The following is a 72,089-nucleotide window of genomic DNA, read 5'->3' as shown; positions in this document are numbered from 1 at the left end:
TCTACAGGGTTCACAAACCTTCTAGCACTATGTATGTCAGGACTTCAGGACATTATACTTATTAAAGAGCCATCATTGATACTTGCAGCAAATTCTTGGGAATGTATTGATATTTGCAGGGAATCCCTAGAGTATATCTATAGTTACAGGGAGTCCCCAATGGTGTGATAATATTTGCATGGAGCCTCCAGGAGTCTATTGATAATTGCAGGGAGTCTCCGGGTCCAAATTGATATTTGCAAGGAGTTCTCAGGAGTGTTTCATTATTTATTCCCAGGGAGTTGACTGATATTTGCTGAAAGTTCTAGGGAACATATCAATATATGCAGGAAACCCTAAGAGTTCATTAATATTTATGAAGGTATTACAGTGAGCATAGAGTTGTTGGAAATACTCAAAACTGGTGGCACATTTTGTCGTTTAATGCATTATATCCTTTAATTTATGGGCCCATAACTACTACTATTGTAGGAACTGAATGGTGTAGGCAGGTCTGGTTTGGCGCAGGATCTAGAGTGCAGTGGGCTGCACTGATTGTGAGGAGATCTTTATTTAATAATCACAGACAGAAATTATAACATTAAATATATAATGTCAACAACAAATATCAAACGTCAATCAAATAATCATAGGCTATTGTTCCACAAATCGGTAATCAATTGTCAAATAACATCTGTATGATATTGACTGCAGATCATATAATACAATTATGGATGTATTTTGCAACAGTTGTCCCAGGACCTTCATTACTTTATCATTGTCCTTGGGTCATGGGTCTCTGGCACTCTTACAAAACCAAAAAAAATTGTATGTTCTGGCCCCCCAGTTAGTTCCTAAATTTGCCTCTCACAGCAGTTATTTACCTTTCTTAGTGATTGTTGTTCCTCCATGACTTGTGGTGCATCAGACAGCAACCTTGCCATTTCTTTAGCACCTGCCTGTTTTTTTATGAGGTCGAGTTGCTAACTCAATGCTTAACCAAGCACGGATGGAAAGCGTGCAAGGAGCCAGCTGGATTCAAACCTAAGACCACTTGCCTCTAAGTCCAGCGTAGATGCCACTACACCACCAGCTGGCTTTCTTTTTGATGGATTGGTTATTATCCACGTATCGCACTGCATCATCGACCCCTACTACTCTGCTATTTTTCACAAAGGTCATTTCTTCCTGTCTCTAGGCTCTAACTTCTGACTGAAGCTTTTCAACATATGGTGTCCATCCATAACGGTTGGCTTTGATTTTTAGACTTTCTGTGATTGTATTATCACACTTTATATGAATTTTCTTAACACTAGGGCGGCACTTGGAGATGTGTTCAAGTGTCTCTTTTGTCTTATATCACCTGCAGATTTTCACAATATTGGGTCTACTGTGACTCCATGCGTAGGTCACATTATAGCCATTGGGCAATGATGATTTGATGCCCTGTCCATTGCTTATTAAAGATGATCCAAGAGCTTGATATTATATTGTCCTTGATTTTTTTGATGCCCCAACCCTGACAAGTAAGTTTGTCCATTTTCAAATTCCCCAGATCTCCATTCTGTGTATTAGATTTGTGGTTTAGGTCTCTCATCCTTCATGCTCAAATTCCATTTCTAATTCATCCACAAGTTGGCCGGCTGGTATAGTGAGTGGAATGACCATCTTCCAACTCTTTGGAAATTCTTGCTGACTTTATGAACTTTGTGACTCTTCAGTCTTTGAACTATGTCCTACTGGCCATCTTAAATGATACCTTAGTGATCATATCTGTAGAGAGTTTGAGTGATTACCTCTTTCTATCCATTGCAGTTAGAATTTGTTTCCAACTTTGGAACACTTCCTATTCCTTGCATATCCTTCTTATATATCATGGGAGTAATGAAAAATGTCTTTTGCAATTTCCCTGACTAGATTGTGCAGGTCTTTTAGACATTTCTGTGAGGCTTTTGTTAGAATTAGATTGAAGTAAATTTTTGTTATGATATGGGTCTTTAAAAGCACAAGCTTTTGTATGGGCTTAAGTTAACACTTGTTGAGTTCTGAAACCATTCATGCAACTTCCAGTCTTACACACTGCAAAGCTGCACTGGCTCCTAAATATTTTTCTTGTTTCTGCTGTTGTTGTTTGTTGCTTGCTGTGATTCCGGACTTAATGGTCCATTCCTTACTGCTATTATTTGTGAATGTCTTCATTTGCAGGTCATGTGGAAACACTTAGTTTTTATAATGTTCGTAGAACATAAAACAACACAGCACAGTAGAGGCCCTTCAGCCCATAACGTTGTTCTGAACGTTTAATTTACTCCAAGATCAATGTAACCATTTCCCCCTACAGAGACCTCCATTCCCACAAGGAAATTAATTTCAGTGTTGCATATGGTAACATATATGTACTTTGATAATAAATTTAGTTTGAACTTTGATTTTTCTATCATCCGTATGCCTATTTAAGAGTCCCTTAAAACATCTCCAATGTATCTGTCTCTACCACCACACCACATCAAAGTGCAGCTTGATAGATAAATGCAGGACAGAATAGGTGAATAGGAAATGGAGTTCAGTGTGTTTCAGTTAGTAAACAGTTAAGTGTTGCACAAATGTAGCTTCCTCAAATATCTGTCAATCTTCAATAATTTCTCAAATCATTGTCAGTTCACTTATTTTTATTGCTTCAAAGTGATTCTTTTGTGTTGCCAAATCTATCACCTTCCCTTGATAAAACTCATTTATTCTTCCAGCCCTTTTTTATCTGTATCATGATCAGCTTTCTTTTGACAAATCTTTAAGTCTGTTTTACAAATGTTCAGTGACCGCTTTTAAAAGCCTCGCCTACCTGAGGTGAATGCTTATACTGGGCAAATGCCTTGCAGTGTTAGTGAGCAGCAAAATGGCTTGGACAGACCAAAGTTCAAAGCTCAAAATAAATTTATTATGAATGCTTATATGTCACAAAAAACTACCCTGATATTCATTTTCTTTCAGGCATTCACAGTAGAACTGAAAAGCACAATAGAATCAATGAAAAACTACACTCTTTTCCATTTTTTATGCATTATTATGTATTGCATTGTATTGCTGCCACAAAGACAACAAATTTCATGACATACGTCGGTGAAATTAAATCTGATTCTGATAAACGGAGATGGACAAATTGTGCAAATGCAAAGAAACAAAAAATAATAATAAATAAATAATACTGATATCATGAGCTGTAAAGTCCTCAAAAGTGAATCCAAGGTTTGTGTTCTAGTGTCAGTTCTGTGCTGTGGTGACAGAAGGTGTCCACGCTGGTTCAGGATCCTGATCAGCAAAACGAAGGAATTGGTTGTTGACTTCAGGAGTAGCGGACCTCACAACCCCATCTACATCAGTGGTGCGCAGGTGGAACAGGTCAAATGCTTTAAGTTCCTCGGGGTGAATATCACAAATGACCTGACTTGGTCTAACCAAGCAGAGTCCACTGCCAAGAAGGCCCACCAGCACCTTTACTTCCTGAGAAAGCTGAAGAAATTTGGCCTGTCCCCTAAAACCCTCACTAATTTTTATAGATGCACCGTAGGAAGCATTCTTCTAGGGTGCATCACAACCTGGTATGGAAGTTGTCCTGTCCAGGACTGGAAGAAGCTGCAGAAGATCATGAACATAGCCCAGCACATCACACAAACCAATCTTCCATCCTTGGACTCACTTTACACCGCACACTGTCGGAGCAGTGCTGCCAGGAAATTCAAGGACATGACCCACCCAGCCAACACACTTTTTGTCCCTCTTCCCTCCGGGAGAAGGTTCAGGAGCATGAAGATTCGTACGGCCAGATTTGGGAACAGCTTCCTTCCAACTGTGATAAGACTGCTGAACAGATCCTGACCCGGATCTGGGCCGTACCTTCCAAATACCTGGACCTGACTCGCACTACCTTATTTTCCCTTTTCTATTTTCTAATTATGATTTATAATTTAAATTTTTATTATATTTACTTTGATTTGTAGTTCAGGGAGCGCGAAGCGCAGAATCAAATATCACTGTGATGATTGTATGCTCTAGTATCAATTGTTCGACAATAAAGTAAAGGTTAAAGGGTAATAACTGTTCTTGAATCAGGTGGTGTGGCTCCTGTACCCCCTTCCTAATGGTAGCAGCAAGAGAGCATGGCCTGGATGGTGTGGTCCTTGATGATTAATGCTGCTTTCTTGTGACAGCACACTTTATAGATGAGCTCAATAAGGGAAAGGCTTTTCTTGCGATGAACTGGGCTGTATCCACAACTTTTTGCAGGATTTTCTGTACCAGCCTGTGATGCAACCAGTCAGGATACTCTTCGCTGTAGAAGTTTGCCAGATATATTAGATGACATGCTGAACCTGGGCAAACTTCTGAAAAAAAAAGTAGAGGTACTGCCGTACCTTTGAAACGGCACTTACTGCAGCCTACAAACCAAAGCCTATACTTTCACTGGCTGCTGAGGGGTAATCTATTTCACTTTAAAATCGAGTAAAAAAATTCTCTTGATGATTAAGTGGGAGAACATTCTGTGTGACTTCTGATTAAGATTAGATTAGTTTATTCCATATTCATTAGGGCGCAATGAAATTCTTTGCTTGCGAGAAGCTCGCAGTGTAAACTGTATACATTGTAATAGTTGATTGATTGGTTGTCTGACAATGACAGTTAGATTTATGCAGTTCTTCTTTAGGTGCTGTAAACTGCACACAGAAACCTGTGCCGGAGGATTTTTTTGCGTGGGAAGCATTGGGGCATTTCCACCCTCTCCAGTGGCACAAGTAGCCATCACAACCAGCATCTTCCCTGATTGCAGTGGATCACCGTGACTTCTTCTGCGCCTTGTCCAATGTTCAAAGTTCAAAGTAAATTTATCATCAAAGTATGTATATGTTACCATACACTACCCTGAGATTCATTTTCTTGTGGGCATTCACAGTGGAACAAAGAAACAACATAGAATCAATGAAAAACTACAAAGACTGACAAACGACCAATGTTCAAATGAAGACAAACTGCAAATATAAATAATAATAATAATAATAATAATAATAATAATAAGTACAAAATAAATCATACTGAGATCAAGAGTTGTAGAGTCCTTTAAAGTGAGTTCATAGGTTGTGGCAACACACACAAAATGCTGGTGGAACGCAGCAGGCCGGACAGCATCTATAGGGAGAAGCGCTGTCGATGTTTAGGGCCGAGACCCTTCGTCAGGACTAACTGAAAAGGTAGTAAGAGATTTGAAATTAGGAGGGGGGAGGGGTAAATGCGAAATGATAGGAGAAGACCGGATTCCTCGTCCCATTCCCATTCTGATATGTCTATCCATGGCCTCCTCTACTGTCAAGATGAAGCCACACTCAGGTTGGAGGAACACCTCATATACTGGCTGGGTAGACTCCAACCTGATGGCATGAACATTGACTTCTCTAACTTCCGTTAATGCCCCTCCTCCCCTTCTTACCCCATCCCTGATATATTTAGCTTTTCTCCCCCTCCTCCTTTTTTTTCTTTCTCTCTGCCCATCACTCTGCCTGTTCTCCATCTCCCTCTGGTGCTCCTGTCCCCCTTTCTTTCTCCCTAGGCCTCCTGTCCTATGATCCTTTCCCTTCTCTAGCTCTGTATCCCTTTTGCCAATCACCTTTCCGGCTCTCAGCTTCATCCCACCCCCTCCGGTCTTCTATCATTTTGCATTTTCCCCTCCCCCTCCTACTTTCAAATCTCTTACTATCTTTCCTTTCAGTTAGTCCTGACGAAGGGTCTCGGCCCGAAACATCGACAGTTCTTCTCCCTATAGATGCTGCCTGACCTGCTGTGTTCCACCAGCATTTTGTGTGTGTTGCTTGAATTTCCAGCATCTGCAGATTTCCTCGTGTTTGTCATAGGTTGTGGGATCAGTTCAGTGCCGAAGTGAGTGAAGTTACCCACGCTGCCTCAGGAGGCTGATGGTTGAGGGTACTAACTCTCAGGCCCTTTGTTCTCTATGAAGTGCTGCAGAACTGTCTTCCTGGTCAAAGCATCTCACTATTGGGCTCATCTGCCCAGCTGACTTTGCACACTAGCACAGACATATCCCTAACCCAATGAGGCCTGCGGCTGCCTTCAACTGATTTAGCCCGCCTGTTGATGTGGTGTTCCAGGGTGTGGTCGATGTCAATGCACACAGTTACTTGGAGCCACAGGTAAGGGTTGAGTGTCTGGTAGGGACCAAAGGTGAGTGAGTTGTCCCAGAATGGACATGACAAGCCCCTTCACCAAATGTGAAGGGAAATTGAATACACTCCACATTATAATAATAAATGCAACAATAAATACAATAATCAGCAAAGAACAACAGAACAGTGCCAATATTGTGATCCAGTCTGAAACCGTGCAAAAAGAAATGCTGAAGTGACTATAATGGAATAACTGAGAGGTAAAGTTCAGAGCCAGAGAATGTGAGTGCACTGCTGGGAAGGGGATGGTGAAGGAGGTGATTGATTCAGATAGATGTCTGATAGCAGTGGGAAATAAACCGTTTTCAAGTCTGGATGTCCTGGCTTTCAAACTTCTGTATCTCCTCTTGGAAGGTAGAAGAAAGAAAAGAGATTGACCAAGGTGGCAGGCAAACCATTATAATACCGTTAGCCTTCCTGACGCACCATACCTTGAAGGTGGACCAGCTGGAAGGAAGTGACAAACCAGTGGAGTATTCAGAGCCCAGTCCAGATCTCGGCAGATCCCATCGGTCAAGAGCAGAGCAATTTCTACACTTACCACATTATATCTCAATATACACCTTCAGGGTCTCCTCTGGGTGATGGATGTTTGGCCTCACAATCTACCTCACGTGATCTTGCACTTTAACGTTCCCTTGCACTGCAGTTAGCTTTTACACTTCATTCTGCATTGTTATAGTTTTACCTCATTCTAGCTTAGTGCACTGTGTAATGATTTGTATAATTGGTATGGAAGACAGCCTTTTCACTATATCTTAGTACATGTGACAATAATAAACCAATAAAAATACAATTAGATTAATTTCAAAGTTCTTTTCCAACTTATCTGGATGTAAGAAAATTGTAGCGTCTATAGGTTGCCTTGATTTTGCTGGTGGAGCAAGTAAACAGAAAGGTATTATAAACAGGGCATCTTTTATTCGTAAAAGTTCAAGTTTATCGTCATTCAGCTATACACATGTATACAGTGAAACAAAACATTGTCCCTTTGTGGCTAATGCGAAAAGCACAGTACAGATAGTCCCACACAGAACAATATAGTTACAATCCAGCATATATATAACACTTACTATGTCTCTCTCTCTCTCTCTATATATATATATATATACATATATATAAAAATACTTACTGCAATTCACAATATTTTTATCATTATGTATTGCATTGTACTACTGGCACAAAATCAAATAATTACATGATATATGCTGACAATAATAAACATTCTGATTCAGGGACCTGTGCTAATATTATTTTGTAAGTATATGCTGGATACTGTATTTTTATTGGTTCATTATTGTTACATGTACTAAGATGTGTGTATATGCACACACTAACACACACTAACACACATACACGTATAGTACCTATAAAAAGCATTCATCCTCTTTAAGTCAGTATTTAGTAGATGCACCTTTGGCAGCAATTACAGCCTTGAGTCTGTGTGGATAGGTCTCTATCAGCTTTACACATCTGGGCGCTGCAATTTTTCCCCATTCTTCTTTACAAAACTGCTCAAACTCTGTCAGATTGCACGGGGATCAAGAGTGAACAGCCCTTTTCAAGACCAGCCACGAATTCTCTGTTGGATTGAGGTCTGGACTCTGACTTGGCCACTCCAGGACATTACCTTTGTTTTAAGCCATTCCTGGGTAGCTTTGGCTGTATGCTTGGGGTCATTTTCTTGCTGGAAAATAAATCTTCTCACAAGTTGCAGTTCTCTTGCTGACAGCATCAAGTTCTTTTCCAGGAGTTCCCTGTATTTTCCTGCATTCATTTTACCCTCTACCTTCACAAGCCTTCCAGGGCCTGCTGCAGTGAATCATCCCCACAGCGTGATGCAGCCACTACCATGCTTCACGGTTGAGATGGTGTGTGCAATGTTTGGCTTACCTCAAGCATAGTGTTTAGTCTAATGGCCTAAAAAACTGAATTTTGGTTTCATCAGACCATAGAACCTTCTTCCAGCTGACTTCAGAGTATATGACATGCCTTCTGGCAAGTCTAGCTGAGATTTCAAGTGTTTCAACAGTGGCTTTCTGTTCGCCACTCTCCCGTAAAGCTGCGACCAGTGAAGCACCCGGGCAACAGTTGTATGTGTAGTCTCAGCCACTGAAGCTTATAACTCCTCCAGAGTTGTCATAGGTCTCTTGGTGACCTCCCTCACTAGACCCCTTCTTGCATGGTCACCCAGTTTTTGAGGATGGCCTACTATAGGCAGCTTTACAACTGTGCTATATTCTATCCATTTCTATCCATGACGAAACAATACTCCAAGGGATAGTCAGTGACTTGGAAATGTTCTTGTATCCATCCCCTGACTTGTGCTTTTCAATAACCTTTTTATGGAGTTGCTTGGAGTATTATTCTGTCTTCATGGTTTAGTTTTTGCCTCAGTACTGACTCACCAGGAACTGGACCTTCCAGATACAGGTGGATTTTTAACAGTCAATTGAAACACCTTAACTGCACAGTGGTCTCTAAAAACAGATCTCCATATAACTAATTATGCGACTTCTAAAAGCAAACATGAGGAAATCTACAGATGCTGGAAATTCAAACAACACACACAAAATGCTGGTGGAACACAGCAGGACAGGCAGCAACTATAGGAAGAAGCACTGTCGACGTTTCGGGCCGAGACCCTTTGTCAGGACTAGGAGTTAGGTTGGAATTGGAACAGGGTGGGTGACGTCGAAACGGTTGATGTCCTGTCGGCAATTAGCAATAAAGAGATCCAGAGCAGGCAGAAGACCAGAGCAGGGTGTCCATGAAGAGGAGGAGGGTTGAAGACGGGAGAAAGGGTCATCGGTGGGGGTAGGAGAGTCCTTGTCAAAGAACTAAGCTCGAAGACGGAGCCGGCGGAGGAGGAGTTCAGCATCATGGCGTACGCGGAACTCGCTGAGGTGTGGGTGAAGGGGGACAAAGCTGAGGCCCTTACTGGGGAAGGGTCGCGGCCTGAAACGTCGACAGTGCTTCTCCCTATAGATGATGCCTGGCCTGCTGTGTTCCACCAGCATTTTGTGTGTGTTATGTGACTTCTAAAACTAACTGGCTGCACCAATGATGATTTGGTGTGTCATATTAAAGGAGGGTGAATAATTATGCAATCAAAGGTTTCATCGGGGCGTGCATTGAGGATGTTGTCCCCAGAAGTCAGTCAAGTTCTATACAAACCTGGATCAATAGTTCCATGCGAGCAACACTTACCACGCGACACAGAGCTCTAGTTGCCAGTGACCAAGTGGAAGTGAAGAAATGCAGCTACTATCTGCGTAAAGTCGTCAAGGCAGTGAAGCAACAATACATGGACAAGACTCAGACACAACTCTCCACCAACGACACACGCAGCTTATGGCGAGGTCTGCACACCGTCGCAGACTTCAGAGCTAATCGCAGTGGAATTTCCAACATCACTGACTTGCTATATCTTTTTTACGCTTGATTTGATATTGCCAACGCTGAGACACTGATGCGACCTGCACCTTGGTCATCTCTGAGGCTGAAATATGCAGGTGTTTCCAACAGGTGGACAGTCGCAAGGCTGCGGGATCAGGTGGCATCCCAGGGTGAGTACTTAGGATGTGCACAGCACAACTGGCAGGTGTGTTTACAGACATTTTTAATCTCCCCTTCTCCAGTGTAGAGTGCCCTCCTGCTTCAAAACATCCACCATTGTTCCTGTACCTAAAACGATCAAGGTAACATGTCTGAACAATTGGCATCCTGTCGCACTCACCTCAATAATAAGCAAATGCTTTGACAGGCTGGTCAAGGACTACATCTGCAGCTTGCTACCACCCACACTGGACCCCCTACAATTCACCTGCTGACACAACCGATCGACAGATGATGCAATAGCCTCAGCTCTTTACACCGTCCTTACACATCTGGAGAAGGATGCTTACGTGCGAATACCGTTCTTGGACGACAGTTCAGCATTTAATCCCATAATTCCATCCAGGCTCAACAAGAAGCTCAGAGACCTCGGCCTTCACCCTGCCTTGTGTCGCTGAATCCTGGACTTCCTGTCAGATCGCCGGCAGGTGGTAAGAGTGGGGGTTGGTTTGCCGGGTGGCAGAAGGGTGTTAAGGACACTCACACCATGACTCATATTGTTGTGCCTAGGCACAGCTGTTTATATATCTAGAGTTTCACCATGTTTTTCAAGGTAAATATGCATAAACTAGAGATTTCATATTTATATTTTGCCTTTTCTGGATGGGTGAAATGTTATAACTCTGTATAAGGAAACCAATTAGCCAGATAAACAAATCTTTGGGCCACACAGTAAAGAAACTGGAGAAAAGCAGCATGACTTATAAACCACAAGGGATTCTGTAGCAATGGGAAATGGCTTCTAACTGAATCCACAAGCCAAGTTAGATGCAAAAGGTTTTCTTTTCAGATTTCTAATTAAGTGCAGAATCTGATCCTGATGAATTAGCTTTTAAAGAACATCAGCAGAGACTGCAATTGACCTATTCGATGCAATTACACTCTTGTTTATGCTCCGGGATAATGTGAAGCTGGTAAAAACTCATCATGGGCAGTCGTGTTAAATGGCCCAGTAGCTATTGGGCAGCTGATTCACTCTCATCCATTTGATTTAAGATGGATTTCAACCTGTTTCACAATACGAGTGCCCTGCTTTCCTTACTGGGACTTCTTCCCGACAAGTTTGTACCTGCACCTTCTGTTTCTATTTCAGATTTTGAGCATCTGCTTTTATTTCTGACTTTCACACTCTCACACTTACTATGACCAATATCGTGCTAGAGTAGATGACCAAATGTGGCACTTGCATACTTTGCAAAGAAGATCCCAAAAGATTCCTTCAATCCAAATGTCAACTGTTTATTCCTCTCCATAGAAGTTGCCTGACCTGCTGAGTTCCTCCAGCATTTTGTGTGTGTTAATCCAAGTGATGAGTTTAACATGTGACAACTAATTGTACAAGGCACAGGAACTGTGGAACACTCACTCTGTTCTGAATGCTGTAATTTTACCTTGTACTACCTCAAAGCACTGTTATAATCAATTAATCTTTTGTGTTTATGCTATACAAGACAACATTTTCACTGCTACAGACACAAGAGGTACTGCAGATGCTGGAAATCTAGAGCAATACACACAATGAGCTGGAGAAGTTCGGCAGGTCAGGCAGCATCTATAGATGGGAATAACAGTCAACATTTCAGGCCAACACTTCTGATGAAAGTTCTTGGTCCCAAATGTCAACTGTTTACTCCCATCCTCCATAAATTTACCAATTTCAGTACAAATTAGGTGACTGCACTTGAGATGGAAGGTGTCAGGAGAATATTCAGATTCTACCCATAAGACTATAAGACACATGAGCAGAATTGGGCAATTTGGCCTATCAGGTCTGCTCTAGCATTCAGTCATGGCTGATTATTATCCCACTCAACCCTGTTCTCATGCCTTCACCCTGTGACACTTGATGCCTTACTAATCAAGAACCTACAACTTCCTCTTTAAATAACTTGGCCTCCACAGTTGTCTGTGCCAATTAATTCCACCGATTTTCACTACTCTCTGGCTACCTACAGATCATTTTGTGGATAGTGTGCTAGATGTTAGCAACAAGGACACCAAAGACCCTGGGCCCAATCTGCTAGTAATGGGTGCTGAACTTGCACCAGTACCCTACCCCCAATGCTTTAAACTGGTGACTCGACTCCAATGTCCATGGAATAACCTTACCTAGGTCATCATGCCAGTCTTTGGAGAAGGAGCCATAAAGGTGTCTGTGAAGTGAGCCTGATCCATCTGCTGGGAACTGTATGGGCTCAAAAGTGTGTCACTTCTGGAAGCCTTGGCCTACTGGGGAAGAATGGAGAAATAAATTAGGAATAACTCGAGCTCATTCACCCGTCAGGGACCAGAGATCGTTTCTTAAAGTCAGAGTTCTGCAGCTTGAAAAGAGGACCTTTGGCTTAGCTCATCCATGCTGATTAAGGTGCCTAACCAAGTTAGTTCCTTTCACCTGCTCTTGTCCCCTATCCCTCAAAACCTTTCCTGTCTAAATTGTCATTTAAACATTGTAATTTAAACTGCATCTACTTCTTCTGGCATTTCATTCTACCTATCCACCTCCCTCCATGTAGAAAGTTGTAACTCAGATTGCCTTTAAATCTTTCCCTTCTAATCTCAAATCAATGTCACCTGGCTCTAAACTCCATTCACCTTTCTTGATTCCCTCATGATTTTATATATGTCTATAGGATCATTATCAGCCTTTGACACTCCAGGGGGAAAGGTCACAAGCTGTCCAGTCAATCATTACAAATCAGACTTCTTATCCCTTGATAACTTCTGGGACTCTTTGTAGAGTTTATTCGTGAATCTCCATTTGTGATTATGCCTTTACAGGTTAGGGTTCCCGAAGATGCAGGCTGATGTGATCAACCTGATATTCAACAGCGATGTGATTTAGCCGGTTGGCAAATTAGGTTATGAGATGGGTTTGTTGTGGGTTGAACTCCGCTCCCTGCGAAGAATTCCACACCACAGTTCAAGATCAGAATGAGGTTTACTGTATTATCTCTGACTCATGCCGGGAAATTTGTTGCTTTGTGGTAGCAGTACAGTGTTATATATAAAAATTACTGTAAATTACAATAATAAATATAAATAAATAGTGCAGAAAGAGAGCAATATTACTGAGGCAGTGTTGATGGGTTCATGGAACATTCAGAAATCTGATGGTAAAGGTAAGAAGCTGTTCCTAGAATGTTAAGCTTATATCTTCATGCTGCTTTTGCCTGATGGTAGCAATGAGAGGAGGGCACATCCTGGATGTGAGGGTGCTTAATGATGGAGACACCTTCAAGCGGCACCACCTTTTTGAAGATGTCCTCGATGCCTGGGGAAGCTAGTGCCCACGATGGAGCTGGCTGAGTCTACAACCTCTGCAGCTTTTCCAATCCTGTGTAATGGAGGCTCCACGCCAGGCAGTGATGCAACTAGGCGGAATGCCCTACATCCGTAGAAATTTGCTAGTCTTTCCTGACAGACCAGTCTCCTCAAACTCCAAATTTTATATATATATATCATAGATGCTGGCATGCCTTCTTTGTGATTGCATCAATATGTTGGGCCCAGGATAGATCCTCTGAGATGTTGATGCCAAGTACGTGAAGTGGCTCACCCTTTCCACTGATGGCCCTTCAACGAGGGCTAGTATTTGTTCTCATGATTTCCCCATCCTGAAGTCCACAATCAATTTCTTGGTCTTACTGACACTGAGTGCAAGGTTGTTGCGACACCACTCAACCAGCCGATCTATCTACCCATGTTCCTGGAACTCCTGCTGACTGGATCGCTGGAGATAGGATGAAGTGTACTTAGGGAGCTTGACAGTGAGGCCATGGTACTGGGCATCAACAATAGAACCTTGGGCCACTTGCTTATCGAATCTCTGAATTATTCATTCCAAGCCTGGTCCAGGACTCAGTCTTTAAGTCTATGGTACTCGGGTTGGGAAAATTACACAGGAGAAATAGATTTGGTATCTCTGGAGGCAGTTAATTTTGCAACAAAATTTTTAAAAAAGACTTCCCAGTGAATTTGGACTGGATGAGGACACATCGATAACAAGTAAGGAGATACAGTTGCGTGGAGCACTTAATTCCGTACAGAAGATAAAAGATTATTTGTCACATAGGCATTGAAACATACAGTGAATTGTTATTTGCCTCAACTGCCAACACAGTCCGAGGATGTATTAAGAGCAGCCTACGTGTTTTTCCATGCTTCCATCCTCAACATAGCATGCCCACAACTTATTGATCCTAACCTGTACCCTTTTGAAATGCAGGAGAAAACTAGAGCACCCAGAGGAAGCCCATGCAGTCTGTATAAACTCCTTACAGCCAGTGGTGGAAATTGCACCCTGGTTGCTGGTGCTCTAAAGCATCCCACTGACCAGAACACTACCATTGCATTTGGTACTGACAAACTTCTGCTTAGGCCGAGGTTTCACCACCATTCTCAGGAACGAGGTAGATTAACTCCATACCAAGTAATAAGTTAGGTTAAATCCTTACACTGGAATAAGGTAGATTTCACTCCAGCAATAATAACATGGACACCATGGTAGCGTAGTTGTTAGCATAATGCTATTACAGCTTGGGGCGTCAGAGTTCAGAGTTCAATTGACATCATCTGTAGGAGTCTGAACATCCTCCCCATGGAATGTGTGGGTTTCCTTCAGGTGCTCCCGTTCCCCCACCCCCCACAGTCTAAAGATGTACTTGGTGAATTGTCCTGTGGTTAGGCAAGGGTTGAGTCGGGAATTGCTGGGCGTTGTGGTTCGAAGGCCTATTCCACACTGTAACTCAATAAATCAATAACAACCTTTAATTATCTGGCACCTTATCAAAATGGAAAAAAGAACGAAAAGTAATTCACAGGTTTGTCATCAGACAAATTGTTTAGGAAAGCAGAGGTAAATAGAGAGGCAACAACAAAGTGTTGTGCAGCTGAAAGTCATCATCCATTTCCATGGCAAGCGTTCTTTCCAGGCACCTGGAAGAGACTACAGGCACATTGTTCAAGGCACCATGTCTGTCTGTAGTCAAGGGGTGACAGATGCACTGCTCAGATACACTGGCAGGTTCATTCATATTTTTTTCCAAAAGTGTAGAGAAATTGCATGCCACATTGGCAACCTTTCACATTACTGATCTTTCCCAGAGCTCGGGTTGCATAGCCAGATCACTAATTTCCCTAGAGAAGGTAGCAGTGAGCTATCATCTCGAGCCACAGTGGGCCTTGTGGTAAAACCTGCTCCACAGTGGTGCTGGGAAGGGAGTTCTAGGACATAGGCCCAGTGAGAATCTTCCAGGACATATGCCCGGTGATGAAGAAGTCGGCCTTCTTACTTAAGCCTATTACCCCTACTGGGGCATAGGTCACCAATAACAGCTTGCCAGAATCCTCTGCCCTGGGCCAGTCCTTTGAGATGTCTCCAGGTGCAGCCCATCTTGGTGTTAGATCCTTCCTCACCCAGGGATGAGGTCTTTGTAGCTTCTGTTGGCATTTCTATAGCTCTGGGATTTTACAGGATGAGTTTACTATCTCTATGTTCAACCCTTCTCCTTTCAGAGTTGGACATGGTGGAGTTATTTCTGAGTCAGGATGATGGATAATTTGGAGGAGAACTTGCAGGTGATGATGCTCCCATATGCCTGCAGCCTTTGTCATAAGTTATATAGCACGTGAGCAGACTCAACTGATCAAAGTCAACCAAGGCACCCATTCAAACTAACCCCATTTGCCACCACATCCTTCTGAACCTACCCATCCAACTGCCTTTTTAAAAGTTTTTTTTTTTACCTATCTCAGCAACTTCCATTCTTTCCACATGTGTACCACAATTTCTATTAAAAAAGTGCCCTGCTCCTTCCCACTAACTCTCTTGCTTCTCATCTTAAACCTGTGTCCTTTAGTTCTTGATTTCCCAGCTCAGGGTAAGTAAAAAAAAAAAAGATTGAATGCAAAAACCCAGTGTGGTATGGTTATTATTCTGTTATTGGTTTATACAGTATGCCTGCAGGAAAATGAATCTCAGGGTTGTATATGGTGACAGATATGCACTTTGATAGTAAATTTACTTTGAGCTTTTAACCCTGAACTTTGCACTCAACTAGGAAAATGGAGGGCAAATGGATTGGTGTATTATTGTCACATGTACCAGTCTTGCCTTCCTTACTGCTGACCTGACCTTCAGCTTAACTTTAGGGAATTCTGCACTAGGACGCCTAAACATAAGAAATGAAGGAAATCCAGAGTAGCAAACGTAAAATAGTGAAGGAAGTCAGCAGGTCAGAGTGTATTTACGGAAATGAATAAACAGTTGACATTTAGTGTTGAGACCCTTTCTCAGTACTGATGAAGGTTGTCAGACAAAACATCATCAATTTCTTGTTCTGATGAAGGTTCTTTGCCCGAAGTGTTGACTATTTCTTTTTCTGAAAAGGGTTTTGGCTTTAAATGTCGACTGCTTATTCATCTTCGTAGATACCTGGTGTGATCCTAGGACTCATTTGTATCTCTGATTTCTGCAATCTCTAGTCTACACCTTTATTTCTTCTACCAAAGCGCATGACCATTTACTTCCCTACTCTATATTCCATCTGCCGCTTCTTTGCCCATGTTCTTAATCTGTCCAAGTCCTTCTGCAAACTCCCTGCTTCCTCAACACCACCTGCCCCAACACCTATCTGTGTATCGTCTGCTTCACCAAAGGGATTCGTTTAAGCTTATTCTTTCGGCAACTCTCAGATAATAAAGAAATGCGAGTATTATTTATTTAAGCACATTTACCCTTTGGCGTTGCTTGTAATGAGTTACTTCCAACTTTAACAGCGACTGTTTTCTGTCATCATGTCCGATCTGTTTAAACCATGACCTTACTGTGTTACAAAAAAAAGTAGAGATTTATAGCAAGCAAGAACATGATGTACAAATATGACATTCATTATTGTGAGTGCAGTCCTGTCAGCTTAACCAGCGCACCCAGGGCAGGAGCCTGCTTGCTTTACAGATCAAGTAGCTAAATCCAGAAAAAAGCTCAATTAGTTTTTGACACAAACCTGACATTAAGAGTTGTACATAATAAGAATAATTTTAACTATCACTGACAGCTTGTTACAAGTTACACTAATTTGATGATATACATTGACTTAGTTACGTTTATGAGGTAATAAATGATTCCTACTTGTTACATAAATTGAGTTTCCGGCCCTACTAGTTTTCCCAAGCAACATGACGGATACATTACATACACCTGGAGAACTTAAGAAAGAAAATTTTTGGGAGCTTTATGTTTTTTTCCCCTATTTCGGAACAGTGTAGATTTTAAACCTGAGTTGAACTAGAAGACTTTGGGGCTTGGTGTGAGACAAGACCTAGGTATCTGAGCCTTGGTTGACATGTTTACAAAGGATGTTGCTTATCCATCTTAGCAAACAATAACAGGAGACCTGAGTGAGAGAGTTTTTAAAGTGGAGAAGCACTCACTTGGCCTCAGAAGTCCAGGTCCAGTGTGTGACTAGTCATCATAACTGTGGTCTTCCTTGGTTGCAGTGGATAACCACGATTTCTTCTATGCCCTGTCATGCCCTTTGCTCTCCAGAGCGTTGCAGATCCCCTTTCTGACGGATATGTGTCCGCCCAGTCTTCTGGAGCTGACTTCACATGCTAGGACAGGCATGTCCCTATCGGACTGGGGTATGAGACCCGCCCGCTGCCCTCTCCTGGTCTAGCCTGCCTGTCAGAGCAGTGGCCACTGTCGCATGCAAACAGCGACTTGGAGCCACAGGTGAGAGCTGAGTGTCCTGTGGTGCCCAGAGGTGAATGAGCTGTCCCAGAATGGACATAGCAAGCCCCTTCACCAGTGGTGCTACCCCATACACAGAGAATGGGATCATTGTAAGGCACCATAGGTGGATTAGCATTGACAGCTCTGGACATAGATCAGAGTTTAAATAAAGTTCAAGTAAAATTTTACTAAGTCATTTGAAAGAAGGCAATTAGAGAGAGATGTGAATGCAAGACAGTCCATCACACAAAACAGCTTCCCCTCCACAGGCTCAGTTTATACTTCCTGGTACCTCAGGGGAGCAGTTAGTATAATCAAGGACCCTCTCACTTGGGCCATTCTCTCTTCACCCATCTGCTATAGGGCAGAAGATACAAAATCTTGAGACTACAAACTGCTTATCATAGAGCACTAAGCAGAGGAATAGACCCGTTAGCTCATATAGGCCGTGCTGGCTTGCCATTCTGCATTGTCCCATCTATCTTCACTCGGCCCAGCCAGAGCCCTCTATTTCTCCCTCATCTGTGTACGTAATTGATGTTCTCTTTGGAACGGAGATGAGGAGAATTTCTTTAGCCAGAGGTTGGTGAATTTGCGGAATTCATTATCACTGATGGCTGTGGAGGCCAAGTCACTGGGTATATTTAAAGAAGAGGCTGATCGTCAGGGTGCCAGAGGTTACAGGGAAATAGCAGAAGAATAGAGTTGAGAGGGATAATAAATCAGCTATGATAGAATGACAGAGCTGGCTTGAAGGGCCGAATGGCCTAATTTGCTCCTATGTTTTAAATATTATAACTGAACTTGCATCTACCACTTCTGTTGGCAGTTCGTTCCATCCCCAGACCACTCTCTGTGTGAAGAAGGTCCCTCCTCAGATTCCCCTTAAATATTTCACTTCTCACCCTAAGCTTTTGACCTCTAGGCCTAGTCTCAGCATTGACTGTTTATTCATTCCCATAGATGCTGCCTGACTTGCTAAGTTCCTCCAGCATTTTGCGTGCGTTATGCAAGTCAATTTTTTTTCTGCTTCTGCGGAGAAGCAAGCTCCTGATTCTTGTTCGAGATTTCCTCAGACCAATTAGAATATTGAAAATGCGATGTTGGTTTTAAAATAGGGTGAAAAAGAAAGATTTCACACTCTACTCCTTCCTTGGTCTTCAAAATAGTCAAAGGGTTCTTGTACAATTTAGTCCATTAAATAGGTTTTCCCGCTGAGCCAGCAATATTCACTTTTCTGGGTTATTTACGTTGTTCTATTAAAATAAAAGCACATTATTTCCATGAGAATTTTGCGTAATTATTTATTCACATTTTTTTCTTCCCTGTTAAAATGTATTTACGTTTTATTACTGTAATCTGTAAGGCAAAGAGTTTACGCTTCTAAGCATTCCCAAGCCGAGAGAGGCCCCTGGTTGGCTGGCTTTGAATTTATGAAATTGACTCGAAATTGACAAGTAGATAATTGGAAAAAGGATATTGCAATTGAAGAGAAGGGAAGATTTACAAACAGGAATTGGTGGTATATTGCAGAAATATGCAGCCTATAAAAAGATCTCTAATAAATGTACTTCTAATGCAGCAGTAAATGTTACAACACAAAGTACTTTTAAATGGATAAAGTATAACAAAATTATTCATAAAATGAAATGGGGAGCGATGTCATGCTGAGTGGCTACACGCAGTTATATGGAGCGCTAACAAGGTTATCATTGAAAGCTGAGAGCTGCTCTTCACTTATAACTCTTTTACTTACTACCTTTATGCACAGACTGAAAAATTGATGTTTAAGCTGTTAATTTTTCCCAAGAGCAATGTTCCATCTCTACACCCCTCCTCTCCATGTGTAAAGGGAACAGGTTCATCTTCCTATTACCTCGAAAGGCTTTCCTCAGGGAACATAGCCCTGCTTGTGGACAGCTTATTCCCGCTCCCATCAGGGAGGAGGCTATGTAGCATCCACACCAGTAACACCAGACTCAGAAACAGTTACTTTCCCCAGGCAATTAAGGCTGATCAATACCTCTACCCATGAACACACCGCCCACCACCACTACTTTATCATCTCCTGTCAGATTCACCATACGTACTGACACTCCTGTGCCTAGAATCTCTTTATGGGTATATGATCAATCTATGTATGTAAGCTATCTTATGAATTTATGTCACAAACAATAGAAAATCTGCAAATGCTGGAAATCCGAGCAACACACACAAAATGCTGGAGGAATGCAACAGGCCAGGCAGCATCTATGGAAAAGAGTAGAGTCAACATTTCAGGATGAAACTCTGCTGTCCTGCCAAAGGGTTTTGGCCCGAATTGTTGACTGTACTCTTTTCCTAGATGCTGCCTGGCCTGCTAAGTTCCTCCAGCATTTTGTGTGCTTTGTTATGTATTTATGTTTATTGCATATTCTTTATTATTACTGTGTCCTTTATCTTACTGCTTTTTTTGTCCTGTGTTGGAACTAGAGTACCAATTATTTTCTTCTCCTTTACAGTTGTATATTGGGAAATTACATTAAACAATCTTGAATCTTGAATTGCTCTTTCATGTGAGGTAATGCACCCAGTTCGTCAGTGCAAAGAAGTATCGTTCATAAACGATGGAAGTTTGAGAGATTGCTGTTCCCAATAAGCAGAACCAAAAATATGTAAGTCTATCAACTATCAGTCTTCTGAATTAAGAATTCATTGACTCAAGCCAGCTTTGCTCTTGCATCTGAGGATGATGGGCATGATGTGTCTCTAATTAATTCAAGAAACTTGGATTTTCTTTTCTTTCTGCATTTAAGAATTCACATGCCAGGTTGGAAATTAAATAAACCAACGTAGCAAAATAACCTGTCCAAATACAAACAGTGGCCATTTTATTAGATACACCTGTACATCAGTACACCTGCTCGTTAATGCAAATATCTAACTAGCCAATCATGTGGTAAAAACCCAACACATAAAAGCATGCAGACATGGTCAAGAGGTTCTATTATTGTTAAGACCATACATCAGAAAGGGGAAGAAATGTGATCTAAGTGGCTTTATAAGGCATTGTTCAGACCACACTTGGAGTATTGTGAGCAGCTTTTGACCCTTATCTAAGAAAAGATGTGTTGGCATTGGAGATGTGTTGTCCAGGGGAGGTTCACAAGAGTGATTCTAGGAATGAAACCATTAATGTATGAGCATTTGATGGCCTAACTCTGCTCATATACCTTACAGTCTAATTGGATATGGTAATATACTTTCAGTGGCCACTTTATTAGTACCTCCTGTACTTAAAGAAATGGCCACTGACTGTACATTCGTGGTCTTCTGCTGCTGTAGCCCATCCACTTCAAAGTTTGATGTGTAATTCAGAAATGCTCTTCTGCACGCCATTGTTGTAACCTGTTTTTTTGAGTTGCTGTCACCTTCCTATCAGCTTGAACCAGTCTGACCATTCTCCTCTGACCACTTTCATTATCAAGGCACCAAACTGCCACTCACAAGATTTCTGTTTTCTGATTTTTGCATAATTCTCTGTAAATTCTAGAGATTGCAAATCCCAGATGAGCAGTTTTTGAAATACTCCGGGACCAACAATTATTCCACAGTCAAAATCATTTACAAGATGCTGGAAATCTGAGCCGCACACACAAAATGCTGGAGGAACTCAGCAGACCAGGCAGCATCTTTGGGGAAAAGTACAGTTGACGTCAGTTGGACTACTATTCAGGGCCCTAAAGAGTCCTTCCAGGTGAGGCGACACTACACCTGTGAGTCTGTTGTGGTCATTTACTGTGCTCAGTGCTCCTGGTGTGGCTTCTTGTATATCGGTGAGTCCCAACATAGATTGGGAGATCGCTTTGCCGAGCATCTACACTCCGTCCACCAAAACAAATGAGATCTCCCAGTGGCCACCCATTTTAATTCTACTTCCCATTCCTATTCCGATATGTCCATCCATGGCCTCCTCCACTCTTGGGATAAGGCCGCACTTAGGTTGGAGGAACAGCACCTTATATTCCATTTGGGTAGCCTCCACCCTGATGACATGAACATCAATTTCTCAAACTTCCGGTAAATCCTCCACCCCCACCCCTTCACCATTTCCCATCCCCTTTTCCCTCTCTCACCTTATCTCCTTGTCCCCCCCAATCACCTCCCTCTGGTGCTCCTCCTCCCTTTGACTTTCTTCCATGGCTGCCTTGTGTTTCTCTCTCCCCTCCCCCCACCTTTTAAATCTACTTCTCAGCTTTTTTCTCCTCCAGTCCTGCCGAAGAGTTTCATCCCAAAACTTCGACTGTACTCTTTTCCAAGGTACTGCCTGGCCTGCTGATTTCCATCAGCATTTTGTGTGAGTTTTAAAAATCACTTACATCACATTTCTTTTCCATTCCGATGTTTGGTCTGAATAACAGCTGAACCTCTTGACCATATCTGCATGCTTTTATGCATTGAGGTGCTGCCAAATGATTGGCTGATTAGATATTTGTATTAACGAGCAGATGTACAAATGACCAAATAAAGTGGACACCGGGTGTATTTTATTTAGTGACACAGCATGGAGTAGGTGCTTCCAGCCCTTCGAACCAGAGCGCCCCAGCACCCTGACAAATCAGATTAACCCTAACCTAATCACAGGACAATTTACAATGACCAGTTAGCCCAACCAGCAAGTCTTTAGACTGTGGGAGGAAACCGGAAGGCCCAAAGAAAACCCATGCATCCACGGGATGGACGTACAGAGACTCCTTACAGAATGGCACCAGAATTGATCTCCAAACTCCTGAATGTCCCAAGCAGTAATTGTATATATTCCTACTCCACCCTATACAAATGGTGATGGTATGAATGAATATGTGAAGAAACCATCATACAGTTTAGTAACAGGCCCTTTGGCTCCAAGGGCCCATGCAGACTAAGATTCCCAACCAAGCTGTTCTCATTAACCCTTGTTTGGCCCATATCTTTCCTATCCAGGCACCAGTTCAAGTGCCTTTTAAGTGTTGTTATTGTACCGGCTTGAGCCACTTCCTCTGGCCGTTCATTCAATATATTGTCCACCCTCTGGGTGAAAGGCTTGTCTCTCAGGTTTCTGTTAAATCTCTTCCTTGTCACCCTGAATCTTTGCCTCTATTTCTTGATTCCTTAATGCTGGGGGCATGGGGAGATCTGTGCAAATCTATTGAATGTTGAAAAGCCGAGATAGAGTGGACAAGGAGAGGACTTTTCTCATAGTGGGGGAATCTAGAGCCAGAAGGCATAGCCTCAGAATAGGATGTTCCTTTAGAACAGAGTGAGGAATTTTTTTTTAGCTAGAGAGTAAAGAGTCTGTGAAGGCCAAGTCATTGAATATATGTTAAATGGAGGTTGATAGGTTCTTGATTAGTAAGTGCATTGAAGATTATGGGGGGGAGGGGGAGGGGGAAGACAGGAGAATGGGGCTGAGAGGGATAATAAGTCGGCCATGATGGAATGGCAGAGCAGACACAAAGGGCCAAATGGCCTAATTCTGCCCTTATGTCTGATCGTAGTATGTTCTTAAGATTATACGGCACCTGCATAAAATGAACCCTCCTTCTCCTATGCTCCATTGAATAATGTCCCACCCTGCTCAATTTCCCTCCAAAACTTAATCCCTCAAGTCCTAACATCCTCAAGATTCAACATTCTGATTTATTTATCATGTGTACACCGAAACATCACTTGAGATAAGAACTAACACCCTCGGGTGTGCTGGCAGGAGTCTGCAAGCGTCTCCATGCATTTGGGCACCAACATAACAAGCCCACAATGCTCAGCAGAACAACACACAACACAATAAGCAATAAAACAACAGCAACCAAACAAGCCCTGTTCATTCCTCCTACCCACACACATACACGGACCTCTAACTCCCAGCCAGCACATCTTCTTTGGCCTCCAGCAAACTCAGACTTGAATATCCTCAAACCTTCACTGCTCCCTCCATCTTAATAACACCCTTCCTATTAACAGGGTGATGAGAACCTCAATCAACATCTTGTACAATGGGGGCTTAACATCTAGTATCAATATAATATCATTTTCTCCTTGTACATTCAGACTTAACTCTTGGTTGTTTGGTCAAAGAGTGAGACGATCAGCTTGGGTTTGTTGAACTGTTGGGAGGTAACCCTGGGACAATTCAGCATCTGCTGGACAGGCTGGACTATTCACACCTCTACAAATCCCTAAATTAAACTGTGATCCTGCTGCTTCATCTGCAAATTAACTTCCACTTATCTGGTCTGGTGTCTTGCACAAGCAAAGTAGATTTCAAAGCACATTGCAATTGTTTTGAAGAAACGCAGCGGCCATTTTGTTCACAGCAAGCTAGGTCCTGGAAGCAGATGCAATGGCAGTGTTGAAGAGGCATTTAGACTGGTACACGATCACAGAGGGAAATAGAATACATGCAGACGGATGAGAGTATTTAATTTGACATCATGTTGAGCTTAAGGTGACATCCTGTTGCTGTACCTTTCCAGCATGCAAGGAGCATGGATTGGAACTCAAAACCATTCACCTTGAAGAACGGTGCTGATGCCACTACACCACCAACTGGTTTGATATCATGGCCAGCATAGAATCTAGGGGCCAAAAGCCTTTCATGTGCTGTTCTATGTTCTAAACTGCCACCAACAGTAGAGGTGAAAGGCACAGGAGGGAGGGTGGCATGATAGCATAGCAGTTAGTGCAACACTTCACAACATCAGCGATCACCCACCATGGTTCAATTCCTGCCCCTGTCTTTGAGGAGTTTGTACATTCTTTCCATGACCGTGTGGGGTTCCTCCAAATGATCCAGCTTCCTCTCGTTTTCCAAAGGTTAGGGTTAGTAAATTGTGGACATGCCACGTTGGCACCAGAAGCAAAGTAACACTTTTGGCTGCCCTCAGACCGTGTCGGACTTCGATGCAAATTTCACATTTCACCTATGTCCAGAATAATTTGACATCTAATATGTATGTTAGGGGAGCACGGTAGCGTAGTGGATAGCACAATGCCTTACAATGTAGACGATTGGATTCAATTCCTGCTGCTGTCTGTACAGAGTTTGTACGTTCTCCCCACGACCATGTAGGTTTCCTCCGGGTGCTCTGGTTCCCTCCCAAAGCCCAAAGACGTACCGGTTGGTAGGTTAATTGGTCATTGTAAATTGTCCTGTGATTAGGCTAAGGGTTAAATCAGTGGGTTGCTGGCAGGCGTGGCTCAAAGGTCTGGAAGGGCCTATTCCACTCTGTGTCTCAATAAATAATAAACAAAGTATAAAACCCCTGTGTGCTTATTCATGTGCAACCATCTGGCTTCCATTTTGTTGTCTCCTGGGGCCTTCATTGCATACCAATAAATTATCTATGTCACATTGTGCCTCTTTATTCTTTGTGATATTATTTACTATCCATAAAAGTGCAGACTGATTACTCACAGTGTGGATATTAAGAAAATCAACAATATGACATATGATAACAGAAGTGCTATCACAGCATCTCAGCTGACTGCACTTCAAATGTACTTCATTGACTGCAAAGCACCAACGGGGCCTTCTGAGGTTGTGAAAGGCCTAACCTCAGGACAATCACAGCTGAACTAATAGGGCCTTTCATTACCAAGTGTGTCTGCATAACAAGACCCTTCATCATGAGGGTAAAATTTATCATTAAGGGCTGTCATATTAGATCTTTCTGTGATCCAAGGGTTCAGAGGCATAAAACTTGTTGCTTATGGCTGCTTTTAAAAGTATTACAAGAGCAAAGGTGAACACAGAAAGAAGAGGACAAATAATCTGGTTGTCTGATACAAAAACTAACTCTGCCTAAAAAGCTAACAGCATTCCAGTCATTACAATAAGCTGTAAAACAGCCACATTCAGGTGCCATGACACCTGCTTACAGGAAATCTAAGAATCTTCTAGAAAAATACAGAAGCAGCTATACTGTGATTATTGGAAAATTCCCTGGACAATTACATGAATATAGATGATTATATAAAAATACAAAAAAAAACCAGTGGAAAGTTAAATTACAAGAAAAATAACGATTCTATCACCTAATCTAACGCTAAGTGGTTGGGTGGAAATACGTCTCCACCAAAGGAGGTGAAAGGTGCTCCTTCCCTCAATTAGCCTGCAGGTCCCCTTTGAACAAGGCCTAGGACCTGCTTATCCCCCTCTGCCGATCAGGATTATGAGAAGCCATGAGAAAAGGCTGGTGGATGGTCGTATGGGCAGCTGGTGCATATCACAAGTCCTGGTTATGGGACCACTGATCCCAGGCAGACAATTTCTGAAGAGTATTGATAATAGCTGTGAATCACTCAGAAGGCGGCAATGCCAAACCACTTCTGTAGAAAAAATTTCCAAGAACAATCATGGTCTTGGATAGAGAAAAGAATAAGAACAACAGATTGACAGATTAAAGACAGATGAAGGACCATGATTATCCATGATGATGAATTCAACTCTCACCACCTAGGACATGTCCTCCTCCCATTACGACCATCAGGGAGGGGGTACAGGAACCTGAGGATCCACATTCAACATTTTCCTTCACCATCAGATTTCTGAATGGTCCATGAACACAACCTCTTTTGCACTGTTTATTATTTTTTATTGTTGCTTATAGTATTTTTTGTCTTTCACTCCATTGTTGCCACAAAACAGCAAATTTCATGGCATATGTCAGTGATAATAAACCCGCTTCTAATTCTTGTTTTGATTCGAAGTACATGGGGTTCCTGCTCTTGCATTTTACAAAGCAGTTCTGCTGCCTGTGTCCAGTGAAGTTGGTGCCAATACTTGATTTGCTCAAACATTGCAATGAGCTAACTTGTGCAACTGAGCCTCCAAAAACATTGCGATTATATAGGCAGGGGAGAGAAGGGAATCAGAACATAGAGCTGAAAATGCCGGACTAGTGTCCAGAGTTTTGGGCTACGATCTGGAAGTGTGGACTTCGAATCCCACAGTGACAGCTGGGGAATTTAAATCCAAGTAATTAAATAAACCTGGAATAAGTGTAATGGAAAACATGAAAACCCATCTGGCTCATTAAAGTCCTTGGCCAGGCCTGCAGAGAAAATTTGCTATCCTTACGTGACCTGCGACCCCAGTCTCAGCCGTATGGTTCACTCCCAACCATCTCCTGATTAAGGCCTGTTAATGAGCAATAGAAGCTTGGCCAATGATGGCTGTATTCTGCAAATAAACATGCTTTTCAAAGATGTGAACTATTTGCTTGACTTTCTTTTAGAGAGTTCATTTATATAGACATTAAGCATTTCATAGAGCAGAGACCAGCCTGGACTGATTGACTGGCTGAACTCCAATCTGTAGTGAACTACCAAGAAACCAAAAGGTTAACTCTGCATTATTAGCATTAATTTGCAATCCAGTCTTGGAGTTAGTTGTGAAGTTGATTCTGAAGAGAAATAGATTGTCCTTCATAGACTTTCTCACAATTTGAATATGTCAGAAGTGACTCTGGCCTTCTGAAGCAACTACAGTACAGACTCTATGACCTAGAAATTTACTCATAAAGTGTTTGTTTCTTAAGTGCTTCCTGATTGATTTCAAATGTAAAATTGATAGCAAAATGTGAATGTGACCGTATAATGTGGACATTGCTTAATGCAACTTTTGTGTCCTCCTCTGTATTTGACATGCATGGAGTTTGAAATTCAAAGTTCAAAGTAAATTTTATATCAAAGTATATATGTATGCCACAATATACAATCTCAAGATTCATTTTCTTGCAGGCATTCACAGTAAATATAAGAAACACAAAATCAATGAAAGGCTTCACCTAACAAGAAGGACAAACAATCAATGTGCAAAAGACAACAAACTCGACAAATACAAAAAGAAAGGAAAAAAAAGAAAATAATAATAAACAATAAATATTGAGAACATGAGATGAAGAGTCTTGAAAGTGGCTGTTTCAATGTTTCAAAGTGGAAATTTCAATGACGGGGTGAGTGAAGCTGAAAGAAGTTATCTCCTCTGGTTCAAGGGCCTGATGATTGAGGAGTAATAATTGTTCTTGAATCTGGCGGTGTGAGTCCCAAGGCTGCTGTACCTTCTTCCCCTTGGCAGCAGTGAGAAGAGAGCATGACCTGGATGTTGGGGATCCTTGATGATGGATGCAGCTTTCCTATGACAGCACTCCATATATTTGTGCTCAGAAATGGGGAGGACTTTACCCATGATGGACTGAGCTGTATCCACTACTTTCTGGAGGCTTTTCCATTCCAGGGCATTGGTGCTTCCACACTGTAATGCAACCAGTCAGTATCATCTCACTACTCATCTACAGAACTTTGTCAAAGTTTTAGATGACATGCTGAATCTTCACCAGTGTCTAAGAAAGTAGGGGCACTGGCATGCTTTCTTTGAAATAGCACTTATGTACAGGTCCCAGGACTGACTGACTTACTTGTTGCCTATTACTCCACTGGTGATTAGGGCACCAATGAAGATCCTCCATCCCTGGCAGAATGCAAGGCTTCCTTCATTGTGTCAGTAGCTTCATCTTAGATTTCGCTGCTGTCATTCATGCAAGTCCCGGGTGGTGACTCAGGAATACCATCGCACACAGATGTAGCAGAATTCACCATTGATATTTCCATAATTCTTTTGACCAGTCAGGGTTGTTGGCTCTGAGCTGAAACCCCGAACCTGGAAGACGAGAGGACGCTTCTTAGTCTGGACTCTACCTTTTGACCTGGTTGGTATGGGTGACCCTATCAAGAGTCAAAGCATAAAGCTCTGATTCCAACCAACATGCACAACTGTCCATTGAGGCACACAAGCCTGCAAACCACAGCAAGGTTATGGTCCTCTTGGAGGTGAACCCAGGACAGAAGCTCTGAAATTATAACACTGAGACATTTAAAGTTGCTGATCCTCTCCACCCGTGATCACCCGATAAAGAGTGGTTCATGGACATTGTTTCCTTTTCCGAAGCCAATAATTAGATGTTTGGTCTTGTTGTGAGTGGTTGCTTTTGTGGCACCAGTCAGCCAGATTTTCAGTCTTCCTCTTATATGCTGCCTCATCACAACCTTTGATTTGACCAACAACATTGTCATCAGCAAAACTTCAGTATGGCATTGGAGTTTTGCTTAGCCTCAAAGTCATAAGTATAAAATGAGTAGAGCAGGGAGCTAAGCTCACAGCCCTGTGGTGCACCTGTGCTGATGGAGATGGGGGAGGAGATGCAGTAGTCAATCCAAATTGACTGAGGTCTGCAAGTGAGGAGATCAAGGATCCGATGCACAAGAAGGTGTTGAGTTTAAGATCTTGAAGCTTATTGATTAACTTTCAGGGAATGATGAAGATATTGAATGTCAAGGTGTAGCCAATAAAGAGCATCGTGATGTATGCACCTTTGCTGTCCAAGTTCCAGGGTTGAGCGCAGAGCCAATTAAATGGTGTCGACCGTTGACCTAAAGGAATGGTGGGCAAATTAGATTGGATCCAAGTCGCTTTTCAGGCAGGACTTGATATGTTTCACCACCAACCACTCAAAGCACTTCATCACAGTTGATGTAAGTACTACTAGCCAATAGTTATTAAGGCAGATTGGCACATTTTTCTTAGACACTGGTATACAACACTTTACAGTTCAGACGACCAGGGTTGCTGCCTGTAAGGAGTTTGCACATTCTCCCTGTAATTGCATGGGTTTCCTCTGGGTGCTCCAGTTTCCTCCCACAGTCCAAAAGGGTACCAGTCGATAGGCTAATTGGTTATCGTAAACTGTCCTCAGATTAGGCTCAGATTAAATTGGGCATTGCTGGGCAGCGTGGCTGGAAGGGCCTAGAGTGCTTATTCCATACTGTATCCTTTGGTACCTCAGGCTGATGAAGTGAGAGCTTAAAGATATCGGTGAACACTCCAGCCAGTTGATCAGCATAGGTCTTTAGTACTCAGCTTGCTACCCCGTTTGGATCCGTGGGTTCACCCTCCGAAGGATGCTCTCATGTCGGCCTCAGAGACTGAAATCACAGGGTCATCAGGGACTGTGGGATTCTGTGAAGGTACCTCCATTTTTTGACAGTCAAAGCAAACATAAAGGCATTGAGCTCATCAGGGAGCGAAATTGTGTTGTCACCTATGCCGCTTGGTTTCACTTTGTGGGATGTGAAAGCGTTCAAGCCTTGCAAAAGCTGTCGAGCATCCTTCAGTGATTAAAGTTTGGTCCGGAATTGCTACCTCGTATGTGAGATGCTTTCTGGGGTTTGTACCTGAACCTCTTATATTGTACTTGGTCATCAGTCCTGAATGTCACTGACCTGACCCTCAGCAGATTGTGGCTCTCATAGACAATCCAGGGCTTCTGGTTGGGCAAGACTCTGAATAATTTTGTGCGGATATACACTTATCTACTGCTCTTTTTATAAAGACAACGACAGCTGTGGTTATTTGTCCAAATCCTTTGGTGAGTCCTTGAACATGGCTGAGTGCATCGATTCAGAACAATCCTGTAGCACGCCAGTTCTTCCCATGGCCACCTCCTTGCCGTCCTTACCTCTGCTGCCTTGCTCTTTAGCCTCTGACTGCATGCAGGTAGGAGGAAGACAGCCATGCAGTCAGGTTTCCCAAAATGTGGTCTAGGGATCAAACAGTAGGCATTCCTTATGGTGATTGAGTGTGTTGGGACCCCTGGTGCTGCAGGTGATACATTGATGATAATTGGGCAGAGAGTTCTTCAAACAAACCTGACTGAAGTCCCGATAATGCATCAGGCTAGGCCGTTTCTTGCTTGCTGATGGTGTCACTCAGAGCCTGTATGCTTAGCACAGGCCGTTGGCGGTGTGCAAGCTGCAGCCAGGATCACGGAGGAGAACTCACTTGGTGAGCAGAGTGGTCGATGTCAATCTGTGTGTAAAACGCATCCGATGCTCCCTGCTGAAATTGAATGATGGATAATGATGCCTAATGTTGGTCACATGCGGGAAATCAAGCCTGAAGTCCAACACTGAAGGGTCAAGGCCAGGAATCCATCTCTAATAGGAGGAGTCTGAGTCTTGTGTCCAAGCGTGAGGAGTCGGAGGCAGAGGGTGTGTGGAGTCCAGGGCACAGAGAGTGTAAAGTCTGGGGCACTGAGCACGAGGGGTCTGGGGTGCCAAGCTAAAGAGTCCAGGTCAAAGGAGGTTAACTCCAGGTGAGACACAGAGATTGCTAATGCTGGAATCTAAAGCATCCAACAATCTGGTGGAGGAACTCATCAGGTCATCTGTGGGAGGAATATGATTTCAATATTTCACATTGAAATATTTGCAAATCTTTTCCCTCTACATATGATGCTTGATCTGCTGAGCTTCTCCAGCACATTGTTTGTAACTCTAGTGGAGGGAGTCTAACGTCAGCGGAGGTGGGCTGGATTCAGTGAAATGAGGCTGTCTGCAGCAGAGAAGTCTCACTCTGGCACAGAGTGTGGATACCCCCAGCAGAGGAAGTCTAACACCAGCAGAGAGGAGGGTAACTCTTCCACAGAACTCCAGCACAGGCTGTCTAACTCCAGCAGAGAGGGGGGTGTCTCCAGTAGAGGAAGTCTCCTGCCAGCACAGGGAAAAACGTCACCAGCAGAGAGGGTAAATCCAGTAGAATGAAGAGAAATGCAGGAAACAGGGTTAGATTCCAACAAGGTTTGTCCAGCTGCAGCAGAACACATCTAAATCAATCAAAGAGAAGCTAAGCTCACCAGAGGAGCTGGAAATGGCTTCAAGCTGCCCTCTGATTAAGGTGAAGTAATGTGCAGGTGATCTAACTTCATATATCAAGTCTGATTCCAGCCTAAAGAGTTAACTCCAAACAGGGCGTGATCCCAGCAAACAGGGTAACATCATTGTAGAGATTATAAAGCGCTAACATGAGGAAATCTGCAGATGCTGGAAATTCAAACAACACACACAAAACGCTGGTGGAACACAGCAGGACAGGCAGCATCTATAGGGAGAAGCACTGTCGACGCTTTGGGCCGAGACCCTTCAGGACTGAAGAAGGGTCTCGGCCTGAAACGTCGACAGTGCTTCTCCTTATAGATGCTGCCTTGCCTGCTGTGTACCACCAGCCATTTGTGTGTGTTGTAGAGATTATAATGTTTGTTCACAAACTCTAGTTACAACATGGATGAGTAACGATAATATGAATGATGGAACTCCAGTGGAGTGCAAATCTGAGAGGGAAAGTCAGCCATGCAGAGACACTGCTGCCAGCACAAGGACACTAGACCCAGGGTGTCCATTGCATGAAGGATATGGAGGCTGCAAACGTTCACCAGCTTGCTGCCTAGACTAGAGGGTGCATATGCACAGTTTATCTTCTTTCGCACAATGGTTAATTGTCTCTCTTCATTTATGAATAGTTTTTTTTAGATTTGTAATCTATTTCTTTTCCTGTAAGTGCCTGTAAGAAAATGCATCTCTATATAGTACATGGTAACATACATGTAATTTGATAATAATTTTGCATTTTGACGTTGGACAAATTTGGACTCATTTCTCTGAAAGAGCAGATTTTACAGAGGCTTATAAAATTATGAGGGGCATAAATACTTTATTTTGTCAGGGTGGAAATATTAAATGCTAGAAGACATCACTTTAAGGTAAGAGGAGAAAGTTGAAAGGAAATGTGCAAAAGGAGATTTTTTTACAGAGAGATGTAATTACCTGGAGCTCATCTCCGGGGTGGTGGTGCAAGCAGATAGTTGAAGAGACATTAAGGCAGATACACAAGGGAATTCGGCAGATGGTGGAAATCTTGAGCAACACACACAAAATTCTGGAAGAGCTATGCAGCACCTATGGAGGGAAATGAACAGTCGACATTTTGAGCTGAGATTGCCTCTAGAGATCTCTTATCTACCGCCTTTAATCTGGTAGTTCCTGTAACCCATACTGCCTGTTTCTGTCTCCTACCCAAAAACCACAAACCTAACTCTTCCGATAAGTCCATTGTTTCTCCCTGCTCCGGCTCCATTGATTTCGTGTCCACATACCTCGATTCCACTTTGTCCTCCGCCTTTATTTCCTGCGGAGCATCGAGAAAGCTCTCCTCTGTCCCAGGATACTGATGGACTTTTACCGCTGTACCATTGAGAGCATACTCACCAACTGCATCTCAGTGTGGTATGGTAATTGTCCCGTATCGGACCACAAAGCACTCCAGCGGGTGGTGAAAACTGCCCAGCAGATTATCAGCGCCCAATTGCCTGCCATTGAGAACATCTACCATAAACGCTGCCTGGGCAGGTTCGGAAGCATTATCAAGGATGCATCTCACCCTAACCATGGACTTTTTACTCTCCTCCCATCCGGTAGGCGCTACAGAAGCATCTACTCCTGTACCAGCAGGCACAGGAAGAGCTTCCTCCCTGAGGCTGTGACCCTGCTGAACCTCATATCACAGGGCTAAGCAGTATTACACCCATATTGTACTGTCCCAGTACTTTTATATTTGTGTGCTGTAGCACTTACTTTTTATTCGCAGTTATTTTATAAATAATACTATTCTTTTGCACTTCTGGTTAGATGCTAACTGCATTTCATTGGCTTTGTATCTGTACTCGGCACAATGACAATAAAGTTGAATCTAATCTAATCTAATCTAATCTAATCAGGTTGGTCCCACCCTACTTACATCTGTGACACTTCACATACTCTCCGTTACTTCAACAACTTTCAGTTCAAAGGTTCAATTTAATATCACAGAATGAATCAATGAATGTTCCTGGCATGTTGCTTTACTAATTTATTTAGCTTCAGCTATCAAAATTTTTACCATTTTCTATCTATTCCTTCCCAACCTCTCTACAACTAAAACCCAGTTTCCTTTCACAATTTCCCACCTTTCTCATTTCTTAGACACAGGCTGACCTGCTGAGTATTTCCAGCACTTTGTTTTTATGTGAAAATACCTGTTGAAGAAGTGTCTTGGCCTGAAACATTGACTGTTTATTCCACTCCATATATACTGTCTGGCCTCTGAGTTCCTCCAGCATTTTGTGCGTCTTACTCTGGATTTTCAGCAACTGCAGAATCTCTGGTGTTAATGCCAGCGGGGAAATCATGCACCAGCAGGTGTTGTCAAAAACCTGCAGGGTGGTGGTCTGTTTCCAGTAAGGGTTATGAAAGACCAGCAGAGTACGTAACTCCAGTCAGGGTAGGGAGGTGGAAGACCAGCAGAGAATGTGAATAGTTCCAGCAGGGGGAGTTGCACACCAGCAGATTGTATTGAATTCCAGCAGGGAAGGCATATCAACAGAAAGGGTAACTCTGGAAAACTGCAAGTCTATCACAAGGTTTCCAAGTACATGGAGGGACTGTAGACCTCAAATCCAATAGTATAACTCAGTGTTATATCAGAGTTAACTCAAGATATACTGTGACTTCTGAATATTTTAACGAGGATGTGGAATATGTGGACTCTATACTAAATCTGTTTGAACACAATGTCAGCAACTGCTGAATGAAGAATTTTCCGTTGGCCAGCAATTAGACATGGAGCTCTCTCCTGGGCAGATCTAGAGTTTGGCTGAATCACAATAGCAAATATACTTCAAGAATAATTCATTGTCTGTGAAGTGCTTTGGGACTTTCTTTTGTATGTGTAAAAGACACTCACGAGTACGTATAAGATGAGTTCATCCAGCAGGCCAACGCTCCCCAGCCAAGCAGCAGGTGGGGCATTCTCCTCACTCAAAAATAGTGACGTTGATTTATTAAACAAAATTGTTTTGGGAAAGGGTCAGTGCAGATGTTCCTGGCCCTTGGTGGGTCAGTCACCAGTCAACTGAAGTTTCAGTTTTGAAGCCTTTGGGTTCTTGCTGCCCTTCCACAACTTGTAGAGTGGTAAAACTTTGCTCACTCTCATCCAACTTTCAAAGCCTTCTGTGAATTTATTCTTTCCCACAAGACATAGGAGTAGATTTAGGCCTTTTGGCTCATCGAGTCTGTTCTGCCATTTCATCATCGCTGATTTATTACTCCATATTCAAAGTGCCAGTGGTTAATCTGTTCTGCATCATACAATATTTAATTTATGAACGTTAGTTTGTTCCATCTGTAGATTTCATCCTTACTTTCATAAATTATTTTGTGTTATGTGTGTTACTACAGCGCTTTACACCCTGGTCCAGAAAAACATTGTCTCATTTGATGATATACGTGTATATAGTTAAATGACAATAGACTTGACTCTCAATGCCATTCTCTTGCCTTCTCTCCGTAACCTTTGATGCCCTTACTAATCAAGAACCTATCAACCTCTAGTTTAAAGATACCCAATGACTTGGCCTTCACAACTGTCTGTAACCTAAATTCTGTCCACGCTGTCTTCACTGATCTTTGCTGGTGGTTCTGCTTCTCATCACCCATAATGTTGTTCTGAACCCCTCATCTCCTATCCTTCCCTTTTCCTGTAAGGTTTTCCGTAGAAGCCCCACCCTTTGTTCAGGCTAATGTTCACCTTCCTTATTTTCTTCTTTGTGATGAATTTTGATAAATGCTCCAATGAAGAATGTTAAGGCGATTCACGATACTCATCTCATGGTATGAATCATAGAGTTGTACAGCACAGAAACAGACCTGTTGGCCAGACCATCCATGCTGACCAAGTTGATCACCTCAGCTAGTCCCATTAATGAGGCGACACGATAGCACAGCAGTTAGCATAATGCCGTTACACCGCTAGCTGGAAGATTGTGGTTCAATTCCACTGCATCCTTAAGGAGTTTATGCATTTTCCACTTGATGACATAACTTCTTCTGAGAGGTCTGGTTTCCTCCTTCATTACAAATTTGTTCAGTTACGGTTAGAAAGTTGTGGACATGCTATGTTCTAGCGTCACTTTGGACAGCCCAGCATGTTCTGGCTGATTTGATTTGGCACAGGTGACACATTTTGCTGTATGTTTTGATGAATGTATGACAAATAAAGCTAATCTTAAAATCAAGATCTCTTTAATCTTACTTACTTTTGACCCATATCCTTCCGAACATTTCCAATCCTTGTACTGACAAAATTTGTTTTAAACTTTGTAATTATACTCATCTCTACCACATCCTCTGCACCTTGTTCCACACATTCAGAGCCCTCGATGTGATGTTGTCCCTCAACTCCATTTTCAAATTTGCCTCTTTCAACTTAAACCCACAGTGCCTATAAAAAGTATTTACCCCCAAGTTTTCAACATTGTATTTGCCTATAAAAAGTATTTACCCCCAAGTTTTCAACATTGTATTTGCCTATAAAAAGTATTTACCCCCAAGTTTTCAACATAAAACAGTGGATTTAATTTGGCTTTTTTCACACTGAACTACAGAAAATGACTCTTTCAAGTCAAAGTGAAAATAGATCCCTACAAACTGATCTAAATGAATTACAAATATAAAACATAAAATAATCAATTGCAAAAGTATTCCCCTCCCCCTTCAAATCAGTATTTGGTTGATGTACCTTTGGCAGCAGTTACTGTTTCAAGAGTCTGTGTGGATAGGTCTCTATCAGTTTTGCACATCTGGACACTGCAATTTTTCCCCATTCTTCTTTACAAAACTGCTCAAACTCTGTCAGACTGCATGGAGATCATGAGTGAACAGCTCTTTTCAAGTCCAGCAACAAATTCTCAATTGGATTGAGGTCTGGGCTCTGACCTGACCACTTTGTTGTTTTTAAGCCATTCCTGTGTAGCTTTGCCTTTATGCTCGTGGTCATTGTCTTGCTGGAAAACAAATCTTCTCCCAAGTTGTAGTTCTCTTGCAGATTGCATCAGGATTTCATCCAGGATTTCCCTCTGTTTTGCTGTATTAATTTTACCCTCTACCTTCACAAGCCTTCCAGGGCCGGCCGTAGGGATGGTGTGTTTTTGATAATCTACAGCATTTGCCTTATGCCTACATAGCATTTATTCTGATGGCCATAAAGCTCCGTTTTGGTTTCATCAGATCACAGAACCTTCTTCCAGCTAACTTCAGAGTCTCCCATGTGCCTCTGGGAATCTCTAACTGAGATTTCATGTGAAGCACCTGGGCAACAATTGTTGTATGTGCAGTCTCTACCAACTCAGCCACTGAAGCTTGTAACTCCAGATATGTAATAGGTCTCTTGGTGGCCTCTCTCACTAGTCCCCTTCTTTCAAGGTCACTCAGTTTTTGAAGACAGCCTGCTCGAAGCAGAATTACAATTGTGCCATATTCTTTCCATTTTCTTGATGTTTAACAATGGTACTCCAAGGGATATTCAATGACTTGGAAATTTTCTTGTATTCATCTCCTGACTTGTGCTTTTCAATAACCTTTTTACGGTGTGTTCTTCTGTCTTCATGGTGTAGTTTTTGCCAGGATACTTATTCACCCAGCAGTTGGACCTTCCAGATACAGGTGTATTTTTACTACAATCAATTGAAACACAGCAACTTCATACAGGTGATCTCCATTTAACTAATTATGTGGCTTCTAAAACCAATTGGATACACCAGTGATGATTTGCTGTATCTTATTAAAGGAAATGAATACTTAAGCATCAATTATTTTCTGTTTTATATTTGTAATTAATTTAAATCACTTTGTAGAGATCTGTTTTCACTTTGACATGAAAGAGTCTTTTTTCTATTGGTCAGTGTCAAAAAGGCAAAATTAAATTCAATGTGATTCAATGTTGTAAAACAATAAAATATGAAAACTTCAAGAGGTGTGAATACCTTTTATAGGCACTGTACATCCTCTGGTTTTAGACTTCATTATCATAGGAAAAAGGCTGTGACCATTCACCTTCTTAATGTCCCTCATGATTTTTATATAACCCTATAAGGTCACCCTTAGCCTAACATAATCCAGGGAAAAGGTCCCAGCCTATCAAGCTTTTTATAACACAAGCCTTCCCAATCCCAGTAACATCCTTAAGTCTTTTCTGCACCCTCAGACATTCTCATAGGTGGATGATTGGACCAACACATAATCAACCAGAACTGCTTACAATGTTGTACTACACTTGAGGATGGAGATGAATGGGTGGCAGGGTAGAGCCTCATTTCTACCAAAGGAAATGTGAGGCGCTCCTTTCCTCCACTAGCCTGCAGTCACCCTTTGCAAAAGGTGTAGCACCTGCTTAGCACCCTCAATCAGCATCACATAAAACCATGGGAGCATTTGGTGGATGGTCTTATGAGCAGCTGGTGGTTATCACAAGTCCTGGTTATGCGACTACTGACACCAGGGAGACAATCTCCGAAGAGTATTGATAATGGCTGGGGTCACCCTTCTTGTAAAGATACTGCCCAGAGGAAGAGAATGGAAAATACCTTCTGTAGAAAATTTGCCAAGAACTATCATGGTCATGTGAAGACCATGATCACCCATCTCATATGACATGGCACATAATGAACAAACGATGGAAATGAAATCTTCTTGGGTTGATCATATTGATGTGACCAGTCAAACTTTACTTTTTAGAAGAGTTAGAATTTCAGTGAAGGTTTTGCAAGTTTCAGTTCTTGTGGGGCAGAACTGATAACAAAGCAAATATAGTGGCTTCCAGTTAATTGGACCATTGGTTAATTAGGGCTGCTGCTTATCTGGGAAAACTCTTAAGGAACAAAAAACTAATAGAGAAAATAGCCGGGATTTCCTTTCTTTATTTGGGACACTATAATAGTATATTACATGTAATTTTACTAAAACTATTTGCATCGATTTATATATATATATGTACAATAATCTGAAAATAATTAGCTAAAAGAACTACCAACTCCTTTATTAATTACACTTTCCTGGTAAATGATCACAGCAAACAAGAGTCTGTAACTTCCCTTTTGGAATTAAACTTTTGAACCGACTGTGCAACCTGCCATATTTGCAGTTTGAGCTAAAGTCTCAAAGGTGCAGGACAGTTGTGGTGTGGTGTGTATGAGATGAATCGAGGCAGTAGATCCCAGGCACGAAAATGAGTCAATTTGATGCAGCAGATCCTAGGTGAGGTGAGCTGAGTTCATACAGAGTTGAGGCAGCGGGGCCTGGGTCTGAGAATGAAGCTGAACAAGCTGATGTCTGACTGATTTAAGCATTGGGCCAGGTTGGAAAGGTCATGTACGAGGCATATCGGGGCATCTGGGCCGAGGTCCAAGAACGTATCGATGCGGCAGGGCCTAGGTCCAAGAGTGAGGAACAAGCCGAAGTCTGACCGAGTTGAGCACCTGGCCAGATTGAAAAGGTTGTGGTGTTGGGGTCAGATACAGACACAAGTGATGGACCGAGTTCAGCTCACTGCTTGCCGCGGTTTACTCATCTCTGCACTGAACTGTGGCTGTGGCCTGCAACTAATGGACTTCTAGACTTCTAGACTTCTAGTGATGACTAACTTTGCAGTTGTGAACTCACTTTTGTGAGCTTCAGTTCTGAATGTTATTTGCATATTGTTATTGTTTGCACAATTTGCTTTTGCACATTGGGTGTTTGATGACCTTTTTTAATGGGTTGTATTGGGTTTCTTTGTTTCGTGACTGCTTGTAAGGAGACAATTCTCAAGGTTGTATATAGTATACATACTCTGATAATAAATGTACTTTGAACTTTGAATAATTTAGAAAAAGAGATTTTCAAAATGGTTAACTTTCTGGAGAATGTGGAAATTCTGTATGTACCTAGATTGCTTAACTTCAAGCAACAATGTCAGGAGCTGAGATTATTAACACAGAAAGTGGCTTGATACCCTATAATATCATAATTATAGGGGAAGGAGACTCTTTTATTGTCAGGTGGCCCTTTTTGAAATGAAGTGATTTAATATTTGTTGGAGAGATATTAAAGTTAATTGACATGTAAGCACTCCAGATTTTTTTGAGACATATAGGATGAGGAGATTACTCTTCCCTGAGGTAGGAAATCCAGAATCAGCTTTACTGCCAATGACACAAGCTGTGAAATTTGTTGTTTTGTAGCAGCAGTACAGTGCATGCACAACAAATTACTATCAGTTATGACAAAAATTATTGCAAAAGAAGAATAACAAAGTAATGTTCACAGGCTATTTAGAAATATGATGGCAGAGATGAAGATGTAAAGTGTTAAGTGTGGGTGTTCAGGCTCCTGCACGTCTTCCCTGAAGACAGTAATGAAGGAGGCATGTCCTGGGCGGTATGGGTCCTTAATGATGGATACCACCTTCCAGAGGCACCGCCTTTTGAAGGTATCCTCATTAGGGAGGATTGTGACCATGATGGAGCTGGGTGAGTTTACAAACTTCTGAGGCCTATTGATGCAGCTGTAAAGAAGGCAAGGCAGCAGCTATACTTCATTAGGAGTTTGAAGAGATTCGGTATGTCAACAAATACACTCAAAAACTTCTATAGATGTACGTGGAGAGCATTCTGACAGGCTGCATCACTGTCTGGTATGGAGGGGGGCTACTGCACAGGACCGAAAGAAGCTGCAGAGAGTCGTGAATTTAGTCAGCTCTATCTAGGGTACTGGCCTGCAAAGTACACAGGACATCTTCAAAGAGTGGTGTCTCAGAAAGGCAGCGTCCATTATTAACAACCTCCAGCACCCAGGGCATGCCCTTTTCTCACTGTTACCATCAGGTAGGAGGTACAGAAGCCTGAAGGCACACACTCAGTGATTCAGGAACTGCTTCTTCCCCTCTGCCATCGATTCCTAAATGGACATTGAACCCTAGGACACCACCTCACTTTTTTAATATATATTATTCCTGTTTTTGCACAATATTCAATCTACTCAATACATCTATACTGTGATTGATTTACTTACTTCTTTGTTTATTATTTGTTTCCTTCTTCTATATTTTACATTGAACTGCTGGTGCTAAATTAACAAATTCCACAACACATCCGGTGATAATAAACCTGATTCTGATTCTGATCGTGCTCATTGGTGCCTCCATATCAGATGGTGATGCTTACCAGTCAGCATGCTCTCTCTCCACGCTACGTCAGTAGAAATTTTTTTATAGGCTGCGGTGACAATCTAAACCTCCTCAAACTCCTAGCGACATATAGCTGCTAGCGTGCCTTCATCAAGATTGGGGTGGCATGGTAGTGCGGTGGTTAGCACGATGCTTTATAGTACCAGTGACTTGGGTTCAATTCCCGCTGCTGTCAGGAGTTTGTAAGTTCTCCCAGTGAACATGTGGGCTTCCTTCAGCTGCTATGGCTTCCTCGTACATACCGGTTGGTAGGTTAACTGGTTATTGTAAAATTGTCCTGTGATTAGTTTATGCTCAAGTTAGGGGTTTGCAGGGTGGACCAACATGGCTCGAAGGGCCTATTCCATGCTGTATGTCAATAAATTAAAAAATAAAAGATTTCATCAGTTTGGTGGACCTAGAATAGATCCTTCGAGATGTTGATGCCCAGGAACTTGAAGCTTGATACAATCAAACATAGACACTGAGAGAATTAGGCTCAGTGGTCAGAATGGCTCTGGATGTTCTTAATATCACTGGTTTGACAGAACTCATGTTGATGGAGTTTCCCAATTGCACGAGGTTGGATATCCTTTGGGTATAACAAGAGATCAGTTCAGTTCAGTTTCAGTTTATTGTCATTTAGAAACCACAAATGCAATGCAGTTAAAAAATGAGACAACGTTCTCCAGAATGATATCACAAAAGCACACGACAAAACAGACTACACCAGAAAATCCACATAACGTTTGGTAATCCCCAAGTCCAGAGTCCGGAGAGGTTGCTGCGTATTAATATCACACTACCATCTTAGCACGTTCCCAGAAAGGAGCTCCAAATCCACCAGACAAAACAAGACTACCCAGACACACCAAGTCAGGAGACCAACTCTACCACCCAACAAACCAAAAACTAAAGCTACAAGACCTACACAAAACCACATAGTTACATATGGTTATAGTTAACATATAGTTATAACAGTGCAGACAATAGCATAATTGATAAAAAAAAACAGACCATGGGCACAGTAAAAATAGTCCAACGATGTTAAAAGACTATAAGTTCGAAAGAAACCACCACAAAGTTTCCACAAGTCCTCAGGGTCCCGATAGACTCGTCATCCCATGCAGGCGGTATAAGGGAGTTCCCCCGCTATGGACTTGCACGGCTCCAGACTCGGATGGTGGTGAACTCAAGTGCAGAGTAAGATCTAGAATTGATTCAGACTCAACAAACAAACAAATGTAAAAATCACAAGCAGTAGTACTAGAAATGGAACTCCTATGATTGAGCACCGAGTGCTCAGCGTGAGGCCTTTAAATGCAGATTTTCCATGAAGGGATGTGGCAGGCAATACTTGGCAGTCTGAGTTTTAAAGGGACAGTGGCAGCTAGCCATACTCCAGGGAACTGGAGCACTGAAACTCGGATGCTTGATGCTGTTCAGTTGGGACCATGAAACAGCGCAAAGCCCTCTGCTCCACCATCTTCACCAAAAGCTTGGTGATGTTTCATTTGGAACACCAAATTGAGTTTTGGTCATCCTGCTGTAAGAAAGATGCCACTAAGGTGAAAAGACTGCAGGAGAGATTTCCGAGAATGTTGCCAGGACTTGAGGGATTGAGTTCCAGACAGAGGTAAAGCAAGCTGGGATTTTATTCAATTTTGCATTGGAGAATGTGGGGTGATCTTATAGAGGCTATAAAGTCACAAGAGGTTCAGATCGGTACACAGTATTTTTCCCTGGATACTGGAATCAAGAACTAAAGGGCAGAGGTTCCTTCCAGAAACAGTGGCTGTAATGTAAAACTACAGAGAAAATGTCCTGTGCCACCTGAACCTGACTCCAAGAAGTTAAAGGGCAGCAGACCCTTCAGAACATGACCTGCAGATTCCCACCTAAGGTGCACACCAACCTGACATGGAAGAATGTCACCTACTATCACTAGGGTCTACATCTTAGAATTCTCTTAGCACAGCCTTGGCAATGGAAATTAATAATGGGCAATAAGATCATAAGAACATAAGACATAGGAGCAGAATTAGGCCATTCTGTCCAACGACTCTGTTCCTCCATTCCATCAAGACTGATTTATTTTTCCTCTCAGATCCATTCTCCCTGTAACCTTTGACACCCTGACCTATCAATCTCCACTTTAAATATAAGTGTTGGCCTTGTTAATGATGACTAGATCTCAAAAATAAAGGCGAACCACCCCCCGCAACCCAGTTATTAAAGCTTGCTCTACTGTACAACAATATTATGGGTTATGTAGAGTCTCAGTCCAAATTGTCAACTGTTTATTTCCCTCCATAGATGCTGCCTGATCTACTGAGTATTGTTTTGTTTAGAGATACAGTACGGTACAGACCCTTCAGCCCAATGACCCCAGACTGCCCAATTAACCAACTAATCTGCATGTCTTTAGGAGGAAGCCAGAGCCACCGGAGCAAACCCACGCAGTGACGGGAAGGACATACAAATTCCTTACAGGGAATTGAACCAGGTAACTGGCACTGTGATAGCATTATGATAATAGAGATGCTACCGTGCCGCCCCATAAAGTGTACTGATCAGTCCCTCCGGCATTGTGTGTGTGAGTGTGTTGCTCAAGATTTCCAGCATCTGCAGATTCTCTCGTATCTATGGGTGATCTGATTCACCTCATCTGAACTGCTTGTTTCTGATCCCTCATTCTAAAATAGCACAAAAGAATTGTCTCAGTTCTTGATTATTTCATGACTTTGCACCTACAACTGTGGGGTAAAGAGTATCAAATGTTTACACCTTGGGGCACCATGGTAGTATGACAGTAGGCACGATGCTATTACAGCTAGTGGCTCAAACCAGTCCTTCTACCCTGCTCTTTTGCTAGTTGTCTTTGATCAGCTCTAATTGAATCTGCCTCCACTACTACCTCAGCAGAGCCTTCCAGGTACTAACCACGTACTGTCTTTACATATTAAAAAAAACTTGTTAGTCTTGATTTTTTTAGCCAAACACTTTCTCCAATGTCCTTGGGTTCTTGATCCATTCAACAATGGGAACAGTTTCTCTCCATCTACTCTGCCCAGAACCTATGTGACTTTAAATGCCACTTGCATGCTCCTCTGTCCAAGGATAACAGCTCAGCTTCACTAGTATTTATGTCCCTCATCCATGGAATAACTTTAGTAAATCTCTTCTGCATTCTATTTAAAGCCTTTATTTTTCCTAAAATGTGGTGCCAGGAACTGTATACAATACTCCAAATTGTAGTTGAACGGATGTTTTAGAAAAGCTTATGATTTTCTTATTTCTGCATGTGTGCTCCTATAAAGCCCAACATCTGATATGATTTTTATATCCACTTTCGCAATCCACCCAGGCATTTAGACACTTCATCATGGCCAAGAAAGCACACTAGAGCCTCTACTTCCTCAGGAGGCTAAAGATATTCGGCATGTTCCCTTTAACCCTTGTCAATTTTCAGAGATGCCCCATAGAAAGAGTCCTATCTGGAAACATCATAGCTGGGTATGGCAACTGCTGTGCCCAAGGCTGCAAGAAACGGCAGAGAGTTGTGGACACAACTTAGCCCGTCATGAAAGCTAACCTCTCCTCGATTGCCTCTGGATACACTTCTTGCTGCCTCAGTGAAGCTACCAGTACAATCAAAGGCACTTCCCACTAGACATTCTTTCTTCTTCCCCAACCCTTCCTCCTCTCCCCAATCAAGCATAAGATGTAAAAGCATGAAGGCATATGCCACCGCATGCAAGAACAGTCTCTATCTTGCTAGTCCTAACCAAAGATTAATGAATGGACCTCTTGTATGATAAAGGTACAAAGGTTCAAATGTTCATTTTATTATACAACTCTGAGATTCGCCTTCTCCAGATAGTTGTGAAATACAGGAGACCCGTGAGAGTCGTTGAAAGAGAAGACATCAACCTCCCCCAAACCCAGCATGAAAAGAAAAAGAAATAAAACTGGCATATCGCAAACCCCCAACCCGTCTCACACAGAGAAAACTAACAGATTGCCCAACCAGAAAATGGCAGCTAAAACATTAAACCCCCAACTGCACACCCCTCCCTGCAAGCTAAAAACTAACAGATCGCCCACACAGAGAAACACCAACAAGAAGATCAGACCCCAAATTCCCAACCCCTCACTCACCCAAAAAGTAACATCTTACCCAGCCACCAATCAGCATCAAGAAAGAAAACACAGAAAACTGAAGGAGACCAATATAAACTACAGTCCACCTAACGATCACATGTGTCCTGGAATCTGGGAAAAAAATGGACTTTTGATCTCACAGTCTATCTGGCTGTGGCCTTGAAACTTTTGCCTGCATTTTCTCTGTGATTGTCTATTCTGCAAATTTTTCTGCAGATGCGTTGCTTTTAATGTTAATGCTTTTCTCTTTTCTCAGCATACTGATGTGATGAAACAATCAATGTGAATGGCATGTGAAACAAAGCATCTCAGTGTTGCTCGATACATGTGACAGTAGTAAACCAAGTTAACAATTTGCAATTTACTTTCAACAGTTAATAAATGTTTCCTTCCCCACCCCCATCCTCCACCCCAATTCTCTCTATTCTTGTGCCCATGGATTTATTCCTGACTTTCAGCCTTGGTGGCAAGCCAATTGCACTCAGTTCCTCACCATATTTGGTACCATGAGTACCTAGCCAGGTGTCCACTGAGACTATGTTCATGCTCTTCTGCTGCTGTAGTCAATCCACTTCAAGGTTCGATGTGTTGAGTGTTTAGAGATGATCTTCAGTACCCCACTGTTCTAACGCGTGGTTATTTGAGTTACTGTCACCATGTTGGGCCGAGACCCTCAGGACAGGAAAGACCTTGGGCCAAAACGGTGACAGTAACTCAAATAACCTCCCCTCCATTTTTTTTTAATTCTGGTGTTTTCCCCCTTCCTGATAAAAGGGTGTTGACCTAAAACATCCACTGTTTATTAATTTCCACAGATGCTGTTTGACCTGCTGATTCTCCAGGTGTTTGTGTGTGTTGCTTCAGTTTTTTGTCATCATTTTTCTTCACCGTCTAGTCTAATTCCATTCAATATTTCCTCATAAGAAAAGGATTCAAGCTAGTGAACCTTCTATGCACTCACTAGAAGACATAATTTCTCTTTATCTAGTCCATGAGATTCTATTATCATTGTAAACACCTCAATTATCTCACCTCCCAACCATCTCAACACAAAATGTAATTTCGCACAACCTGTTCTGATGAAAAGTCAGATTTGTAAAGTACATTAACAACTTGGATGTGAGTGTAGGAGGTATGATTAGTAAGTTTGCAGATGACATGTAAATTGGTAGTGTTGTTGATGATAAGGAGGCTAGTCAGTTAATTAGGCAAAGCATAGGCAGATGGAATGTAATCCTGATAATGAGAGAGAAGCATTTTGCGGGAATCTAATAATAGTCGGGCATATACCATTAATACTAGGACCTTAAAGAGTCGTGAGAAATGAAAGGACTTTGGTATAAAATCTAAATATCTCTGAAGATGGCAGCACAGGTGAATAGGATAATGACAAAGGCAGAAAAATTGCTTGTCTTCTTTATCAGGGGCCTAGAATATATTCTATGTCTTTATTAAACATTAGTTGGGCTGCATTTGGAGCATTGCATGGATCTCTGGTTGCTGTCAATGTGGAGGTTTCATGGGCTTCCTCTGTGTACTCTGGTTCCTCTCGAAGATGTGGGTTGATATTTTAACCGGCTACTAAAATACGCCTGGTGGAGGTGGATGGTAGAAGAATCAGAGGGAGTCCATTGGGATGTAGAGAATAGGTCGTAGGAGGGCTGAGTGAGGTGGGTATGGCAGGTGGGTGTGCTCTGAGAATTGCATTGACTCAAATAGGAATGGTGTTGTAAAGAGACTTGGTGCAACCTCTTTGCCTGCAGCAGTACATAACTTTGGAACTCTCTTACCTTCAGGGGTTCTATCAAGTCAAGTTTACTGTCATTTAACTATAAACGTGTATACTGTCAAATGAGACATTGCTCCAGAGCAGGATGTAAAAGCACAGTAGTACATATTATACACATGTAACACACAATAACTTAGTAAAGATAAAATGTATGCATGAATTATGCACAAATAAACAAAGTAAAGTGCATAAATTAAATATTGTAAGGTGCAGAACAGATCAACTAGTGACACTTTGAAGGTGATGTGGCAGCCAGTTCAGAAGACTAAGGCTTGAGGGAAGAAATCATTTCCCACCCTGACCATTCTTGTTTTTAAGCATCAGAGTCTCCTGCCTGATGGCAGAAAGTCAAAGAGGATGCCGGATGGATGGGCGGGCGGGATCTTTGATAATGCTCGGGGACAAGCATATACAGTCCTCCTGATAAATGCCCTCGATGGATGGTAGGAAAACCCCTTTGATCCACTCAGTCGTTCTCACAGTCCTTTGTAGGGACTTCGGGTCAAATGTTGAGCTGGATATCTGGATATCAAGTTGTTATGGCCTGGTGAAACATTTCATTCTTTTATGCTAATTTGCATTAGATTCCTCATATTATGCTTTGTGTTATTTTATATGGTAAATTGGGATTGACCAAACACCTTTCATTAACACTATTTCTCTATATTCCAATACACCCAGGTTAGCCTTTCAAATCCTTGCTTGTCAAGTGTCTTTCTACCTCTGCATTGAAAACATTCCTTGCCTCTGTTTCCATAGGACAGTACAGCACTGGAACAGACCCTTCAGCTCACAATGTTATTCTGGACTAATTAAATTAATAATCAGATTTGCAGTCTGCAGCTTGACTTTGTGGTGAAGAAGGCAAATGTGATATTAGCATTCATTTCAAGAGGACTAGAATTTAAAAGCAAGGATGTAATTTTGAAACTTTATAAAACACTGGTGAGGCCTCACTTGTATTGTGAACAGTTTTGGGCCTCTTATCTTTGAAAGGATGTGCTGGAAAAGGTTCAAAGGAGGTTCACAAAAATGACTGCAGGATTGAATGGCCTGTCATGTGAAGAGCATTTGATGGCTCTCGGCCTGTAGTCACTGGAATTCAGAAGAATGAGGGGTGACCTCACTGAAACCTATCGAAAGGCCTTGATAGAGTGGATGTGGAGAGAATGTTGCCTATAGTGTGAGAGTCTAAGACCAGAGGACACAGCCTCAGAATAGAGGGGTGTCCTTTTAGAATGGGGACAAGGAGAAATTTCTTTAGGCAGAGAGTGGTGAATCTGTGGAATTCTTTGCCACAGGCAGCTATGGAGGCCAGGTGTTTATGTATACTTAAGGCAGAGGTGGATAGATTTTTGATTGGTCGGGGCATAAAGGGATACAGGGAGAAGGCAGGAGATTGGGGCTGAGAGGAAAATTGGATCAGCCATGATGAAAGGCGAAGCACACTCGATGGGTCAAATGGCCTAATTCTATTCCTACATCTTATGGTCTTATGGTCTCAAGTAGCCAACTAATCTCTTCTACCTGCAGAATGTCCATATCATTCCATTCTCCTCACATTCATGTGCCTTTCTAAACATCTCTTAAAAGTCTCTAATGTATCCACCTCTGTCACCATATCAGGCAGTGCATTCCAAGTACTCGCCACTCTGTGAGTAAAAAAGCTTGCTCCTCATACCTCCTTTGAAATTATCCCCTCTCATCTTAAATGCATGCCCTCTGGTTTTAGGCACGTTAACCCTGGGGAAAAAAGATATTGTCTGCCTACTCTATCCGTGCCTCTCATAATCTTACAAACCTCCATCGGATCTCCTGTCAGCCTCTGCTGCTCCAGCGAAAACAACCCAAGTAGGTCGGAGGGATTAGTGTTTGGGTGTTTTCATTTTCAATCTTTTTTTATTAATTTTTAAAAAAAAGAATAAATACAAATCAGAGGAGAAGTTATATCAAATACATATTACAATAAAAGTACAAAGAAAGGAATATATACTGTCAAAATTATGTACAGTATTGAGCTAATATATAAAAGGAACCACAACACCACTTAACAATTCATAAAACAAACTCAAAATTTCTGTTGTTGAGAAGAAAAATACCCCCCCACTAAACTAACCTAAAACAAACAAAAAGAAGACTGGGCACTCCATTTGAGGATATAAAAACACAAAAAAAAGGGAAAAAACCTTCTGGTCAAATCTGAAACATCACAGAGAGGAAGAAAAAAGATTACCTAAAAAAGTTTTTAAAAAAAAGAAAATTTAAAACATATGAAAATTTTGAATGAAAGGTCGCCAGGTTTGCTCAAATTTAAAAGATGTATCAAATGTCCAACTTCTAATTTTCTCCAAGCTTAAACATTACATATTGGAGGAGAGCCAGAAATGGATGTTTTAAATTTGCTTTTCAGCTGGTTCAGCACAACACTGTGGGCTGAATGGCCTGTTCCTGTGCTGTACTCTTCCATGTTCTATGTTCTACAGTCTGCGTTATTAGCCATTTCTGCCCTGGGAAAAAATCTCTGGCTATCCACTTGATGAGTTCTTCTTATCATCTTGTGCACTTCCATAAAGCCCCTTGTGAAATAAGGGAAGCAGTACTGTACACAGTACTCCAGATGTGGAGGCACCAATAACTTAACTGTTTTTGTATTCAATTGCCCTCACAATAAATGACATCAACACAATAATTAATGCAAAGTGCTGGAAGAAACTCCTAAGCCAAGCATACTACACCTTGTTTCCCTAAGACTTTGTTGTATCTTACTGTGCCGAGCCTGCGGTTCTCATCTGCTGATGGATAATGATGCTGTCGAGGGAGATCAACGTGGCTTTAACTGAGGCCACAGAGAGTTAAAGTTAATTAACTGTGAACAATATAGCTTAACAGGAGAATTGATTATCTATTTAAAATGATAAATACATTGAATAACTTTAAAGAATGTAGCTTAACTTGATTTAAATAGAAAGCGCAACTCTTAAGTAAGTCGTTAAATGACATTTCAGAACATTTTTCCTTTCTTAGGTTGTGTCACCTTCTGGAAGGTGCTGTTACTGTTACTGAAAGTGTCTAATGTAATCCCTCTACACCCCGCAAGCTACAATCCCAACTGAACTCCTCTCAAACTCTGCCCTTGACCACAATAAGCTCAGCACAGCATAGTACTAGCCCCCACCCACTCCTTCTCATACTTAGCACGTACAAACAAGCTGGATGAACTCAGCAGGTTGGGCAGCATCTGTGGAAACGAACAGTCAATATTTCAGGCTGAGACACTTTGTCAGGACTGAAGAAGGAGGGGGCAGGGGCCCTATAAAGAAGGTACCAGGTGAAAAACCGATCGGAGGAATGATCAAGGGGTGGGGAGGGGAATCAGGGAGGGGACAGGCAGGAAAGGTGAAGACTATTTATCCCTGCAAGCGTAAGTGCTACACCTGTCCCTACACTTCCTCTCTTACCACCATTCAGGGCCCCAAACAGTCCTTCCAGGTGAGGCAACACTTCACTTGTGAGTCTGTTGGGGTAATCTATTGCATCCGGTACTCCCGGTGTGGCCTCCTCTACATTGGCGAGACCCGACGCAGATTGGGGGACCGCTTCGTCGAGAACCTCCGCTCCATCTGCCACAACAGACAGAATCTCCCAGTTGCCACTCACTTCAACTCTGCTTCACATTCCCATTCGGATATGTCCATACATGGCCTCCTCTACTGCCATGATGAGGCCAAACTCAGGTTGGAGCAGCAACACCTTGTCTCCAGCCCCTTGGTATGAACATCGAATTCTCCAACTTCAGGTAATTCCCTCCCCCTCCCTTCCCCCATCCCACTTTCACTCTGCCTCCTCTTCCAGCTGCCTATCACCTCTCTCATGATTCTGTCTTCTTCTACTACCCATAGTGCTTTCCCCTTACATTCCTTCTTCACCTCTCCGGCCTATCCCCTCCCTGCTTCCCCTTCCCCACCCTTTGATCTTTCCTCTGAAAAGGGTTTTCCACCCTTCCCCCACCATCTTTATAGGGCCCCTGCCCCCTCCTTCTTTAGTCCTGACGAAGGGTCTCGGCCTGAAACGTTGACTGCTCGTTTCCACGGATGCTGCCCGACCTGCTGAGTCCCACTAGCTTGTTTGTACGTGTTGATTTGACCACAGCATCTGCAGTGTACTTTGTGTTTCCTTTTCATACTTGCTGTCTCAATAAAGCAGCCAACATAGCAAAAGACCATATGAATATGACATAGCAGCAGAATTAGGCCACTTGGCCCATTGAGTTTTCTACACCATTTCATCATGGCTGATCCATTTTCCCTCTCAGCCCTAATTTCCTGCCTTCTCCCTGTATCCCTTCATGCCCTGACTAATCAAACATCTATCGACCTCTGCCTTAAATATACCCAATTACTTGGCCTCCACAACTGTCTGTGACAAGGATTTCACGGATTCACCACTCTCTGGCTAAAGAAATTCCTCCTCATCTCCATTCTAAACAGTCGCCCTCTCTATTCTGAGGCTGGGTCCTATCGTCTTAGAGTCGAAGAGCTGTCTCAGCTCTGTCTGCGCCCCTGTACTTGGGGAGGAAGTTTCACTCTCTCAGCTGATTGCATCTGCAACAAAACTTGAAAAGGAATAGGCAGGCTAGAGGCTCTGCAAAGGCTCGAAATCCAGGGCAGTACACACAAAATGTTGAAGGAACTCAGCAGGTCAGGCAGCATTTATGGTGATGAATAAACAGTTGACATTTTGCACTTCCTGATGAACGAACTCAGCCCAAAATATCCACTCTTTTTTCCTCTCTGTAAATGCCGCCTGACCTGCTGAGTTCCTCCAGCACTTTGTGTGCATGGGAAAGGAATAGAATAGGTTTAAGATGAGAGGTAAAAGATTTTAAAGGAACTCTGGGAGTAAGATTTTACACAAAAATAGTCTGTATCTGAAACGAGGTGTTTAAGAGACACTTAGGCAGACAAAAATAGTTGAGGCATAGAAGAATATGATCCTAACATGGAGAAATAAGATAATTGCAGAGGGGTAAAAAGGCTTGCATTGTTGTGATGGTCCTTATAGTGTGTTTCTGAGCTGTACAAATCTGACTCAATTCCTTCAGAAAATATTTACATCTGTTTTGGGTTGTTTTTAATAAGGAGGTGAAATTACAAATGTGAAGGAGGAGCTGATTAGCAATGTAATCTGGAACTACAGGAAGGTTTCCGATTTTCATCTTGACATCGAGACAGCAGGCCACGTACGTTGCTGTCAAAAGAAGGCCCCTGTCCTCGAGAAATCTCTCTCTCTCTCCCTTTCTTGATGGTGAGTGAGAATCTGTCAGCCCTCGAGTCAGAGAACTCGGACAAACGACGCAGCAGATTGTAACATAACATGGAAACAGTAAGCTGTTTGGTCTCCCCTCTCACTGTTGCAGGAGTGATATATCTCTCTCCGTCATTAGTGAGAGAGGAAGAGGGAGAGCCTGTTTGAGATGTCGAAGTGTTGGGATGGATAGTAGTTCTTGATGGTCACTAGATCATGGGCTCTGGGTGTGTTGCTATAGAGGTGGGTGTGGGGGGGTTGATGCTTTTGCTGGAACAAGTGAGAGGAGGGTTGAATCTTCTGTTGCTGCCTGTGCATGGAAGGGGGAGCGGTCTATGGGGTTCTAAAGTTTTCCATTGTTCATTCTTTGCTTCTGTTTCAGTTTTGTGGATGTCTGTGAAGAGTAAGCAATTCACATTGTATACTGTATGTGTTCTCTGACATTAAAGTGAACCATTGAAAACTTTTAGTGTGGCTGTCAGGAAAAGACAAATCTCAGAATACATTGTCTTCTACTTTCTTAAGTTCCAGTACACATCACAATTATTTACTTGGGATAATGCCACCAGAGTTGTGATTTGGTATATGTACTCATTTATATACTCAATGTAAAAATGTGTTAAGTTTGCATTTAACTTGCTTTGCTTTTATTGACTGATGATGTATCTAGGGTAGCACATCAAGAGAACTCTCCGCTCCTATTGCAAGGAAGTAATTTATGTTCAGGCAGATTGGCCATTTTAGAAAGAGATTCACCCAAAGTGTTTGGACAAATACAGCTCTTCCTTAGTACTACAATCTGAAGACAGGGTCTCACTAACATTCTGGATCAGGCTTGAACTTAGGATATCTGCATGTGCTGAACTACCCAAGATAGACAGATGTTAAGGGAACTTAATATGTATTTGTATGGGGCAGCGTAGTAGTATAATACTATTACAGCCCGTAGAGATCTGAGTGAAATTCCACTGCTCCCTGTAAAGACTTTGTATGTTCGCCCCATGACCACATGTGTTTTCCTCCGAATGCTCTGGTTTCCCCCAAAATTCCAAAGACATTCAAGTTTGTTGGTTAATTGGTCAGATGGGTGTAATTGAGTGGCGGGAGCTCACTTACCTTGCTGTATCTCTAAATAAGTACATAATTTTGTAGGATTCAGTATTAAGTTTATAAATCCATTCAAAGCCTTCCTCTGAGCCAATGTAAATGTACAAAATTCCACTGGAGGAACTAAGCATGTCAGGTAACATCCTTCAGTAGAAAGGACACAAGGACTGTTCTTCCAGCATCTGCAGTCTCTCGTGCCTTGTAGATGTCTGTGATAAGCCAGAAATGAATCCTCGGGGCAGGACTTCAGTGTGCCCTGCCTGTAAGGAGTTTGTAAATTCTCTTCGTAGCTGCATGCTCTGGTTTCCTCTCACAGTCCAAAGATGTACAGTTAGAGTTAGTGAGTTGTGGGCATGCTATGTTGGTGCTGGAAGCATGGTGACACTTGCAGACTTTTCAGAGCAGATTCTCGAACTATGCTGGTCATTAACTCAAATGATTAACCCGCTGTATGTTTCGATGTTTAAGTGACAAATAAAGCTAATCTTTTAATATTTATCTTTCTTTAAAGGCCTTACTTTGGAATGGACGGTAATCAAGGAGCGTGATGAAGTTTATGCAATGAGTCATAGAAAAGTACAGCACAGAAACAGGCCCTTTGGCCCATCTAGGGTTTGCCTACACCCACTGACCTGCAGTGGGACCATAGCCCTCCATACCCCTACCATCCATGTACCCATCCAAAGGTATAGGAGCTCTATTGAAGTTTTCTATACTCTATTCCAAATGCATTAGAAGTTGGGTGTCCTGTTAAAACATAACATGTCTTTTGGGTCTTAACATTTAGATGTAGGGTTTCTGTTTTGCCTGGTTTTAGGGTGTTTTACTACAAGGTATAAAGTCTCAAAATAAGAGGTGGCATTTGAACTGAGTTAGGAGGGAATGTATTTATTTAACAGGTCCGTCTGGGCCGCCAAGCTTGCGCTGCCCAGTTACACCCATGTGACCAATTAAACTACTAACCTTTACGTTTTTGGAATGTGCAAGGAAGCAGAAGCACCCGGAGGAAACGCACGTGGTCACAGGGAGAACGTACAAACTCCGTACCGACAGCAGTGGCAACTGAACCCTGGTAGCTGGCACTGTAATAACATTATGGTAACTGCTATGCCTCCATGTCGCCCATTCAGAGAGCTGGGAGTCTTTGGAACCTTCTACCCAAGAAAGCCGAGGAAGCTCACCGAGGAATATTCAAGACAGCTTCATAGATTCTTGGGTCTGAAAGGGATGGAGGGTTAGCACAGGAATGGGTTTCTGATCATTGAATACCAGGGCAGGTATGATGGGCCAAATAACCTATTTCAGCTTCTGTTTGAAAAGGCAAAAATAAAGCTGCAGATGCCGGAGCTCTGCAATCAAACCAGAAAATGTTGGAGGAACTTAGCCAGTCAGGCAGCATTATTGGAAATTCAGAGACACCAAATTAATGCTTCAAGGAGATTACCTCTTATCTTGTGTCTACCAGATGGGTTTTCATGGAAGATGACCAAGTTCATATTCCCAACAGAGAGTTGCTTTGCAACCACCGTACATTTTGTCAGGGATAGGCCTTTGACATTGAGTTGGAATTTTCTCACTCATAGTCCCATTTTTTGAATGTATTAATACCAGTTACATTCATTTTCATGCAATTGTTTCTGCTTTGACCAGGAGTATGCTGGTCAGAGTCTATTTGTCTTCCTAACAGCATTAGTTCCCGAGGCTTTAAACCTAAAAGTTCCCTTTAACAGTGGAGTTGGTTTATTGGTGACAGATATACCAAATTCATGTCCTCCATACAGATAATTTCATTATAACAGTACATTGTGGTTCAGATTCAGATTATTTATCACATGTATAGTACATTTTATCATGCAGTAAAATGCATGATTTGTGTTAGCAAACAACTCACTTAAAGATGTGTTGTGGTGGGGGGGGGGGGGGGGGGTGCAGCCTGCAAGTGTAGCCACACAATCTGGCACCAATGTAGCATGTTCACAATGTTTAACATAACAACCCAAACAGCCATGATGACAATGACAGCACAAGACAAATATAGCGAAACCAGCCCTTTCCCACTCTACCACCCATCCACCCACTCACACTCACAACCCCAGTCTCCAGACCTCCACTCCTTGGCCCCAGGTTCTCATACATCATGCCTCTAACCATTGGGTCTCTATCTCTGGACTTGCCAAGATCTGAACGTCTAACATGGACCTCTAACCTCATTACCTCCCTCATGATTTGCACCTGGACAGAACTCCGACCCAGGATTCACCAACTTGGGAATTACTGGGCACCTGCCAATCCAACCTTCTGGATTGCTGACCTTTGACTGTGGAGCACCTGGAATACACCCTCGGGTTCTGAAGGAAGCAGCTAGAGAGACTGCGAAGGCATTAACAATGATCTTTCAAGAATCGATAGATACTGGCATTGTACCGGATGACTGGAAAATTGCAAATGTTGCTCCACTATTAAAGAAGGGTGGGAGGCAGCAAAAAGGAAGCTATAGACCTGTTAGCCTGACATCAGTGGTTGGGAAGTTGCTGGAATCGATTGTTAAAGATGAGATTATGGAGTATCTGGAGGCACATCACAAGATAGGCCAAACTTAGCATGGTTTCCTGAAAGGAAAATCCTGCCTGACAAACCTACTGCATTTTTTTTGAGAAACTTACAAGCAGGATAGATAAGGGAGATGTGGTGTACTTGGATTTTCAGAAGGCCTTTGACAAGGAGCCGCACATGAGGCTGCTTAGCAAGACAAGAGCCCATGGTATTACAGGGGAGTTATTAGCATGGGTGGAGCAATGGCTGATCGGCAGAAAACAGAGAATGGGAATAAAGGGATCCTATTCTGGCTGGCTACCGATTACCGGTGTTGGGACTGCTGCTTTTTATGATGTATGTCAATGATTTGGACTATGGTATTAATGGATTTGTGGCTAAATTTTCCGTTGATACAAAGATAGGTGGAGGAGTGGGTAGTGTTGAGGATGGTTAGAAGGTGAAGAGGACAGAGAGAAAATGTCTGTTAAATTAAGTGAATGGCCATGGACACGACTGATGGAAAATGATGTTGGAAAATGTGAGGTCATCCACTTTGGTACAAAAAATGGAGAAGTGCTTTTAAAACGAGTTAAATTTATATTATGATGATACAAAGATAGGTAGTTAGGTGGAGGAGTGAGTAGTGTTGAGGAAACGGAGAGCCTGCAGAGAGACTTAGATGGTTTAGGGGAATGGACAAAGAAGTGGTAAATGAAAAGCAATATTGGAAAGTGTATGGTCTGCACTTTGGTGGAAGAAATAAATGAGCAGACTATTATTTAGGTGGGGAGAGAATTCAAAATGCCAAGATGCAAAGAGACTTAGGAGTCCTGGTGCAAGATACCCTAAAGGTTAACCTGCAGGTTGAGACGGTTGTGAAGAAGGCAAATGCAATGTTGGCATTCATTTCTAGAGGTATGGAATATAAGAGCAGGGATGTGATGTTGAGGCTCTATAAAGCACTCGTGAGACCACACTTGGAGTATTGTGAGCAGTTTTGGGCTCTTTATTTTAGAAAGGATATACTGACATTGGAGAGGGTTCAGAGAAGATTCATAAGAACGATTCCAGGAATGAGAGGGTTACCACATGAGGAATGTCTGGTGGCTCTTGGGCTGTATTTCCTGGATTTCAGAAAAATGAGGAGGTATCTCATAGAAACATTCCAAATGTTAAAAGGCCTGAACAGATTAGATATGGCAAAGTTATTTCCCATGGTAGGGGGTACTAGGACAAGAGGGCACGACTTCAGGACTGAAGGACATCCTTGTAGAACTGAGATGTGGAGAAATTACTTCATTCAGAGGGTGGTAAATCTGTGTAATATGTTGCCACGAGCGGCTGTGGAGATCAAGTCATTGGGTGTATTTAAGACAGAGATAGATAGGTTCTTGATTAGCCAGGGCATCAAAGGGTGTGGGGAGAAGGCAGGGGAGCGGGGATGACTGGAAGAATTGGATCAGCCCACGATTAAATGGTGGAGCACACTTGATGGGCTGAATGGCCTACTTTTGCTTCTATATCTTATGGTGTTTTGGTAGGACCAGGAAAAATAATAGCAGAATGCGGAACAAAGCGTCACAGAGAAAGTGCAGTGCAGACAGGCAATATGGTGTAAGGACCATGACAAAACAGATTGTGAAGTCGAGAGTCCACCTTATTGTACTGGGAGGCCATTCAATATACCAGTAGGATAGAAGCTGTCTTTGAGCTGGGTGGCATGTTCTTTCAGGCTTTTGTATCTTCTGTCATGTGGGAGAGGGGAGAAGATAGACTATCTGCAGTAGGTGGGATCTTTGATTCTGCTGGCTGCTTTACTGAGGCAGCAAGTGTAGACAAAAACCGTAGAGTGAAGTCTGGTTTCCTTGACGTGCTGATCTCTCTCCACAATGTTCTATAGTTCCTTGTGGTCTTGGCTGGAGCTGTTTCCATACAAAGCCATGATAAATTTGAGACTCCAAGGAAAACATAACTTTTGTTAGTAACCTTTCTTTGTATCTATACTCCAACATTTTTGCCATAAAGGTCAATGTCCCATTTACTGTTCGACTGCCAATAGGTTTTCTGATCCCTCGGTATAATATCCTATTTTATTTAGCTAGTTTATTGATATTTAAATCTACCTTGTAGGAAGACATTGAAGCCTAAAAATATTGATAAGCAAAGAGGATGTAGCGATGAAAGTAATCTTGCCAAAAACAAAATAAAACATAGTAATCTTCTATATAATAAGTAAAAGATTAGCCTAAGTTTGTTAGGCTAAATCAGGAGAAATTATATTAGGAAAATGAATGCACAGTATAACTGTGAACCACAAAGTCGGCCATTTTGGCTAGTTGAGCTAGCTGTAGAGACTGTTTATCTAGCCTCAATTTAAGGTGACAAATGTACCCCATGAAGTAGAGCTGACACATCTCACATCAGAATCAGAATCAGGTTTAATATCTGATGCACCATCAATAACTCTCGGAGACGGGAGGCGAACGATAGGCTTTTATTAGCAGCAAAACGGAGCACGGCATCTCGGCGTCTGAAGGGGGAGCAGTGCCTCCAATCGCCTTTATACAGGGGTCTGTGGGAGGAGCCACAGGAGCAGTCAGCAGAGGGGCGTGTCCAGACAGGTATACATAGTTTACCACATTCACCCCCCCCACTTTGTTTTAAAAGAGAGTCCCCACGGGGCGAAGTTTCTTACAAGTATATTTACAGGTTAAGTCTATCAGGCGGTCGAGTCTGTCGCTGCGATATACGTAGCACCGGTGACGGTGGTTGTGCTGGCTCCGGCCTGACTTGAGGTGCCAGCCCGTTAGATGTCAGTAATCCCCCATGCGTGTGCGAGGCGCCCGGTATGGGAGTGTCGTGAGGAGTCAGTGTAGTGCTTGGTGTGCGCAGTGTCTCGTGGGTATATACATCGGTGGGTACGGGGTTCAGAGTCACCGTGGAGTGTTCGGGTTAGGGGGTCCAGTGCTCCTGTGAGCGCCAGGTCGCGGATGGAGACCGTGTCCTCCCGCCCATTAGGTAAGACCACATAGGCATACTGGGGGTTTGCATGAAATAGGTGAACCCTCTTGACCATCGGGGAGTATTTATTGCTCCTCGCATGTTTCCAGAGCAGCACTGGCCCTGGGGACGTCAGCCAAGCTGGTAGGGTGGTCCCAGTGGCAGACTTCCTGGGAAAAGAAAAGAGTCGCTCATGAGGGGTGGCATTGGTGGACGTACATAACAGGGAGTGGATGGAGTGGAGTGCCTCGGGGAGGACCTCCTGCCAACGAGAGACCGGCAATCCCTTTGACTTAAGGGCTGAGAGTGTGGCCTTCCACACTGTGGCATTCTCCCTCTCCACCTGTCCATTTCCCCGGGGATTATAGCTCATGGTCCGACTAGCAGCAATACCCCTAGCCAGCAGGTACTGGCGCAGCTCGTCACTCATAAAGGAGGGCCCTCTATCACTGTGGATATAGCAGGGATATCCGAACAGAGTGAAGAGCTGGCGCAGAGCTTTTATGACAGACGTGGCAGTGGTGTCGGGGCAGGGGATGACAAAGGGGAACCGTGAGTACCCGTCGATTATGTTGAGAAAGTAGATATTGCAGTCGGTGGAGGGAAGGGGGCCCTTAAAGTCGACACTCAGTCGCTCAAAGGGGCGGGTGGCCTTGATAAGTTGTGCCTTTTCAGGACGGTAGAAGTGCGGTTTGCACTAAGCGCAGATTTGACAGTCCCTGGTCATCGTCCTGATGTCCTCAAGGGGGTAAGGCAGGTTCCGGGCTTTCACGAAATGGTAAAGTCGGGTGACCCCCGGATGGCAAAGATGTGCATGGAGGGCGTATAGCTGGTCGAGCTGTGCGCTGGCACACACTCCCCGGGATAGGGCATCAGGGGGCTCATTGAGCCTTCTTGGCTGGTACAGGATGTCATAGTTGTAGGTGGAGAGTTCTATTCTCCACCACAAAATTTTATCATTTTTGATTTTGCCCCGCTGTTGGTTGCTGAACATGAATGCAACTGAGCGCTGGTCGGTCAGAAAGGTGAACCTTTTGCCGGCGAGATTGTGCCTCCAGTGCCTAATAGCTTCCACTATGGCCTGGGCTTCTTTCTCCACCACGGAGTGCCGAATTTCAGGGCCCTGAAGGGTACGAGAGAAGAATGCTACCGGCCTTCCTATCTGATTGAGGGTAGCAGCCAGCGCAAAGTCAGAGGCATCACTCTCTACTTGGAAGGGAATGGTCTCGTCCACCGCATGCATCGTTGCTTTGGCAATGTCCCCTTTAATGCAGCTGAAGGCCACGCGGGCCTCAGCTGAGAGGGGAAATGCGGTGGACTTGACCAGGGGGCGGGCCTTGTCTGCATAGTGAGGGACCCATTGGGCGTAATAGGAAAAGAAGCCCAGGCACCGTTTGAGGGCTCTGAGGGTGGTGGGAAGCGGGAGTTCCAACAGGGGGCGCATACGGTCGGGGTCAGGGCCAATGACCCCGTTCTCCACGACACATCCAAGGATAGCAAGTTGGGTGGTTCTGAACACACACTTGTCCCTGTTATAAGTAAGGTTCAGAGCTTTGGCCGCTTGGAAAAATCGTTGGAGGTTGGTGTTGTGATCCGACCAGTCGTGACCACAGATGGTGATATTATCCAGATATGGGAATGTGGCCTTCAGTTGGCACTGGTCCACCATCTGGTCCATTTCCCTCTGGAAGACAGAGACACCATTCGTGACACCGAAGGGGACGCGCAGGAAGTGATAGAGCCTGCCGCCCGCCTCGAAGGCGGTGTAGGGGCGGTCCTCCGGGCGGATGGGGAGCTGATGGTAAGCGGATTTCAAGTCTATGGTCGAGTACACCTTGTACTGAGCTATCTGATTGACCATATTCGCGATGCGGGGTAGGGGGTACGCGTCAAGCTGCGTGAACCTATTGATGGTCTGGCTATAGTCCACGACCATCCTATTTTTCTGCCCGGTCCAAACAACGACCACTTGAGCCCTCCAAGGACTTGTGCTTGGCTCAATGATCCCCTCCCTGAGCAGCCACTGCACCTCCGACTGAATGAAGGCCCTGTCCCCCGCGCTGTACCTCCTGCTTTTAGTTGCCACAGGTTTACAGTCGGGGTTCAGGTTGGCGAACAGTGGTGGGGGAGGGATCTTGAGAGTGGAGAGGCTGCAAGTGGTGTCAGTAGCGCGGCTGTTGGCATGGTGCTGGGTGGGATGTGCGGGTCGGTGTGTGTGTGTGTGTGGTCAGTAGTAGGGTATATGACGAGGTCCCACAAAACTGAGGATTTCTCACAGTGATTGGTGGGAGGGGCCCATCATATTCCATTGTCACACTTTTCAGGTGGCTCTGGAAGTCGAGCCCCAATAGCACAGACGCACACAGTTGAGGCATGACCAGTAACGCAGAGTCCCGATATTCTGTGCCCTGCACCACCAATGTTGCTACACAAACCCTCAGATGTCTGTGGAATGCGACTCAGAAGCCATGGTGACCCTCTGGCTGACCGGCCGTGTCACGAGTCCGCAGCGTTGTACTGTGTCCGGGTGAATAAAACTCTCAGTGCTGCCCGTGTCAAACAGGCAGCTAGTCCTGTGCCCCTCCACCAGGATGTCCATCATTGACCTTGCGAGCTGGTGTGGAGTGTTTTGGTTGAGGGTCACGGAGGCCAGAGTTGAATCGCCGTCTTGGTGCCCGGTAAGCACCCGTGGGTCGGAGGCGGGGCGAGGTGGCGCTGACAAAGATGGCCACCCCCATGCCTCGCACGCGGCGGGCAGGCAAGATGGCGGCGACCAAGATGGCGACCCCCATGCCTCGCACGCGGCGTTGCTCGACCCCGCTCGTGGTTTGGACTCACAGACCTTGGCAAAGTGGCCCTTCTTTCCGCAGCTGGAGCAGGTAGCTTCTCGGGCCGGGCAGCGTTTTCGGGGGTGCTTTTCGAGTCTGCAGAAGTAACACTGTGCGGACTTGCAACTGGCAGCAGCCATGGTCGATTCGCCGGCGGGTTGCGGGGACTTCACGGACTCGCGACTGGCAGCAGCTGAGATCAGTGGACCTCAGGTTGGAAGCCCTAGCTAAAGTTTCTGGAGGAAGGCGCGAAAAGCAAAAGGCATCCTATGAACGGTAGTTCTGTGGGTGAAAACGTCTTGTTAATGAGAGGGCAAAGATGAACGGCCAGACTGGTTCAAGCTGGCAGGAAAGTGACGGCAACTCAATAACCACACGTTACAACAGTGGTGTGTAGAGGAGCACCTCTGAATGTACAACACACTGAACCTCGAAGTGGATGAACTACAGCAGCAGAAGACCACAAACATACACTCAGTGGCCACTTTATTAGCTACAAGAGGTACCTAATAAGTTGGTCACTGGCTATAAGTCATAGGCGCTATTTGTGGCAAAGGTGTGTGGAAATGCAGCTAATGATTGCAGATAGGTTTTCAATGCCATTTCCATCTTGAATCAAGAGTTTCATCGAGTTCTACTTCTGGTACGTCTTGCAAAGGAGAAGGTGCAGAATGAACATAACTGTCCAAGTTAATTCACACACACAGTGCAGGGGAATTTAACAATGACAGTGTTAACTGGAGGAGAAAGTGGTTTCAGCCCAAAGCTATTCTTGTGATCTATTTCCTTAATTCACAATTAACTTTTCTTTGATGGAAATAATTAGCTGAAGGAATTCTCCGAAGGATTTTCATTGAGTGACATTTCAATCAAGAGAGAAGTGAAACAGTCATGCTGTACTAACGCTCGGCGGGGAAAGCTGCACAGACCCGTCTGCGCCAGTTGTCACTGACTTCAGCGAAGGCAGACTTTTCTAAAGCTACTCGGAACTGCTATTCAAGAATATTGTCAAACTTCACTGTAGTCACAACCTAATCCACTAATTCACAGATGAGTTGCAATTCATCTGCCTTTGCTGCTGAATCCTGTCATGTTAAGACCATTGATTAAGATGGGCATTTAGAACACACTCAGCATTAACGTATATTTCAAGCAGAAGGCTCATAATTGACTCCTGGGTATTCTAATAGGCATAGCACCCCAATAGACCCATTCTCATTGATCTCTGGCCTTTGTTCTCTATTGTATAGCTGGTTATCCAATTTACTGCAATTCCCCTGACCAAAGAGAATTTCTTTTCACATCACAATCACTTACTATTGTAACACACACAAAAATACTGGAGGAACTCAGCAGGTCAGGCAGCATCTATGGTGAGAAATAAAGACCAGATGTTTTGAGCTGAGAACCTTCATCAGGACTCGGGGAGGAGGTACAGGAGCCTGAAGACATACGTTCAACAATTCAGGAACAACTGCTTCCCCTCCACTCTCAGATTACTGAACCATCCATGAACCCATGAACACTATCTGACTGTTCCATTTTTGCACCATTTATTTATTTTGCAGTTATAGCAATTTTATGTCTTTACATTGTACTGATGCTACAGAGCATTAGATTTCTCAATGTGGAAGATGTGACATTAAACCTATTAACATGGTCAGTAAGGGGGGGGAGAGAGAGAGAGAGAGAGAGAGAGGTATGATCACAAACAAAATCCTGATAAAGGGTTTTGGCCCAAAATGTTGACTGTTTATTGCTCTTCATAGATGCTGCCTGACCGGTGAGTTCCTCCAGCATTTTGTGCGTGTTAGCCTGTATTTCCAGCACCTGCAGAATCTCTTGTGTTTACAATCACTTATTAAATGTCTTCTAAAAGAAAGCTTCCTAACATCACCACAATTAAAGTCTTCTGCTATCTTTATACAAAATCAAACATTCAAAAAAATCATAAGCACAAGCATAATGTTCGTGTTCTGATGAAGGGGTCTCGGCTCGAAAGGTGGACTATTGATTCCTCTCCATAGATGGTGCTTGCTGATGCACCATCAATAACTCTCGGAGACTGGAAGCGAACGATAGGCTTTTATTAACAGTGAAAAGGGAGCACGACCATGTCGAAGACTGAGGAAGGAGCAGTGCCCCAATCGCCTTTATACAGGGGTCTGTGGGAGGAGCCACAGGAGAAGTCATCAGAGGGGTGTGTCCAGACAGGTATACATAGTTTACCACACCTGCCCAACAGAGTTCCTCCGGCATTTTGTGTGTGTTATTGCAATAAACTGAAATGTTATTTTACCTGCACCAGGAGTTAATTCATGTATTGCCTGCTCATGGTATTTTCTGGTGGTGTGCAGAGAATTCTTTCAGTGATCCTGAAGCACAAACTAACTTGGTTTTTCTAGCTCCTGTATCTTTTACAATGTAGAAGAGATGAAAGAGATTGAGCAGGGTGGCAGGTACATCTTGATTATACCATTTCCCTTCCTGTTCCAAGGAGGATTCAAATATCTCCGAGGTGCTGGGATTTAAGATATTGGCCTGGCAGGATAGTGATTGACAGAAGCATTAACTTTTCCTTTGAAAACACAATATTAGCAACTTTCTTTCTTTGCCAGGGCAGAAATTATGCCATATGGTGCTCAGCAGGTTAGCAGTAGGCACACACTTGGTCAATAAGATCTTCGGCAGAAGTTCTTAATCATTAGAAGAATTTCAACATTCAAGATTCAAGATGGTTTATTCATTCTTCTGTACACCAGTATAAAGGAGAACAAAATGATTGTTATTCCCAATTCGATGCAGCATAAAAAACACAATAAGCATAACGAACCCAATTAAAATATCAAAATAATATTGAAGAAATCCCTTAAAACATCATGTACAAGTAACTATTATATACACAGGCGCATTGGATGTACATTAATTGATGCTAGGTGATGGATACAGTATGGAGTGGGTTAATGGGTAGAGGTGTTTGTCAGTCTGATGCCTGGGGGAAGTAAGTATTTCTGAACCTAGTGGTGCTGGCCTCTACTCTATTGGGAGAGGGACAAGCGGTGGGCAGGATCCTTCATGATATTGCTGGCTGTTCCTGGCATCTTTCTGTATATGCTCTATGTCCTTGATAGCAGGTAGACTGGCGTCCATTTGGAGTGGAAAGCCCCCAGGATACCTTTCATTGCCCATTTGTGTGAGTGTGCACGCAAGTGTGAGGGGTGGGGGTGCAGGGGTTAAGCTTGTGATTAAGAAATCTTAGATCATAATGCAACAGGCATCACAAATGTGTTGTAGGTTTGAATCAGTTTGTCCTTTTCTAGTCTGCCATTTCAGTATGTCTGTGACTCTATTAAAATCTTTTGGCGATGTCTTTTCTGTCTTATTTCAAGGAATGCGCAGTCAGACAAGGGAACCCATAAGCAAAGATACTTCTCATTTATTCTATTTCAGATTCGGATCCAGGTTTATTCGTCAAATGTACATCGAAACATACAGTGAAATGCATCATTTGCATTAACAACCAACGCACCCAAGGGATGTGCTAGGGACAGACCTCAAGTGCTGACACACATTTCAGCGCCAGCAAATCATGGCCACAATATTCAACAGATCAAAACAATAAGCAACCAAACATCAACAAAAAAAATAAGCCCCTTTCCTCCCTCCCAACCACCCACACAGGCAGACAGTCATAGAAACATTGAAAACCTACAGCACAATACAGGTTGTGGCCCTTCGGCCCACAAAGCTGTGGCGAACATCTCCTTACCTGAGAAATTACTAGGCTTACCCACAGCCCTCTATTGTTCTAAGCTCCATGTATCTATCTAGGAGTCTCTTAAAAGACCCTATTGTATCTACCTCCACCACCGTCACTGGCAGCCCATTCCACGCACTCACCACTCTCTGCGTAAAAAACTTACCCCTGATATCTCCTCTGTACCTACTTCCAAGCACCTTAAAACTGTGCCCTTTTGTGCTAGCCATTTCAGCCCTGAGAAAAAGCCTCTGACTATCCACATTATCAATGCCTCTGATCATCTCATACACCTCTATCAGGTCACCTCTCATCTTCCGTCACTCCAAGGAAAAAAGGCTGAGTTCAGTCAACCTATTCTCATAAGACATGCCCCCAATCCAGGCAACATCCTTGTAAATCTCCTCTGCACCCTTTCTATGGTTTCCACATCCTTCCTGTAGTGAGGCAACCAGAACTGAGCACAGGATTCCAAGTGGGGTCTGACCAGGGTCCTATATAACTGCAACATTGCCTTTCTGCTCCTAAAAGTCCTCCAGTCTTCAGGCCTCCAGGCTTCAGCCATTGGGCTTCAACGTCTGGACTGCCAATCAACCTTCGGGCTCATATCAACTACTAGACAGCACCTCTGACTCCAGGCTCGAACTCCGGGTGCACTGACTGACCAATCCTTGTGCCTCCTGCTTGTATGGAAATCCGATCCTGGGACAGACCAACAACCACGATTGTGCTCAGTCTGCCGTCCAAGGTAAAGGCATTAAGGGCAACGCCAGTATTTATTGTCCATCTCTAATTGCTTCTGAACTGAGGAGATAGTTCAGATTCATCTACATTTTTCACTAGAGATTTTTTTTTATATCACACAGTCCTGCAGACTACAGACATCAGTGGACAGCGGCCTAGTACATCAATCACACCTACAGGCTAAGAGTGCAAATTCTATATTAAATAGCAGCAGTAATATTTAACTCAGTGGCCATTTTGTTAGGAACAGGAGTGGAATTTGTAGCTGAAGCCCATCCACTTTGTGATTCGACGTGTTGTGTGTTCAGAGATGCTATTCTGCACACCATTGTTGTAACACATGGTTATTTGAGTTACTGGCACATTCCTGTCAGCTTGAACCAGTGTGGCCATTCTCATCTGACCTCTGTAAGTAACAAGGAGCTTACACCTACAGAACTGCCGCTCCCTGGATTTCTCCTTTGTTTTTCGCTCAGTTCTTTGTAGCTGTGGAAATTCCAGGAGATGAGCTGTTTCAGAGGTACTCAGACCATTCCGTCTGGCACCTACAATCATTCCACAGTCACACTTCCGCCCCATTCATATGTTTGGTCAGAACAAGAACTGGACCTCTTGACCATGCCTGCATGCTTTTGTGCATTGAGTTCCTGGCACAAGATTGTCTGATTAGAAATTTGTGCAGGTGTACAGGTGTACCTGGTAAAGTGGTCACTGAAAAATATTCCATGTTCGCATGAAGCTCACAGTATAAACAGTACACATGGTAATAATAAAAACAACAAACACCAGAACAACAGATTGGTGCAATGTGTAGTAACACCAACTAATGTTGTGCAACTAGGTCACCATCACAGCTTCCAGTTCTGGATGAACCTCTCACATTGCCCACCAGGAACTGAGTTCTTTATTATGCACACTTAATTATACAGTGATATAATAGATAAAATGACATTAGAGGTTCAAGAACAGGGCAACACCACAGGTGTCTGATAGCAGCAGAGAAGAAGCTGTTCTTGAGTTTGGTCATCTGGGTTTTCAAGCTCCTGTATCTTTCAGAATGTACATGGGAAATGGGCAGGGTGGTGGGTATCCTTGATTATACCATGACCATTTCTGAAGCACCATGAAGATGGAGTGAATGATGGAAGGTGGTGACGCGACTCTGATCGACAGGGCAGTGCAGGTTCTGATGGCCCAGAGCAGGGCAACTGCCATGCCAGATTGGGATGGAATTTGTCAAGATATTTTCTATGAGTACAAGTTCAACGGAATCCTCATGGACACGCTGAATCTTTTCAAAGTTCAAAGTAAAATTTATTATCAAAGTACATATATATCACCATATACAATCCTGAGATTCATTTTCTTGTGGACAATCACAGTAAATGTAAGGAATGCAACAGAATCAATGAAAGATCACACCCAACAAGACCACCAATGACCAGTGTGAAAAAAAATGATCTGTACAAATAAAAAAGAAAGAAAAAAAGAAATAACAATAAATAAGCAATAAATATCGAAAACGTGAGATGAAGAATCCTTGAAAGTGAGTCCAGTTCAGTGGTAGGACGAGTGAGGCTGAGTGAAGTTATTTTCTCTGGTTCAGGAGTCCGATGGTTTACGGATGATAACTGTTCCTGAACCTGGTTGTGTGGGCCCTGAGGCTTTTATACCTTTTTCCTCATGGCAACTGTGAGAAGAGAGCATGGTGGCTCAGAAAGCAAATGGACTGACAGCAGTCGCCACAGTAGTATGGAAGGAGCAGATTGAGGATGATACAGGTGCCAAGGAACTTGAAGCTGTTGATCACTTCCACATTAGTCCCATTGAGGAGGACAGGGTTGTGGTCCCATGCATTCCCACCCCACTCCCCCACCAACTGTGGTTCCTTAGGTCAATAACATTTTTATCTTTAGTCATTATTCATAGGACCATAAGATATAGGAGCAAAATTAGGCCATTTGGCCTATAAAATTTGCTCTGCCACTGAATCATGGCTAATTTACTTTCCCTCTCACCCTATTCTTCTGCATTATTCTCATAATCTTTGATGACCTTACTTATCAAGTTCCGCTTTTAAAATCCTTAATAACTTGAGCTCCACAGCTATCTGTACAATGAATTCCACAAACACACCACCATCTGGCTAAAGAAACTTCTCCTCACCCCTGTCCTTCTATTCTGAGGCTTTGCCCTCTGGATCCTACACTCTTCCATTATTGGATACATCCTCTCCAAATCCACTTTATATATGTCTTTCAATGTTTGATATCCCCCCTCCACTCCCATTCCTTATTCTTCTTAACTCCAGCAAATACAAGCCCAAAGCCATCAAATGCTACTCATAAATTAACCTTTTCATTCCCATGATCATTCTTGTAAACCTCATCTGGACCTTCTTCGGTGCCAGCGCACCCTTTCTTAAATATTGCCCTGACGTGATGAGACAAGGTTTGCAGTCTCTTTCCAGTATGCAAAAGACTGCAGATGCTAGAATCAGGAGAAAAATCCACAAACTTGGCTCGTTGACTAGCGTTTGTGGGGGTGGATAGGAATTGCAGATATTTTATATTGGGATATATATCAAAGTAGTATTCGTTCTCGCATCAGGGCACAAAAAGGTAGAAGGCACGTAACACCAGACAGCTTATATCTCATTGTTATCAGATTTTTGAATGTTCTCCCCATATGCTAAAGAACAACTCTTCCTCTCCCAATCTAGCTCCTCGTGGCCCTTGCACTTATCTATCAGCACTGCACTTTTTCTGTTACTGTACCACTCTTCTGCATTCTGTTTTTATTTCTGTACTACCTCTACTTAAGTAGGGCATGATCTCAGAACCATAAAGTGATACAGTATATAAACAGGACCTTCCACCCAGTTCATTCATGCTGACCGTGCCCAGCAAGCTTGTCCCATTTGCCAATTTTCGGCCCATATACCTCTAAACCCCTCCTATCTACATACTTTTCCAAATGTCTTTTTAAGTGTTTCATCAGGTTGTACCAATATATAGTTCTATACAAATTCAAATTAATATTGATTGTCTCTGTTCGTCCATAGTACTTATTTGCCATCTTTGGTGGCATCCGTTTGTCTTGTGAGACCATGGATCTGCGCCTGGAAAGTCTACTGGAGTCGCCTCTTCCGGGTGCAGGCCTGGGCAAGGTTGTATGGAAGACCGGCAGTTGCCCATGCTGCAAGTCCCCCCTCTCCATGACACCGATGTTGTCCAAGGGAAGGGCAAGGGCCGATACAGCTTGGCACCGGTGACATCGCAGGAGTTGCCAGAGCGAGGTTGAAGGCAACGTCGGACTGCCTTAGGGACTCCAGCTCCGGATTTGTCCTCAGGGTTTACTCCCAAAGCCTTTCCCATGAGTGGGTATGGCCGCAAGGTAGCGGAGGTTTGAAATCAGAGTTTTCCCTCTCTTGGATGGACTTCCTTCCCAGGCTGACAAGCTCCATCTACCCGTCCAATTTATGGTTAAAGTGGAAAAAAATCATATTAATCTGGAAAGTAATTGAAAAGCAGAACACTACAGATTGCAGAAATCTGAAATAAAGCAGAAAAAACTGGCAATACACAACAGGTCAGGCAGCATCTATGGAGAGTTTTAAAGTCAACATTTTAGTTCACTGAGTGCCCGAGAAACAGAGAATTGGAATCAGGTTTAATATCACTGGCATATGTCATGAAATTTGTTGCTTATGCTGCAGCAGTACATTGCAATACATAATAATAAAAAACTGTGAATTACAGTAAATATATGCATATATGGTATTTTAAAAAAGTTAATTTAAATGAATAGTGCAAAAAGAGAAAAATGAAGTTGTGAGCTAGTATTCATGGATTTAATGTCCATTCTGAAATCTGATGGCAGAGGGGAGAATCTGTTTCTCACTCATTGATTGAGTTCCTTCAGGCTTCTGGACCTCCACCCTGATAGTAGGAATGAGAAGAGGGCATGTTCTGGGTGATGGGGGGGGGGGGGGGGGTCCTTATTGATGGATGCCGCCTTTTTGAGGCATCACTCCTTGAAGATGTCCTGAATGCTGGGTATAGTACCCATGATGAAGTTGGCTTGCTGAGAGAATTTGTAACAACTACTTTCCGCAGTTCATAGGCGTACTGGTTATTCCCATTCTAAGCATAAGCTATCGAAGAGAAGCACAGCCAGGAGCTGCATACCGATGCAAGGTTAATTTCTGCTGCAGCCACCCACTCCACCTTTCATTCTAAGCTTCCCTCTCCAACCACCCATTCGATATGAACTGTGTATTATACACTTACACTTGAAGATCAATGTCATATAGTAGACCACCAATAATCTGCTAACCCTTCTGGCCCACCACCCTACCACTATTCCCTATAATTATTGTCAAGCTCTGACAGTGGACAGCTGTACATTGTTTATCATCCACTCCTACCTGCCTCACCAATCTCATGGGTGCAATCTTTGACCATGTTGACAGACCTTAAGCACTGTGGAGGATGGGGGTTCAAAGCAAATATCAAGTTATTAAGATTGGGAGATAACTTTGGCATGTCGATGCATTGACGTCTGAAACCAAAGTGGGTAAAGGGTGCTCATATTGGCCATCCACCATTGGCAGGATGGTTTAATTGGATATCATTGGCAAGGATTTGGACAGTATTTGAGAATAAATAATAAGGTAATCAAGGAAAATGCAATTGGGCACAACTATTCTCAAAGCTAGCATCTTCTTGATTGATCCAAAATTCTGATCTGCAAGTTTCTACAATTTTAGACCGTAAGACCATAAAATATAGGAGCACAACTCGGCCATTTTGGCCCATCATGTCTGCTCCACTATTTCATCATGGCTGATCCATTTCCCTCTCAGCCCCTATCTTCTGCTTCTGCCCTTATCCATGTCTAATCAAGAATCTATCAACCTCTGCCTTAAAAATACCCAATGAGTTGGCCTCCACAGCTGCATGTGGCAACAAATTCCACAGATTCATCGTTCTCTGGCAAAAGAAATTCCTCCTCATCTCCATTCTAAATGGACGTCCCTCTATTCTGAGGCTGTATCTTCTGGTCTTAGAGTCCCCCACCAGAGGAAACATCCTCCCTACATCCACTTTGTCGAGGCCTTTCAACATTCAAAAGGTTGGTCAAAAACCATTCATCTTGGAGTCATTGTACTACAGCATGGAAACAGGCCCTTGGGCCTAACTTATCCATATCGACCAAGATGCCCATTTAAGCAAGTTTTTCCCATATCCCTTTAAGCCCTTCCTATCCATGTACTGTTCAAGTGTCTTTTGAATGTTGCTATTGTACCTGCCTCAACCACTTCCTCTGGCAGCTCATTTAGTGGAAGTCTAAAGCAAGTCCAAACTCAACAACCATGCTTGTTGTCCAGAAGATCTTGACTCTCTGAGAAAGGAAATATTCACATCCGTGGCTTGTTTAAAATGCTACACAGGGGAAGAGATTTCCATTTTGATTCCCTGCGCAAACAAAAGTACATTTGTGTTGTATTTTGCACTCAGAATCACACACTGACGCCAATTAAAGGAGAAATTCTGCCCTGCTCAGTCCCCAAGAAGAATTTAATTAATCAAGCCAACTCCCTTACTGATTTGAACTGTCAGTGGGAAAAAATTTTAATAATTGACTGGTCTTTGGAGCTTAATCAATGTTCTTTTTTTCCCCTTGAACCTGCTTCATGTGTATAGCGAACTGTGTGGGAAAAATAGCTGCAAGTAAAGACTAATATTGTAAAAGTAATTAAAAAGCAACAGGGTGAAGCAGTAATGAGAATGTTATATTTACAGGTTAATTAACCAGCGCAATCTGATCAAAAAAAAATAACATGATTTATAGGAAGTATATGAGCTGGAAATGAAAAGCATTGTTTGTGATTAGTTTGATTTTAATTTACAATGCCTGTAATTATTTATTCAGGTTTTATAATATCCCTGCGTTTCCTTCAAGCACTGTGCTAATTTTCCCTTTTTGAAACATACTTCATGATCATCGTGATTGTATTAACAATAACCACGATGAGTGCAACCAAGATTGTCAACAACAACTTCTGTGTCTATGGAGCTTATTGTGCATACATAAATAACTCAATGCACTCTGTGTTAGGAAGCAAAACCTTGGGTATTCCGTTTTGGAACGGGAATTAACCTCTCATAGTCCCAGAACACATCCAACACAGTCAAGAGAGCTCACCTCTACTTTCTGAGGAGGCTTAAGAGAGCTGGAAATAAGGTCAAGGTGGGTTGAATGCCCTCCTTCTGTGTAGATAGCTTCAATAAAAACTTTCTCCTACTTCTGAAGTTCTTCTTCCTCCATCCTTGGGAGTTGCTGTCCCTTGGAAGACTTTTCTCTCTGGGAGTTCAC

This window comes from Hemitrygon akajei, chromosome 12 (assembly GCF_048418815.1).
Source record: "Hemitrygon akajei chromosome 12, sHemAka1.3, whole genome shotgun sequence".
Taxonomy (NCBI): domain Eukaryota; kingdom Metazoa; phylum Chordata; class Chondrichthyes; order Myliobatiformes; family Dasyatidae; genus Hemitrygon; species Hemitrygon akajei.
Note: the sequence above shows the minus strand (reverse complement) of the source record.